The sequence below is a fragment of the Arachis hypogaea genome, chromosome 14, assembly GCF_003086295.3.
Source record: "Arachis hypogaea cultivar Tifrunner chromosome 14, arahy.Tifrunner.gnm2.J5K5, whole genome shotgun sequence".
Classification (NCBI taxonomy): Eukaryota; Viridiplantae; Streptophyta; class Magnoliopsida; order Fabales; family Fabaceae; genus Arachis; species Arachis hypogaea.
Window position 1 is genome coordinate 55491419 of NC_092049.1, and position 72089 is coordinate 55563507.

The 72089-nt window shown below is 36.0% G+C and overlaps 1 protein-coding gene and 1 non-coding gene across 2 annotated transcripts; one reads left to right on the plus strand and one right to left on the minus strand.

Moving 5' to 3' along the window:
- The first annotated feature begins 16296 nt into the window (after positions 1–16296).
- Positions 16297–19375, plus strand: LOC112740396 (cytochrome b5-like). The gene is made up of 3 exons (XM_025789123.3): positions 16297–16569; positions 18032–18098; positions 18782–19375. The coding sequence occupies exons 1-3, from the start codon at positions 16483–16485 to the stop codon at positions 19057–19059; spliced, it is 432 nt and encodes a 143-aa protein (XP_025644908.1). The 5' UTR covers positions 16297–16482; the 3' UTR covers positions 19060–19375.
- Positions 19376–58908: 39533 nt separating this feature from the next.
- LOC112746592 (small nucleolar RNA R71) lies at positions 58909–59016 on the minus strand. The gene has a single exon (XR_003174469.1). It is a non-coding gene; the product is annotated as a small nucleolar RNA R71 (small nucleolar RNA).
- Between the last annotated feature and the right edge of the window lie 13073 nt (positions 59017–72089).

The window sequence follows — 72089 nt, forward strand, 5'->3', positions numbered from 1 at the left end:
TAAAACGCCCAAATTGGCACCAGAATTGGAGTTAAACGCCCAAACTGGCACCAAAGCTGGCGTTTAACTCCAGGAACAGCCTATGCACGAAAAAGCTTCAATGCTCAGCCTAAGCACACACCAAGTGGGCCCCGAAAGTGGATTTCTGCACTATCTGTACTTAGTTACTCATTTTCTGTAACCCTAGGTTACTAGTTTAGTATAAAAACTACTTTTAGAGATTTATTTTACATATTTTAATCTTTGATCAAGCTTAGGCTATCATAGACCAAGGAGGCTGGCCTCATGGCCATGGCTAAACCTTTTTCACTTATGTATTTTCTATGGTTGAGTTTCTACACCCCATAGATTAAGGTGTGGAGCTCTGCTGTTCTTCATGAATTAATGCAAGTACTACTATTTTTCTATTCAATTCATGCCTACTTCTTCTCCAAGATATACTCTCGTACTTAATTCAGTTAAGTCAGAATGAAGGGGTGACCCGTGACAATCACCAAATCTTTGTTACTCGCTTAGCCAATATCCCGTGCCTGACAACCACAAAGCGGTCTACATGATATTCAACGTAGTCATTGGACGACAGCTGGAGTATATTCTCTTGGATATCTAATACACAGACCGAGTCCGTGAGATTAGTATCTTCGTGGTATAGGCTAGAATTATTGGCAGCCATTCCTAGGATCCGGGAAGGGATGACTGTGAAGAGCTTCAAACCTGCGAATGTTAGGCGCAAGTGACAGTATGCAAAAGGATCAATCGATTCTATTCCGACGCTAGCGGGAACTGACAGATGATTAGCTATGCGGTAGCTGTACTTGGTATTTTTCATCCGAGACAAGAAATCCGACAGTTGATTAGCCGTGCAGAAACCGTAGAGGACCATTTTCACTGAGAGGATCTTACAGCTTGCCATGGAAGGAAGTAACGCATGGTTGGAAGAAGGCAATAGGAAAACAGAGGTTCAGAAGCAACAAAGCATCTCCATACGCTTATCTGAAATTTCCACCAGTGAACATAAGTAACTTTATCTTATTTTATGTTTTATTTATATTTTAATTATCAACACCTCATAGCCATTTGAATCCGCCTGACTGAGATTTACAAGGATGACCATAGCTTACTTCAAGCTGACAATATCTGTGGGATCGACCCTTACTCACGTAAGATTTATTACTTGGACGACCCAGTGCACTTGCTGTTTAGTTGCACCGGAGTTGTGAAAAGTGTGAATCACAATTCCGTGCACCACATGGTTGCTTATTCATAAATGAGGAACACATAGCAACAATTTCTTTATATATATTACACTACCACCGTATTGAATTGAAAGTTTAAGCTCACTATTTGTTTGGTTCACGTGGATAGGAATGGTGAAATTTGAAGAAAAGGACAAAAGGCATGCTCGGTTATCACAAGATGGAAAAGGGAGTGACACGTGCTTAGGGAAGTGTGCTCTCTTGGAAACAAAATCTGCATGGCTTAACACCTAGGAGGCCAAACCACATGACCAATGGGGGAGTGATCCTTGTCTTCATCCATCTCTACATGCAAGCCGTCCATTCCATGAACTTTCAACAATGCTTTCCTCAATCTTCACCCTTCATGGCAACTTAACCGAATCCTCCACCCTTGTGTTTTGCTTCAAGACTTCATGACCCTGTCTATAAATTGGAAGCAACACTCCTTAAACCACACACCTTTGCTTTCTTCGTATAAGTTCCCCACAAGATTTGCATTGTACCTCTCTCATCCAAAGACACCACACAACACCCAACTTCTTCTTCCCTCCATCCTAAACCGTGCCTTAACCAAAATTCATCCTTACCTCTATCTTCTTTCCTTCCTAATTTATGGCTTCATCAAGCTCCAAAAGAAGGAAAGGAAAGGAACCAGCTGTAGCCGAACCACCAACCTATCATACCAAGAGATTTAAGTCTCAATTTCATGAATCAAAGTATTATAGGCTAATAGAATCAAAGAAGGTCATTCCAGAGGTAGGGTTCAAGTTGAAAGATGGAGAATATCCCATCATGAGAAGAATAGAGGCAGAGAGGAGATGGAAACTTTTGTGTGAACCTCTCACAGACATCAGCGCAGTCATGATAAGGGAGTTTTATGCAAATGCTGTGAGGTCAAGCAAGGACATCCCTCCCTCTAAGAGTTATATTAGGGGGGTTGAGGTAGATTTCAGCCCATCATCCATCATGAGAGTCTTACAGATAAGGGTGATAACCCATGGATAACCCAGCTTTGAGGAAAGAATGGCAGGTGAGAGTGATTCTGATGAGATGCTAAGTGGTATATGCTTTGAAGGCAAAGACTGGGAAAGGGATTCAGAAGGAAATCCAAGCTACTTGAAGAGAATGGATCTCATACCTGAAGCCAAAGAGTGGTACAAGATAGTGAGAAGATCCATCCTCCCACTGCAAATACATCTGAGGTCATAATAAAGAGGGCAATTCTGACAAATTGTATACTTAGGGGAGGAGAAATCAATATCCCACAGCTCATCGCAGATAGCATTCAAGAGATGGTTGAGGATACTGGCAAATCAAGTAGACTTGGTCACCCAAGCACTATTCTAAGGCTGTGCAAAAGAGCAGGAGTACTCTTTGAGGATGAAGATACAGAGAAGGTAAAAGAAAGTAGAGGGGTCACCAAGCAAAGCATGGAAGGTGTCACTAGCAATGACAATCAGCAAGAGAGAAGAGTTTAAGGAAGAAGGAGGAGACCACAAGTGGAGGGGAACAAGCTTCTGGTGCAATGGACCTGAGCCAAATGCAAAGAGCCATTGAAGAAATGTCTCAACAATACATGAGAGCACAGGAGCAACAACAGGATCAATACTTGAGGCAACAAGAGAAGTATTTGAAGGATCGAGAGCAACAAGAGCATTGGCAGTAGCAAATGATGGAGAAGCAAGAAAACTTCCAGCTCAAGATGGTGGATCAACAGAGAGAGTTTCAAGCAAGAATTCTTGAGGGGCAAAGGGAACAATCAGAAAAATTTCAAGAATCATTTAATAGATTGTCCCTACGACAAGCCAAGTATGGGGAGTACACCCAAAATCTCGACTAATGGAAGAATATATATCATACAATTGGAGAGCATAGGAACTTGGATAGAATTGAGTATGATATAGCAACTCAAGAAAAGTTGGACTATGTAGTCCATAGCATGCCAGCATTGAACCAACAGAACAAGCCATTTGAGCAATGCCAAGAATTGGTAGACCATCAGAGAGCACAAGCCAATAAAAATACAGCACACATGCAACAAGGATTGAAGGATGTTGAGCTCTGGGGTCAGATAGACCACAATTGGGATCGAAGATGCCCTGTTGAAAAACCCCAAGAAACAAGCAAGAAATGGAAGAAGAAGAAGAAAGGAGAATGCAGCAAAGGGAAAGAGCACGACAGCTAGAAGTGGTGGAGTTCCTTTTATAGTTTTAATTAAATAAGGATGATGCATATCTGAAACATGATATGCCTCCAAATATTTTATATTCTGCACTTTCATATCTTGAGTAGTTTTCTTGTTAGGATCTGCATCATGCTTGTTATCACTCATCTATCTTAAATTCATGTCTTGTTTCCCTTTTTGCATCAATAAGAGAAAATGTTTGAAATAGAAAGTGATTGTCCAACGTGGTAGGAATTAGAATGAAGTCCGTGGTGGTGATTGCTTGATTAGATTATAAGCTCAAAAATAAAAGCTGCATAATAGAATGTTCTATGTAGTGTAAACTTAGTTGCTGTCATAAAACCTGTTATTAATGAAATTCCCTGAAAAATAAAGAAAAGTGAGAAAGAAAAAGAAAAGAAAAGCCAAGAATTGGCAACAAGAAAGAAAAAAAAAATAATAAGGCTAGACACCAATAGCTTGGACCTTAGGACACATGCCTGTGATGCTTCTTGTACTAGGATATTCTTGGACAATTAGGTTATGAGGAGTCTTTTAAAACTTCGTAACTTGGATTAACTAATCCGGGATTATCAACCGAAAGTCCATTATCAAGAGCAACCTAGTTACAAAGCATTTAGTAACCCAAAGAGGTGCTGGGCATCAATGTTCCTAAGAAGAATTGTGAGCCAAGTATCTGTAGTGAAGAAGTGTTGAGCAAAATTGAGCCAAAAGGCTGCTGCAACACTTGATACTGAGCCACCATTGAGAAATAAGATTTTTAAGCAAACAAAAGAAAGAAAAATCAAAAGGGATTGATACATGCGAAATTGTTACTCTGAGGTTGTAAAATTTGTTGTTCATTCTCTCCCTGGCAATGGCACCACAACTGGTGCACAATACCATGGTCCAGACATAACTTCACAACTTCGCACAACTAACCAGCAAGTGCACTGGGTCGTCCAAGTAATAAAACCTTACGTGAGTAAGGGTCGATCCCACGGAGATTATTGGTATGAAGCAAGCTATGGTCACCTTGTAAATCTCAGTCAGGCGGATATCAAATAGTTATGGAGTTTTCGAAAATAAATAATAAATAAACAAAAAATAAAGATAGAAATACGTATGTAATTCGTTGGTGAGAATTTCAGATAAGCGTATAGAGATGCTTTCATTCCTTTGAATCTCTGCTTTCCTGCTGTCTTCATCCAATCAGTCCTACTCCTTTCCATGGCAAGCTTTCTGTAAGGGCATCACCGTTGTCAATGGCTACATCCCATCCTCTTCTGAAAAAGGTCCAAATGCTCTGTCACAGCACGGCTAATCATCTGAGGTTCTCGATCATACTGGAATAGGATTCACCCTCCCTTTGCGTCTGTCATTACGCCCAGCACTCGCGAGTTTGAAGTTCGTCACAGTCATTTAATCCCTGAATCCTACTCGGAATACCACAGACAAGGTTTAGACTTTCCGAACTCTCATGAATGTCGCCATCAATCTAGCTTATACCACGAAGATTCTGATTAAGAGATCCAAGAGATATTCATTCAATCTAAGGTGGAACGGAAGTGGTTGTCAGGCACGCGTTCGTAAGGGAATGATGATGATTGTCACGTTCATCATATTCATATTGAAGTGAGAATGGATATCTTAGAAGTGGAATAATTTGATTTGAACAGAGAAACAGTAGTACTTTGCATTAATTCATGAGGAACAGCAGAGCTCCACACCTTAATCTATGGAGTGTAGAAACTCTACCGTTGAAAAATACATAAGTGAAAGGTTCAGGCATGGCCGAATGGCCAGCCCCCAAACGTGATCAATATGATCCAAAGATGAACTAAAAATCATAAGATGATCCGAAGATGTCTAATACAATAGTAAAAAGTCCTATTTATACTAAACTAGCTACTAGGGTTTACAGAAGTAAGTAATTGATGCATAAATCCACTTCCGGGCCCACTTGGTGTGTGCTTGGGCTGAGCTTGAAGTTTACACATGCAGAGGCCATTCTTGGAGTTGAACGCCAGTTTGTAACGTATTTCTGGCGTTCAACTCTGGTTTGTGACGTGTTTCTGGCATTTAACTCCAGACTGTAGCATAGAACTGGCGTTCAACGCCCTTTTGCGTCATCAAAACTCGGCCAAAGTATGGACTATTATATATTTCTGGAAAGCCCTAGATGTCTACTTTCCAACGCAATTAGAAGCGTGCCATTTTGAGTTCTGTAGCTCCAGAAAATCCAATTTGAGTGTAGCGAGGTCAGAATCCAATAGCATCAGCAGTTCTTCTTCTACCTCTGAATCTGATTTTTTGCTCAAGTCTCTCAATTTCAGCCAGAAAATACCTGAAATCATAGAAAAACACACAAACTCATAGTAAAGTCCAGAAAAGTGAATTTAACATAAAAACTAATAAAAACATCCCTAAAAGTAACTAGATCCTACTAAAAACATACTAAAAATAATGCCAAAAAGCGTATAAATTATCCGCTCATCAGGGATCAATCAAAGAGAAAGGCATTATGACAGCAACTCTAGTGAATCCTCAAAGAAGCATTTCTTATCTATCAGCAAAGAATAAGTGAGCTACATCTTGTCTGCATAAAATCCCATGATCTCAATTAAATTATCTGCTAAATAAGGATATATGCTTCCCTGTTTCATTTCATTTCTTCTCATGTTTAGTGCTTGCTTGGGGACAAGCAAGATTTAAGTTTGGTGATGTGATGACAAGTCATCTTATACTAGTTTTACAAGCATTTTTTCATTAGTTTCATTAGGTTTTATGCACTTTCTTGCACAATAAGTAAGTAATTAGAGTGGATTTTCATGATTATGTTTAATCAATCAACCATCATTTATTATACACAAAAATCATAGGTTTTATGCTAGAATTAATTGATTTCATGAAAGATGCAAAGACCTTGTAAAGTTGGTGATACTTTGATTAGTTATTTGGTTGCTTGTAGGTGAAGAAATGAGAAACAAAAGGCAGCGTTCAATGAATGAACGTAGCGTTCAAAGAGTGAAAGCCCATGAAGAAAGAAGTGCTCAACCAAATCACACAAGAAGCAGCGTTCAAGCAAGTGAACGCTACGTTCACTTTAGTGAACATTTTCGGGCTTGGAACCAAGGAAAGCTGGGCGTGCATCAAACCAAGGAAGGGTAGCGTTCAAAAATCAGAGCGTAGCGTTCCCTTTTGGCAACGTTTTCGTGCTTCTCAAGCCTTGGGGAGGAAGGCTCAGCTAGGTAGCATTCAAGGTTTTGAACGTAGCGCTCGAAGAGGGGACACTCAAACAAGACCCAGCGCTCGAGGAAGGCAACGTAGCATTCACTTTTGGCAACGTTTTCGTGCTTCAACCCTTGGGGAGGAAGACTCAGCAAGAGCCACGTTCAAAGAGTGAACGTAGCGTTCATTACAACAACGCTATAGGAAGGCAATTGTGGCACGTGAGGAAGCATGCTTGGAGCAGTGAACGTAGCGTTAACTTAAGTGAACGGAGCACTTCCCTGGGAGCTGGCCAACTCCACCCTGACCCATTCCACTTGAACCAAGCCATCCGAATCCACTCTCCTTCAAGTCCAAGGCCAAAGGCCCATTCCAAATTTTGAAGACCAAAATAGAAAGTGTATAAATAGGATCAAATTTAATTTGTAAAGGACCTTTAGCTAATTTTAGTTTTCTCACTTTTAATTTTCATTTCGTTTGAATTTGGGAATTAGGATTGTATCTATTTTCTTTCTGTTTGTTCTTTCTTCTGCAACTTCTACTTTTTGTTTTGGGTTTTGAACTGAGATTGGAGAATTCCATTGAAATTCTTCATCTTAGGATCATCTTTTACTTTTCCTTTTTGTTCTTCTAAGAATTGAAAGCTGGATCTGAATTTCCTTTTTCTGTTTTCATTTTTATTTCTTCTGCAAATTTCTTTTCTGCTTGTTCAAGAGAGCAATTGTGATCTAGATCTGCTTTCTGATCTTGTTGCTCTTCTGCACTTTTCAATTTCTCTTTTATAATTTCACAATTGATCTAAGTTTTCTTGCTATTTGTTTCTTCAAGCAATTCTCCATTTTTGTTTTTGCTACTGAGATCCAAATCTAAATCTGCATCTCATAGTTCTCTGATTTACTTCAATTTACATTTTCTAGTTCAAATTTGAATCCCAATACCCAAATCCCTTTATTCTTGATGCAATTTAAGCTTCCTGTCAATTTACATTCAGCAATTTAAGTTTCTTTCACTTTAAGTTTCAGTTATTTACTTTTCTTGCAATTTAAGTTTTAGCTCTTTTACTTTCTTGCACTCTAAGTTTCTGCACTTTACCTCCTCTGCACTTTACTTTTCTGCCCAATTTACTTTCTGCACTTTTATTTTCTTGCAATTTTACTTCTGTTAATCAAAATCACTCAAATCATCAAATATTCGCTTAACTAAATTCATCATCTAACTAAAATTGCTCAATCCATCAATCCCTGTGGGATCGACCTCCCTCTTGTGAGTAATTACTACTTGATGCAACCTGGTTCACTTGCCGGTGAGTTTGTGTGGAATCCTTTTTCCCTCATCAATTTTCCAAAAAAATAGAGATACAGTTTTGAGTTAAAGGCTAATATCTTATTATTAAATATATGGAAGTCGTCGAAATATTCTCGCTATCAAAGTGGCACAGGCGGAAGCGTGACATTCTTATAGTGAGGATGTTACACTTTGCTGAGTGTGCAAGATTCTGTTGGCAAAACGAAGAAGGCTTTTCGTTTGAGATTTCTTTTTTTACTTACCATTTTCTCCACTTTTAAAACTCTATTGTATTTTCCTCTGAGAGATTTTTATTTGGAGAAACAGGACTTTTATTTTGTACACTTTCTGCATTATAATATTCTAGCCAGCCTTTTTTTTGCAGGTCGACACTAGTAATCATTATGTATCTTATTCCGAACTTATGTGTGTGTGTATGTGTGTATGTGTGTATGTTTTGTTCCTATATATCGACGTTCCTTACGTTATCATTTCGTGTATGTGTGAATGTCAGCACTCGATTTTGTTTATCTTTCCTTCAGAGGCTCCTAGTTATGTTATTGTTTTTCAAATATTATGTATGTATCTTTTTCTTTAGGTGTCATAATGCTTCGTAATCATTGATTTACGACTTAAGTATAAAGCTCTGTACGGTAAGGTGTTACATTTACCATCCTCCAAATCGATCACAAGCATTCTCATATGCAAGTCAATCTACCAGGTGTCTCCTTCTTACTGGTCCAATGCTTATAGCGACACTAGCCATGGTTAGACATCACAGACCACGGATATATAGATTTGGTAAGCATTACCAGCTGCAGACTTCTAGAACTTATATGCAGATTACAAAGAGTATGTATTTGAATTTGGGAGTTGTGTGCACAGACTCCCACAGTTCTGCCATACTCATTACGTATGGCAACCATGTTAACCTTCTTTATAAACTCTCTAAGAAGATTCCAAATGGACATTGAATCTAGAAAAAACCAATAATAAGTAATAATAATTTATTTACCAAACTCTCTGAATTAATGAAACAATATAAGTTTGTTGCTATCAAGCATAACTTAATAGCTTTATAAAACCACAAATGGATTGATAGACACCAAGGATGAAATTTATGTCTCAACTACTATTTTCATAATGCTCAAATATTCTAAGCAAATATAGCACAAAATCAATATAATTTCAAATTGCATAGACCTTCCATTTTAAAGAGTTACTATTTGTAATAAGATTTTTCAGAAGATTTCTTATTAACATGCATATCTTTTCTAGTTTCCAATGAACTATTGCGTTCAAAATGTAAAATACTATTCAAAATTAACTCATATAATTAAATCAACTGAACTTGTTTGTCTTGATCACTTCTAGTATATTTTCTGCAAACTCAAGATAAAATAAGTTACCAAGTACAAGATATGCAGGGTTGCTCTAACCATAGCATTTTCTAGCAAATTGCCCTTCAAAACCAAACATATTATAATTACTAGTGGCTCAACAGGCACTACCGTGCCTGTTCAGCCGCTTTTCTATTGTTCTGAAGAAATTAATTTTATTTTTAAAATATATTATTCGTTTTTTACGTTAATTAGATGATCTTTTTGTAATTTTAATATTGACGTGATCTTATTTATATTATATTTTAGTGTCGGTGTTAATATATCATTTACCCTTTAAATTTGTTAGATAAGTGTTTTTCTCATCATTTTAAAATTAACGTAGCATTTTATATATAATATTTTGTTGAGAGTAAAATTATTATAAAAGAAACCTTTATTAAAATGCTAAATTATAAAAGCACACAATAAAGATATATGTATATATTATCAGAAAAAAGGTATAGTTCAAGAAATAACGGCAAAAATATTATCCTAATTTAAAAAGAGTATATCTATAAACCCAAATGTATGTTAGTTATTTACAAAAAATTATTTTTGCCTAAATATCATGGATATTTATGTTTGTCTTCTTCTTTTTTAAGTGGTAGGCCAAAATATGATTCTGAATCTGAAGAGGCCTTCATTTTCCTACAAATAGTGGAAGGACAGAAGAAATGAATATGCTTATAAATTTCGTTTTTAAATATCAAAGTATAAGAGTATTAATGAAAAAATTAGGAGAAAAGAAAGATTGTGTACCTAGAAAAAATCCTTCGTAATTCATCATACATCTCCTTGTCAATAACTTCTTGCATCTTGAAAAACTGTCAGATTTTGTTTACTATAAAAAAATCATATAAACGCTTCAAGTTATTCAATTAAATTGATTGCTTATTATAGAGAAGAATTCAATTAAAACCTGTAGAATTGTGATATCTTGTTTTGCATTGAACTTTCTAAAAGGACAAAAAAAATGGCATTAATCCTTGTTTATCATTGACAAAATATAAATTAAATGATATTACATCTTTTTTTGTTAGGAATTTTTTTTAATAACAATTACATGCAATGATATGGTTCTGTATCGAGATGAGTTAGCTGTGTTCTTCTAAGTTCATGGCTGAAAAAAAAGAGTCAAAGGTTTAATATAATTAGTATATAAGACGAAATAGACGGAAATATTTATTATGTAATAAAAGTTTATTGCATTATCTTTTATTGTTTTGATCCAATATTTCTCTTTTTACCATCTTCCATAATTGATATGATTCTATTGTGTTTTTGTTTGCTTTTCAATTTTATGAAAGTTTTGAATGTCGCCCAGTAATTTGTAATAATTTTAATTTTATTTTTTAAAATTATTATGATAAATTAATAGTACAGTGAAAATTTTGTCCATTAAAATTGCATAAAAATTTTTTATGATTTACATGCATGGTGTACTTTTATTTTGTTATTTCAGTTGGTATTTATGTTAATAATATTTTCTTTATTATAAAATTTTAATTTAATAATCTTGTTATCATCAAGGATTTATTCCGTAGTTACGGTAATGATGTTAAAATTTATTTTCTATCACTAAATAATATTTTGTGTCTCATGGTTTTTGCTATTGTATAACAGTTGTAGTAGCATTTTTTTAGTTAGTACTTAAATTAGTGATTCATTAAAAAAAATTTTGTAGGTCATAAGAATGTAAACACCATTATCTATGTTTTTAATTTGAGGTCTATATTATTTAGTTACTTATTGACTTGTAACTTTTAATATAATATTTAGTTTTTTTATTTTAAGAAATCAGATACATTGTGCCATTAGTAAATTTTACCATTTATTAAATGCTTAATTTGTTAATAACTTTATAATAAAAAGGACCCATATAATTTGTACAGTTTATTTTTAAATACATGAGATAGGACATCAATATTTTTGTAGTATCTGTTAATTATTGTTTTTGTGTTTAATTTTTTTTGTTCAGTTTTTTTATTTAATTTTAAAAGATATATGCTGTTACGAAGATTTTATTATAAAGTTATTCTTATTATTATTAGTTTCGTGAATGCTTCAACTATTTTAAATGTTTTATTTGTTAAGTATTTATTTTAAATTTTTTTATTAAATGAAAAATTAATCAACTGTTAAGTATTTATTTATAAACAACAGTTGATTATTTTGATAATTTTTTATATAATTGTGTTTTTATGTTAAATGATTATTATACGATGATGATAAAATATTAAAAATTTAAATAGAGTACTTACCACTCATAGTTGGTTCATAAGAAGCAATTGGTTGGGGAATTGAATTAGTAATGGTGTCTCGACGTACACCTATATTTAAAAAATTTGCAATTTGTAAATGTTATATACTTTTTTGAAAAAAAAAATAGTGCTTAGCAATAAAATAAAGTGTGTTAATTAAGTTGGTTAATTTTGTTAATATTCTACGTTAAGAAGATTTAATGTGCAGACAAAATAACTTATATCAATGTATTTACATGTTTAAAGCATATGAAGATACTAATCAGGTGATCTATTACTTGGACCAGTTCCGTTATCAAGTATTTCTGTACCTATATTTTTAAAGAGCAATATAGAAATATAAACATAAATTAAACTAATAAGAGAAGAATTAATTATAATATATTATATTAGTTAATTTTGATTTCGTGAAACAAAATATCGGTAACTTTAAATATTTTAGAATTAATAAAAAATTAGTGCTTAGCAATAAAATAAAGTGTGTTAATTAAGTTGGTTAATTTTGTTAATATTCTACGTTATGAAGATTTAATGTGCAGACAAAATAACTTATATCAATGTGTTTACATGTTTAAAGCATATAAAGATACTAACCAGGGGATCTATTACTTGGACCAGCTCCGTTACCATGTATTTCCGTACCTATATTTTTAAAGAGCAATATATCAAATAAGCATTAATTAAACTCATAAGAGAATAATTAGTTATCATAATATTAGTGAATTTTGATTGCGTGAAACAAAATATTGGTAACTTTAATTATATTAGAATTGATTTTTGTTTCTTTATTATAATACAAATAATTTTTTCTATACTTCTATTATAATTTTTTTTATGGTGTTTTTTTTCAAAGGTTTAAATCTCGTCCATTAATGTTTGAGAGATTTTAATTTGTTTTTTTAATTTGTTACCATAAATTGATGATATGATGAGTATTTTATCAATTAAGACAATTAAGAATACAACGATATGTTTTAAAAATAATTTATTTGTTATACTGCAATGTATTGTTGTTTTTTCGTGTTTATGTTGATAATAAAAGGAATTAATATTTATTTATGCCGTGCTTTTTTAAATCTTAAGGGATAAAAAATAATAGCTCTTGTAATTTTTTTAACCGTTATATTATAGTTCATTATATTATATATTGGTACAGAATTGATTAATGAGTACACTTTTAAATATAAGTTTTTTAAAAATAAATATTGGATATAAAAAATATGTAAACCATGTGTTGTAGATTTAATTATTCCAATGACTTTAGTTAATAACTATTGTCCCATTGAAATAATTATTAATAAGATAATTATATTTTATATACTATCAGTTATTGTACTATAATAATATATTGATCACTAATATACTATTATATTATGAGCTATTATGTATAAAAAATAAAAAATAATTTATATTTTGTTGACGTAATTTTATTTACATCATTATATTATGATTATAGTATAACGTTATTTATATTAATTATTTATATTTTAATAATTTTTTAAAAATATCATGAAAAATTAAAGATAAAAATATAATTAATAGATTTTAATTTTAAAATATATATCATGTATCCGGAGTACGTAGTGTCAGTTTTCTTTATTAGAAGTGGTTCAATTTTAAATCCTGTCGTGGGTAAACCCATTTTTTTAATAAAAAAGAAACAGGGACAAAAGAAGAAAAAAAAGGATTGGATACTAAACCTGTGTATCCCATTATATATTGGTATTTGTTGACGTAATTTTATATGTATATAATTATTATGATTATAGTATAATGTTATTTATATTAATTATTTATTTTTTAATAATTTAAAAAAATTATTATGAAAAATTAAAAAAAATATAATTAATAAATTTAATTTTAAAGTATTATCATGTATCCTGAGTACGTAGTATCAGTTTTCTGTTTTAGAAGTGATTTAGTTTTTAAGTTCTGTCGTAGGTAAACCCATTTTTTAATAAAAAAGAAACAGGGACAAAAGAGAAAAAAAAAGAATTTTTTAATAAAAAAGAAACAGGGACAAAAGAGAAAAAAAAGAATGGGATACTAAACATGTGTATTCCTATTATATATTGGTATAGATAGTTCTTGTAATTTTTTTAACCATTATATTTGTATATAAGTAATAGCCTAATTTTATGGGATACTAAACATGTGTATTCCTATTATATATTGGTATAGATAGCTCTTGTAATTTTTTTAACTATTATATTTGTATATAAGTAATATCCTAATTTTATTTTTAATTTTTTAGAAATATATATCATTACCAAAGCTCTAAAATATGAGAACATAAAGAATTTTAAAAAATTAAATTAAAGTGTTGTTAAAAAATTTAATGTTATATTGATTCATTACTTTTATATATAAATTTTATTTTTGATTATAAAATCATTATCATAAACTTTAATATATGAGTACTTTTTCTCGTTAGTCTTACATGACATTATTTTTTATTCTTTTTCAAGGATGAATGATGTCTGAAAAAGTTGAATACCAAATTTTTAATGTTAACTTTATAACTTCATACATGATTGATGTGTTGTATAGTAATATTAATTTGATTAATTTTGTGTATGTTATTTTGATTTCTGTTACCTGTGGCAGTTCTAGTGTCATGTGCTTCCATTCCTGTATTTTTGAAAAGTAAAATATAATTAGTAAGAACTAATTCAATTCATAACAAAAAAAAATTAAATTTAGTTATCGTGTTACCTGTAACAAATTGTTGATAGGTGGTAGCTCTGGCCATTTGTCTAATTGTAGTCAATATGGCAACCCCTATGTTTGTAGTTAATTGGTACCTCCACCAGTGTTTGGAATTGGAGTTGTATCAGTTGGTATGGCAATTTGTTTTCCTTGTCGAATCATCTCCCAATAACTTGCACGTCTTCTAGCTAGGTATTGTTGTCTTTGTTCTTCGGTCATATTCTGTCTTCTTCGCCTAGCATAATCTGTCCAAGTGGGTCGACGTTGACGTGACTGTTGATTTTGTGAAGTTTCCATCTCTATTTGTCAGAAAGATAACAATACTATGCAGAGAAAAAAAATTTTGGGACACCAAGATTAAAAGGGAAAGAGTAATTTAAAGTGGAACAGTGAGTTAGTTTTTAAAGTGAGTACGTAGTAGTAGCAGTTTTTTATTTTCAGTTTTAAAATATGTCGTGGGTTGATGGTGAAGCAGTTTGATATAGTGGTGGGACAAATTCTTTCCTTCATAATTAAAAAATAATAAACATGGAGGAAGTAGTTACAGTTGATTATATTTTTTTGAATTCAACATTTATAAAAAGAATCAGGGGTAAAATAGTAAGAAAAAATTGGATACCAAATTTTCTTATTCTAATTATACATTGGTATAGTCTATTATATATTGTATATATATTGGTATAAACTTGATTAATGAGTACACTTTTTTTACATGTAATTTTTTTAAAAAATAAATATTGAACAAAAAAATATGTAAACCATATGGTGTAGATTTAATTATTAATTATTAAAATAAATATATTTTATATACTATTATTTATTGTACTATAATGATATATTGATCACTTAAAGATAAAAATAAAATTAATAATTATTTATGTATCTGAGTACGTGGTGTCAGTTTTTTTATTAGGAGTGATTCATTTAGGAGAGGTTCAGTTTTTTAATTCTGTTATAGGTAAACCCATTTTTTAATAAAAAAGAACAGGGGCAAAAAAGAAAAAAAAATTAGATACCAAACCTGTGTATCCCCATTATACATTGGCATAGATGCATACTTTGACATTGGGGGATAAAATTAATAGGGAAAACACATATAATTAATAATATGTAAGAGAGGGAAATCTCCCAAGCTCCTGAACATAATCCACCAAATCCATCGCATTTGTTATTCCCATTATTTAATGATTTTGTAAGAATGGTAAACCATATATCCTTTCCTCCTGTCATTATTGTTCGAAACTGTTATCATTGTCAAGGGTTAATAGATTATCAAATTAATACATGACAGATAATTAAATCTACTAATATATCAACATTTAGAACAAGTTTAAGAATGTGATCTTCCACCAGGCAGCCATTATTAAGACTTTGAATGGTAGGTTCATCAACATCATATAGCACCGAACCATGTGAGATATCCAAGTCCTTTTCATATATGCATTTGAAAATTCAGTAGCATTATTAACATGAGAAAACTCTAATACTATATTCATCACGAGGATATTTTACTAATAAATATATAGTAATTATAAGTATTAAAGATTTTTAAAGTAAGTCTATTCAATAATTATATTTCTATATGTATTAATATTTTATATGTAAATAATTTAATAAATAAAATTTATTAATTTTCATTCAATAAATAATATATATTGTTAATCTAACCAAATTATGAATGTCCTAATTTTAGATTATATAAGTAAGAACAAGTTGAATTTAAATTACTCATAAAATGTATATCTTATTATTATATTCTTTATTATATATAATATGCATTTCTAGTTTTAATAGAGGACACTACCATAGTTGATAAAATTCAAAAATTTGTTCTTTTATAGAAAAAATAAACAACAACAATAATCATAATTCATGATGGTATTTTGTTGAATATAGCCACTTATTCCCAACCATTATTAGAACCCTCCTAATTTGTATGCTCTACGAAGAAAAATAATAAATCTCATTACTCGTCACATGTATAAAATGTTGAAATAGGATCTTCAAAGAGCTAGTTGGTGACGTAGCCATTTCTCTCCCCCTCATCATAAGCCTTATAACCAATCATCCAAAAACATTGCTATTCTGACCGTTCTGCATGTTCCTCGCATCATTCAAAAGCTTCTTACCACAACATAAAACCATAATATTGGACAATCATCAAATTCTTCGTACCAATAGACAATATTGAATTGATTGCTCTCCTTAGACAAATGAGTAGGGAGCGTAAGGTCTACACTTTTGCTGATGTATCTCAGCATAAAACCTATAATGATTGTTGGCTTATCATTGATGGCAAGGTACATAATAATCTAATTAATTTCATATACAAAAATTTGGTTGTTTGAATGAATTTTGATTTTGTTTGTGACCTTTGAATATTGGTTTGCTGTTCTCATATTTATCTAAAATATTTTTCAGAAAATTTAGGTGGAATGGATTTATGCAATGTTGAGTTTAATTCGATGAGATCAACATTCTATCATTGTCATTCAATTTGTTGTGTTTCTATCGGATGAACATCTTTCAGTTTCCCTAAACACTTTATTTTCGTAGATATTTTGAGATTGATTATTTTTGCTTGTCGTAACAATTAATTTCTTCTGGAATTGCCATTTATCAAATGGTTCTTATAGTTAATTTGAACAATAAGGATAATGAAGACAATGTGATAATTCTCCTTCAATAAGAGCTTTTGAACACATTGATTGTTAAAAAGGAATAGACGAATGATTATATGTCGTCGTCCCTTTACGTAAGGTTTTTTTTCTTGGTTTTATATGATTTTTGCATCAATTCATTTTGTTGTATACTGAAATTTTTTTCTTTCATAAAAATAAGGATTGAATTTTAAACGTTTAGATCATAAAGTTCTAATACGATATTATGAAATTACTTAATCTAAAAATCTAAACTAATAAAAAAATTACATAAATAATTATATATAAGGCTCATTTTATAATTATTAATGGGTATCCAATTTTGCTTTGTCTCTATATTCAAGAAATCATAATTGGGTTTGTCTTCTTATAATTCCCTACCAATATATAACCAATAACAACTAAAATATAATGAAATGAAATGAGTGTCACCTCTTTGTTAAAATATTCACGGAGTGCATTGAATAGAAAACAAATACCACATTATGTTTGATTGTTTGTTTGTATTTGATCATGTTGTTAGGCCTTGAGGCATCTTTATGATAATATTTTAATGCATGAGATAAATTTTTGTCATGAAAAATTTGCAACTAGTTTGAAAAGTTGTCCTATACTACTAATCTCAACACAAAAAGCCAAATGTTTAGAAAGTCATTTTATGAAATGGTAGATTTTGGGAGTATCTTTGATTGTTCGAAGTCAGTTTGAACACCTTGTTTTATGCCAAGAATTTATAAAAGATTTTTAGTTCATAAATATTTATAATGTTTGAGATTAAATAAGATAATAGTTTGCCTCACCTCAAATAAAAAAAATTAACTATATACATGTTTAATATTTGACTAAAATACCTATATGCCTAATTGGTACTGAAAACAGAATAAGAATCAAATATAGATGTAATAACCATTTAGGAATATACATGTTTTAGAGTTTGCATATGTGTTTTTGTCTATCATTTCTCAATAATTAATATTCGTTATACATAGTAGTATCTTCATCATTTGTGGCTAATTTAGTTAGTGATAGCTTGTTTCCCTAGTGACTTCGATCAATATGTTTTTTTTTTCCTTTAATTTATCATAATTATCTTTGGAAATAGGTTTACGATGTCACGAAATTCTTAGATGATCACCCCGGTGGAGGTGATGTGGTTGTGTCTTCCACAGGTATTATGAAAATCTCTCAAATTAATGCACTTAATAATTTACATCACCCTTCATTGTCTCTCTATAGCTACTGTGATTACTGCTGAGATGTTTGCATGCAAATCATATTTAATTTTGACTTTTGATAATAGAGTATCATTTAATATTTGAAAGATTTTAGTTCTGATGAAATTATTTTTAAATGAATAAAATAATATTGGCAACCTGTAAGAATTAAAAAAAAATTATTGAATTAATAAAGTTTGTCAAATTATTAGAGTAAATATTTAAATTAGTTCCTCAGAAATTTCAGATGACACTTTTGACCGCAATAAATTTTTCACTAAAAATATTCAAGAATTAGTGTCGTAAGACATATTAAGTTTTCAATATGTATATTGGACAAATAAACCCCTAATAAATTTTATTATAAGATAATTGAATTTTGAAAAATATTACAATAAGTTAAATTAATCTCCATTATAAATAAAGAAAGGACTAATTTGTCCAATAAAAATAATTCTAAAGAACGTATAAACAACAAAAATTTATTGATATCAAACCATCCAATTTAAAATATTTTGGAACTAATTCAAATATTTATTCATTAGCATTTTTAAGTAACTAACTTCATCTTTCTTTTATTTGTGTTAAAATAGTAATTTATCCTTTTTTTATTAATCCAAATATCACATTGCATACAGCAAAAGATGCAACCGATGATTTTGAGGATGTTGGTCATAGTAAGAATGCAAGAAAAATGTTGAATGACTACTACATAGGAGACATTGATTTGTCCACCATGAAATCTGTTGGGGCTAAGTCTCCTCCATCTTCTAAACATGCTCAACCACCTCAATCGTCAACAAGGACATCATCATCATCATCATCAAACTTAACTGCCAAGATCCTCCAGTTTTTGATTCCCTTGATTATCTTGGGTTTGGCATTTGGTGTTCGTTTCTACAAGAAATCAGAATAAGCAATACTAAAATGGCACTTTGAATAGATATGGTTGAAAATAATATTTTTTGTTTTTAACTAAACGTGAAAGTCTTTCTTTTTATTTTTAAAATTTGTTTTGAACTGCAATTACCGGGAAGCAATATGTATGTATCACTCATGTTTTTTCACTATCAATGTTCAGCTTCCTTATTCTCCAGTCTTACTCTGTTACTAATATGCTACTAGAATAGTCTACGTTGTCCACAGTTCTAGTAGTATGTACAAGATTTTAGGATGTATGTGTATATGTTTCTACTAGAATAAATATTGGATGTTTCCATATTTGAGTTTTAGATGTTTTTGAAATCCAGCATCTTGGCGTTATAGCAACGTTCCGATCTTAGTATCATATAATACAGTGTAACTATAGGTATCTTATAAATTCTTCTATTTTTTATTTATTTTAAAATTGCAATAAATTCATACATAGATTTGATGTTCTAAATACTCTGTCTTTGATATTTAGAATAATCAATTTGAAAATATATTAAATTAAATTTAAAATTCAAAATTATATCATCATAAAATTTAAAAATACATAATCATTATCAAAATCAAATCTCACCAAAATTTTTGTTTCAAAATGAATTTGTTCCTCCCATCTTTCGATTCATTTAATTTTATGGAAAAAAATTCATAGGATAAGTTTTGGATGTGTTTTAAAAATATTATATTTATTATTTTAGATATGTCTTGAGAATATTTAAGATACTACATTAAAATATCTACAACACATCCAGAACAAAACTATGCTTCAAAACACGTTTTAAATAATTTTAATGTGTCATTATTTTATTTTTGATGATGAAGATGACAAAAGATACGGTAAGTTGAAAAATAAAAATGAACAAATGAAAGGAATAAAACTAACCACTTTTTTTAAAAGAAGAGAGAAAAAAATATAACCTCCTCAATGGGTGAAAAAAGAAGTTACATAATATGTTCTATTTTTATACAAACTTATAATACGAAACTATTAAAAAATATTACAACTAATAAATTAAATTTAAAGGCTGATTAATAGGTGATTGCTAAAGTATGAATAACATTTCTCCATATAATAATGGCCTAACATCTATTTTTTTTTGGATGCTCTAAGTCCAAAAAGAAATTCAAATTTTTTTTAAGCTCTTTATTCAATAAATACATTGACAATTTAATGTTTAATGTGCCAATATAAAATTTATCAGCTATATTAGGTGTACACTAAAATTAGCTATCAAAATTTGACACTAGCGTAGAATGCACATTAAAATACAAAATATACATTAAAAAATGAGTTAAGCTATACATGTATTTTGTAACAACTAAGGTTTTCTGTAACGACCCGCATTTTTAAAAATTCTAAATATAAATAAGTTATGATTTATTTTATTAAGTTTGAGATTTTTATTATTTTATTTTTAGAACATATTTTATTAAGAATAATTAAATTAATTTTATGATAAGTAAATTAATTAGAATTTTTATATAATTTTTATTATAATGAGATCTTTTGAGAAAAGATAAGATGATGATGATTATTATTATTATTGTTATTATTATTATTATTATTATTATTATTATTGATATTTTATTTTTAGTCGCTTTAATTAAAATAAGGATTTATTTAATAATATTATTATCGAGTTCAAAATCTGCCGGTATGAGTAAATATCAGTACTCTTCGGTGAACATAGTTTTGCTAATGTTTCATTATACACTACAAGAAAAAGCATTTTTTTCGACGCCAAAAATCGACGGCTATTTCTGCCGTCGATATTTTTCGATAGCTAGCTGTCGATATTGTTAAAAAATGTAATAAAAAATAAAATATTAAAATTGATAGCCAGGCTGTCGATATTTTTATAATGAATTAACCTTAATACCGTTATTGCCACACTATCGACGAACGAGAAGCAAAAAATACTTTTATTTTAAAATCGACGAATACGGTGTCGATTTTATTATTTAAAATCGACAACATTTACCGTCGATAAATATAAATGATCTAGAACGCTTACTAAAATCAAATTAACAGTGTAGATTTAAGGAATAAAATAGACGTGTAGAGTGTTGCTTTTTTTTAAACTAAAATCGACAAATTTGCCGTCGATTTTTAGCACTAAAATCACAAATACCCGCGTCCACTCCCGCGTCCAAAGTTTAGAACCCAATTACCCCAAATTCCCCAATCACCAGAAACACAATTCCCCCTTGTTCTACCCCAAATTCACGGTTGCGCCGCTGTCATTCTCCGCTGCCATCGTTCCTCCGTCACGGTACGCTGTCATCACTCCTCTTGCCCGCTGCCACGCTCTGTTCCTACTGTGCCTCTGTCGCTCCTCAAGTTGGCGCCACTGTCTCTCCTATTGCTTGCGCTGCCGTCACTCCTCCTACATTGGTCCTTCTCCACTCTCTCTTACGCATCTTTTCTCTCTCAATCGAGCTCACAAGAACTTTTTCTGTAACTGTTACTGAATTTCTAAATTCCATTGTCTTGTTTCTCTTTTAAGTTAGATGGACTATACAGTTCAGAAATTTTTATTAACTTGTGCTATGAGGATCATCAATTCAGAAAAACTGATAATGCACATTTTCTCATTCTTGTATATCTGCTTTCTTTCTTTCAAGTTGATAAGTCAGTTCAATGTTGTTGTTGTTGTTGCAGATGGGGCCAGGAGCACTTGTTTCAATACAATCGCTATCCAAAGCAGCCGATAATTATAGGAAAGTGCACGTGGTATAAGTTGGTGAATGAGGCCCAGTTATTATAGGCTCTCAACATGACTTATAAGTTTTGGTAACAAAATGTTTGCTTAGTTTTTCTGTTTATTACCTTGATTTTAGGTGGTTTTATTTTAGATGTATGTATGAATAATTACTTAGAATAGTGACATTTTTGTGCGAACTAGTGGAATCGTGACCTTGTAAAATATAAGTTACCCGAATTTAGTTTAAAGAAAAACATTGAGCTAACCTTTTGGTTGCTAGTGTCCGGGTTTAGCTAGTGGCATGTGCTGATCTTTAATCTTAATGAAATTTTTTTTTCCAAATTGGTATTTGAAGATCACTTGGTAGTTAATGTAATATGTTACATAATGGCATCTGCTAATAACTATGTATTGTTACATGTGTAATTAAACATATTATATACATAATGGCATCTGCTAATAACTAGTCAAGTGTTGTAAGAAAATGTGTAGCTAAGAATGCATGATTCACATTTGACTATTTCTAATTAGCTTATTTGGTGTAGGCTTAACCTCTTTTCCTTTTTGATTTCCATGTGACACCCTAATATTTATAGATTTGGATTTTCTCTGCTTGTTGAGGATGCAGTGAATTCAATGAGGGGATTGAACACGAAGTTCAAGAGGGTCAAGGCGTAAAAGCATAAGGTTATATCAAATTTCAAACTAAGATAGCACCCAAAGTGAAAACAATGATAACACCACAGGAGACTGCTCTGATCTAAAGATAAAGTAATATCATAGAATTTCTCATCTTAAACTGATTTGTTTGCTTGCACTGTAGCACTACCTTTCTCTTCATAAATGATAAGGTGAAAACAAGGTGATTTAATATAAAAAGAATGATTCATGCCTCATATTCCATAGTTATTTGCTGTGCTAACAAATTAGGCAAGCATTGGAGGAAAAGTAAATGCTTAAGCATGCATTTCAATTCATGCAAGTTACTAAGTGATTAAGAAGCCTATGCCATTTACACTATTCCATTATGCTGTCTATTTCAATTTGATGAAGTCAGCTAGAAACATTTCTTTCAATTTTATTGTTATACCTTCAAGTTTTGTTTGTTTAGGCATCTGTTACCTCCATTAACCTTCATGTAGCATTTTACTTCTTTACAGGGTAAAACATTGGATTCAGCAGGGACTTCATCTGCCCAGGTATATTACTTTCTCAATCTTATTACTTTTCGGAGGTTTTTTCCTTTTCTTTTTTGCCCTTGCCTCTTTGTATTAGCTAGTGTTTGTGCATGCGTGTGACAGGCTGCCAGCAACCCATGTTATGTCAGAAGAATAAAAAAAAATACAAGGTAAAAAATAAAAAGTACATTGAAGAGAGTAATTATAGCTACTACTATATATATGTGTGTGTGTGAAATAGCAGAATGAAGACTAGAAGGGCATACAACAATGAAAAAGAAAAACTTTTTATGTGGCCAATGCAACTTGATATTTATTTATTTTTTTCGTGTTTAACTTAATATTTATTTATTAATATGAATTTGGTGGTGGAACTGATATAATACTGGTTGCTTGTGAGATGCTTTGGTTTAACCTGAACCCAGCCTAGAAGCAGCAACTTGGTTTAAAACTGAAGACTTGTATGGCTGTTTGACAGAATTGTAATTTTGCAGCTTTGAAAAATTAAAGCCTCAGAAGGAGCTTCAACGAGCTAAGTCTGAAATTCTTAGGAGAAAATTGAAAATTAGGGATCTATTTTGGAATTTGGGTTTATTGTGTGCTTGAAGGAAAGCTTCTAGAGTCTTTGTTTGATTCCGAAGGAGCAATACGCAGTGACGATGTAGGTTGATTCTTGACATGTCAATCTTAGAAGATCTATCCTATTATTCATTGTTCTTTGGAATTATTCGCTAACTTTAAATGTTTTGTGGCAGATTTTCTGTGCAAAATGCGGGTCCAAAGAGCTGACCACTGATAATGATATAATTCTTTGTGATGGTGCTTGTTACCGTGGATTTCACCAATGCTGTTTAATTCCTACATTGTTAACTAAAGACAGTAATATACTAACTTTTTACTCACTTTTATTTGTTTTAGTTGCCTTTGAGTTATCGGTCATTTAAATATATCACTACTTTATCATTCCATGCTCCAATTTCAATCATGTCTTTTAAACAAATGCTTTTCTTTTTCTTGTCTCCAAAAGATACATTAAAAATCATCAAATTCAAAATTTAATTATTAATAAATAAACAATAAAATAATTCAACTATATAGCTACAGTAAATTATTTTGTCAGATGCTGTTGTGATCCGAAATTTTGAATAATATAAGAATTTATATACCATGTGATGTGCTAATTTCTCTCTTGATCTGTCTCTTACTATAAGAATTTCTAGGTCATGGAAACCAAATGATTAATACTAACGTGCCCTTTACTAGCCAGTTATAATCACATAGTTGTATGCAATTACATTGACCAAAAATCTCTTCCATTACTACAAGCTGCCATATTACTGCTATTTCACACACACACATAAAAATACAAGCTGCCATATTATATAGGGGATTTTTTCTTTTGGTTAAAAGTTAATTTCATTGAAGAGACAAGTTTCTAATTAAAAATAATTTTCACTATATTAAAACCTAATTTCAATGTGTATAGGATATGGTTGGTAGAGACGGAGATCGCGGTCGTGGTCGTGGCCGTGGCCGAGGCCGAGGCCAAAAGGGTGATCCAGCTACTACACATATCTCTGGTAAAGACGGAGATCGTGGCTGTGGCCGAGGTCGAAAGGGGAGGCCTAGGCTTTCCACCCGTCGCCCGCTTGACTTACATGCAGATCCATACACTCTCGTTGGGTCATCATCAGGCATAACTATTTTGACTAGTGGGAGACCGCCACCTATTGCTACTACTACCCCCTCTCGTTAGGAGCCTCAGATACACATGATGCCTACTCTGGGTGCACCAAGATCATGCGCTCAACAAGCCATCGAGCATCCCAACACTGCCTTACATGGTGTGCAGAGTGATACAGCTATCATAGCTCCCAGTCGAGCAGGATCTTGTGGGGAAAAACAAACCACATCTACTGGTACCCAAGATACTCAGGGTCCAGGAACATCCACTGCCACTGGTCACTCCGCCACAAGTGCTCCTAAGCTTAGATATGATGGTGCCAAATGGTTTGTTATTTGCTTTAAATTTTAAGAATTGCATTGTCTCATTTTTGTGAAACAATATGTCTTTATAATTAGTTAGAATCTAGGCTAGCTGATATAAACTTCTGCTAATCATTGGCCAAGGAATATACACAATAATCTCTTTGATCTCTTCTTTTAGTTTAAATTAATGTTGGTGGTAGGTCAGATATATAGATATTGATGATATCAGCTAATATCCTTTTCTATATATTATGAGATTTTATTTTGAGAACTTGCCGGGACCTCACACTTTTTTACTAGAAATTCAAGAGTCTTCTTCCAAACTTAAAAGCTATTTTTCAATTTTCTTTTTCAATTACACTGTTCCTATGATTATGAAAATTGCCTATCACACTGAACTGATATACCTTGGAATTATTGATGTAGTTGGCACCCACTTAAGCCTAGCTTGAAGCGCATTTCTCAGGTTTTTAAGGAAAATTACAACAAGTCTTGGCTGAGTTTTGATGAGGAAGATGATGATACTAAAAAAATATGCTGGACAGAATGGAGGGTAATTTTATCTATCTTATTTTACGTATTTTACAATCTTATATATTATAGTATGTTATATAATAGCAAGATGTTTTTTCCTTTTTAAAAATAGAAATGCTTTGACATTCATGATACGGAAGAGGATGACATCTATCAAGCTTGGAGGTTCAGGGAAGCCAACCGCCTACGAGGTATGCTCCATGCCATTCGCAAAAAGGAGCCCGTCCATATTGGATTCCACTAGAAGTTCTTGGTGAATTGATGAGACGTTGGGACACTGATGCCTATAGGCAGTTACAGGTGAGAAATACAGCTGCTAGAAAATCAACTCGAGGTACCTCTCTTCACACTGCGGGAGGCACCACCTTTCCAGAAGCGAGGTTACTCTTAGTAAGTTGTTTATCGACTCAAATTGTTAGCACCTGCATTTAGAATTAGATATGAGATTGAAATGATTTAGAATCTGGTTTGTTGATGTTTATGAATACTTCTTAAAAAAATATATAATCTGGTTTGATGCACTGTTTTTCTCATTCTTCCTTAGTCTAGCTTGAACAACTAGTTGAAGTAGGATTTTAATTGGAGAGACACATTCTTGTTTTATTTAATTTTTTCGTAGATTTTGAGAGATAGAAATAATGACATCTACAACTTTGATGATGGATGAGATGCTAACAATTAAAGATTATAAATACTAGTTCTCCTTTGTAGTGTTTATCTTTACTTTGCTGTTATATTAGTTGCCAGTCAACACTCACGGAGAAAGCTTCATGTCATATACAGCATCTTACAGCTTCTGTTGCCGAGGGTAAACTGAAACATCATTGACATTTGTGATTTTAATATTATTTTTGGTGGAGATTGTGTTAGGGGACATGAAATGGAAACACACTCAGGTAATTGATGGGGGAAAATTGAATTTTCGCACAAACTAACTGGCAAGTATACCGGGTCGCATCAAGTAGAAAAACTCATGTGAGTGAGGTCGATCCCACGAGGATTGATGGATTAAGCAACTTTAGTGAGGTGATTAATCTAGTCAAGCTAACAGTGAAAAGAGTTTGGTGAAATAAGAAAAATGAAAAGAAAGCAGTAAATCAAAGGCAAGTAAAAGAAACTCAAAGAGAAATAACAGAGAACAAAGATTCATCAGGGATTGGAGAAATCATAATCCATCATGAATCAAATGGGTCTCAACTCCTTTCTCAATCATATGAGTAGATCTATGGCAGATTTTGATTGAATCCCAATTTCATGGCAATCTAATCTCTCTAATCACAATCAATCTTGCCAATTCCTTGAACTAATTGTCATGAGAAGAGGTTAAGGATTTTCTCTCATCCATAAGCCACACAAACTCTCAAGATCTCAATTCATCCCGAATAGTGTTGATCAAGAGAGTTGTGAGAAACAGAGCTTCAGTTCTAATTTCCCTGATTCCTCTTCCGAGGTTCACATGGAAATTCAATGGATCCAAACTCCCTTCCGGAATGAATGGATCAAATCAAAATAGAAGTTATCTCTTAGCTACCCAAGCGGATTGAGAAGAAGAAGAATTTCATTAATTCATTAGAATTATAATAGAGCTCCTGCCCTAATGAATTGGGGGTTTAATTGATCCTTGCTCTAAAGACACTTGTAGGAAATTTAAATTGCTTGAAAGTAAATCAATCTCAGTGCCAACACAAATGTAAAAGTTCATAAAGGAAAATTACAAAAGAGAGGTGTAAGAAATTGAAATTGCATAAACTAAACTCAATTAAATTCAATTCAATACAAGTGAAATGTAAAAGTGCAGAAAAGAAAAAGAAATTCTAAGCAAAGCTCTCTGGAGTCTCTAATCCCCCAGCCTCTAGTCCTATTAGAGCCTCCTCTTTTCTTCAAATACTCTTCTATTTATACTTTTCTTCTCATCCCAAAATGGGTCTTTAGTACTTGGATGTATTCCTTGAACTTGATTGAAGCAAACTTGGAGTGGCTCTTTAGTAACGTTGACAAGCTAACGTTCATGATTTGCATGGTGCCATTTTATATTGAAATTGGCCTTAACGTTGGTGACAATATTTGTGTGAAAACATTGAGCACAAACGTTGCATAAAAAAATGAATTCTGGGTGTTGCCAGTAGCGTTTGACTCAGCAATAATCAAAGAGGAATTCAATGAAACATCAACATTTCCAAACAACATTATTGATCATAACAAACCTAAATCCACTATCTAGCTCATATTCTCTAACCACCTAATCAACTAAACATGCATAAACTAACTAAATTAAGATAAACAAAATGAACTAACTAGCTGTAATATGATAACAAAACAGGACAAAGTAAAGGAAAAAGAAAATGGTTAAACCTGGGAAGCAGAATTAGAGCAGAGGGAGGAAGGGGAAGGAAGGGTGAAAATGGCCGGCCAAGGTGGTGGCACCAGCGGTGATACTCAGAGAGTAAAGTGGCGAAGAAGAAGAGCAGCACTGCGTTGCAAGGCTGAGAAACAGGGGAGACATCCTGTTCTTGTTGCTCGAAGGCATCGAGAGAACAGGGAGGATGACGGCCACGGTGGTGGTCGTCGAAGCCAGGGAAGGGCTTCGTACGAAAGAGAAGGAATAGGGGTATGGCGCCTCAGTGTTGAGCTCGACGGAAGGGGTTCCGGTGGGGGTTCCTCTGGTTCAGCGAGGAGAAGATGGGGCTCTGGCGACGATGGAAGAAGAAAGAAGGAGGGTTGTGCAATGGGGATGTGTGGCGGCGTTGTGGTGGTACGGTGGGTTCTGGGATCAGCAATTAAGGTTGCTGGCAGCGCTGGGTGGTTGCGTGATGATGGCCCGAGGAGAGGGGAAGGGCTTCGTGGAGAAGAGGAGAAGAGGGTTGGGTCGCCATGTAAAGAGAGAAGGAGTGAGAGACGAGGAAGAAGGGAGGGGAAATGGGTCGCGGAGAGGTCGGCGGCGTGGGTGAGAAAAGGGAGAGGTCACGATGGCTCATCGATGGTGGAGGGACGGTGACTGTGGCGGTGATGAGGTGATGGTGATGGAGGTTATGGTGGCTGGGAAGAGACAGTGATGGATGGTGATGATGGTGAAGAAGATAAAGATGATGATGGTGAATGGTTGGCTCAGAGAAGAAGAAAGGAGGAGTGACAGGAAGGTGAAAGGGATGCGGACGCACCAACTATGCGGGTGCTGCCAATAGAAGGGGGTGAATTGTGGGTGCGTACGCATTAACGCTTATGCGTACGCACGGATAGGAAAATGGGAAATAGTGCGTATGCATATGCTGTGCGAACGCCACGGACAGAAAGGTGGTATGGAAGTGTGCGTACGCACAGAACTGTGGGCACGCACAGAGGGCGATTTTTTTTTCAAAACAAAAATTCACCCAACAATACAAAATGCATATAAACAAGAAATTAATAAAAATATGCCACTATTTACATTAATTTTAAAATTAATCCAAAATTTTATCTTCCAAATAAAAATCATGGACTATTTAAAGCACTAGTAATATGCACAAACACAAACAAAAATCTACCAAAACTATTTTAACTATCTAAAAACTAATCAAAACTTTTAAACATACAACTCAAGTCAAAAAGACAATTTAAAACAAAATTATTAGCTATTTACATATGCATTTTAAAAAGAAAATCTATTAAGGCAAGCTAATAACAAGAGACATATTTACAACAAAAAAAGCAACCAATCAAAAGCAAACTATTCACATATTAACAATAGCCAATAATGTAACACCATTGCAATTCCCCAACAACGGCGCTAAAAACTTGATGTAAGAATTATTGTTAATCTAGAATTTCACAAAATAGAATATCGTTGCAAGCATAGTCTAGATCAACAATTAACTCCCAATCAAATTTAAATCAAAAGATAGTCACAATCAAAACACAATAACCGGGAGTTTGAAGTCCCGGGTCGTCTTCCCTAGGAATTGCAATGAAATATTCAATTATTGGCTATGAGGGATTGGGGGTTGTGATTGCAAGGAGCAAGAAACTAAAGTGCAAGGTAATAAATAAGCATGCAACGGCATTAAATGCAAAGCAATTAAAGCAATGAAAATGGAAATTTAATGGCAAAAAGAACTCTTGGCATGGGTTGGAAATTAAGGATTCCTATCATAATCATAGAACACAAACATGATAATGGCTAAGAATTAATCCCAATTAATCTATCCTAACATTGAGAATAAGTCAAAAGGGTATAATTGATCTCAATCCACAAGTCCTAATCAACTCACTAATTAACTTAGTGAAAGACTAGCATTAGTGGAAACCAAACCGACTAACAATCCTAAGCACGATATCGAATGGACATCTATAACTCAAGATCACCTAATTATCCGATTCCAAGCCAAGAGTGTGAAAAACTAGACAAAAACTATAAGAGACATTTTATCAAACACCTAACATGCATAAAAGGAAATATGTCATAAATTGTAATAAAAATAAATCCTATAACTACCAATTGCATGAAATTGAAAATAACAACTCAAATGAACATCAAAGAAACATAAACATCAAAATTGCATTAAAGGAAATTAAAAGTGACAAGCGTGTTCATACAGCTAAAATGAGCATGAAAGAGAAATTAACAAAGGAAACAAAGAGAGTAAAGGCAATAGAACAAGAAAAGGTAAATGAAACTACAATTAAACAAAAATTAAAGAGAGAAATTAAAGAGAGAATAAAGATAAAAACCCTAATTCTAGAGAGAAGGGGGAGCTTCTCTCTCTAGAAAACTAGCTAAGACATGTAAAAACCTAAATCTAAGTGCTCCCCCCTTCATTCCTCTTCACTTTGGTCTTAAATAGCTTCAGAAAATCCCAAAATTGGGCCCAGGAGGCCCAGAAATCGCCCCTAGTGATTTGCAATAAATGAGTCACGTGCTGGGACCTGTGCGTACGCACAAGTTTGTGCGTACGCACACATGCTGATTTTCTTCTTGTGCCTACGCATAGGTGGTCGTGCGTACGCACACATGGCTGAGTGGTTCTTGTGCGTACGCGCAGAAGGTTGTGCGCACGCACACTCCAATGTGTGCTTCTCCTTTGATTTCTTCATGTTTTCTCCCAATTCCATGCTTTTCTTCCACTCTTATCAAGCCATTCCAACCTATTACACCTGAAATCACTCATCAAAACCATCAAGGCATCGAATGGAATGAAAGTGGGATAAAAATTGACCAAATTAAGCACAAAATAGAATGTTTTCACAATTAAGCTCAATTAAGGGAGAGAACACAAAAGTATGCTATATGGGTGAATAAATGCAAGAAAAGTTGATGAAGTCCACCTAAATAGAGTAGATATATATCATGAAATGTGGATTCATCGTGTACCAACGTTCGCTCATCCACGCGTGCGTGTTGTGCACGCATACGCATAAAGGATGTGATTTTGCCTTTCCACGCGTGCGCGTCGCCCACGCGTATGCGTGAATTTCCATTTTTCAATTCCACGCGTACGGGTGGTCCATACGTACGCGTCGATTCAAGTTTCCCAACTCCAAATTCTGGGCTTCTTGTCGAGGACGTTGGAGGTAGCATTTGTTCACCAATGTTCCCTCCAACGTTGGCTTGGTTACGCGTACGCGTGACCCACGCGTACGCGTGAATGGTCAATTTTGCAATTTCACGCGTGTGCGTAGCTCATGCTTATGCGTGGATTTATAAACTTACCAAATGACGTGTACGCGTCGCCCAAAAGCTTTTAGCTCCAGAAATGAAAATTATCGCAAGCGTTGGAGGTAACGTTGGTCCACCAACGTTTCCTCCAACGTTGGCACCCAAATTTTACATATAATGTTGCCAGCAAACCTTGGAACGTCACTTTGTCCTCTTGTCAATGTTGCCAATTTCATGCCCATTATAGACTATTATATATGGTTGGAAAGCTCTGAATGTCTGCTTTTTCACCCAACTAAAATCACCTCAATTAGATATCTACAACTCAATTTATGCTCTTTTGAAGGGGACAGGGTCGCTGGCGTTGGTGTGCAACGTTAGAGGAAACGTTGGCACACCAACGTTGACACCAACGATAGTAACAACGCCAGATTCGGAAGCTCAAACTTATTTCCCACCCTATATTATTGTATATTGTTGGAAATACCTGAATGTCTACTTTTCAATGCCGTTAAAAGCGCATCATTTGGAGCTCCACAGCTCGAGTTATACTCCATGGAAGGTGAAGAGGTCAGCTGGCCTCACTGCAGGTTGATACTATGTTCATCTTTGCACTTTCAGGGCAAGTTATCTCCCTCAAATTTAGTGTCCATCATGCAGTGCCATATATGCTTGAAAATACCTGGATTCCTACTTTTCAATGCCTTTAGAATCACCTCATTTGGAGCTTTGTAGCTCAAGTTATTCTTGTTTGAAGAAGGCACAGTCAGGCTGTCAAGAGCAACGTTTGTGGCAACGTTGGTGAGCCAACTTTGGGCACCAAAGTTGCTTGCTCTGCTTCTTCTCTACCCTTTCTTTGTTTCTTCTTACCTATCATCAACTAAACAAAATGCATCAAAGTATTGCCATAATCACAAGATAATGCATCATTCATAACGTTAAACAATTCATGCATAAATCTCATGAAAATGCACATAATTAACAATATTTGATTGAATAAAGGCATGCATACAATTCTCATCCAAATACTTGCTTATTGCCTAAGAAATGCATGGAAACCATGTAAAAACTAATGAAAAAGGCTTGTGAAACAAGCCTATGATGACTTGTCATCACAACACCAAACTAAAATCTTGCTTGTACCTAAGCAAGCACTAAAACATAAGCAGAATGAATGAAAACAGAGAGAGGTATAAGCCTTTATTGGAAGACATTAAATTCTGGTTAATGGGATTTTCATGCATGGTATCTTAGTGATTTTTATTTGTGGCTGAAGTAGTAACACTCCTTTGGATCTTTACTTGTATTACACAAAAAATGAGACTTGTTATGGTTTGGTCCTTAGTTTTTCTTGCTCTCTTTCATGACTGAGATTTATTGTTTAGCTGAGGCTTAATGCTATGTGTTAAGGCAGCTCTTTAAAGTAAGCTTTCAGCCAACATTCCCATCCCAGTTGGTTCAAGATGCTAGGTGTTGAGGCACCCCTAAGGGCTTACTTGCTCAAGTCTCTCCTTAGCACACACACATCATAAGCATTTAGCTTGTTTTATTCTTTGGACATTGGTGCCCAGCACCTCTTTGGGTCACTAAATGCTTTGTCTCAAAGTAGCTCTTGATGGTGGACTTTCGGTTGGCAATCCCGGGTTAGTTAACCCAAGTTACCAGGTGATGAAGCACCCCTTAGAACCTAGTTATCCAAGCTTATCTTTGTACAATAGCATCACAGGCACATATCCAAAACCTCAAGCCATTGGTGCCCAGCCTTGTTTATTTATTTTTGTTTCTTTCTCTTGCATTTATTTTCTTTTATTATGGACCTTTTTCATTTGTCAAGTCTCATGGAATGTAACTCAAGTTCATATCTCAAAATCATGCCAAACTTTAGCCTTATTCATAAATCAACTAATGAACTAGCACATACCACCATATAACTTTATTCTATCTTTTATCAAAACAGACCTCTACTCTTTCTCTGTTTCACAACAATTTTTCTTTTATTCAAGCATGGGGAACAATGCATATAATTCAATTAAGATGAAATGATTGATGCGTGAGCATCTTGTCTATCTTTTCCTAGTAAATTTGCATCTAAATTGTTGAATTTAATTAAGAATTAAATATATTTGAGCCACCATGGATGCTATTTTGAGTTTTATACAATACTGTTTATTTTAGGTAGCATTTGGCGGAATTTGATGGAGTTTCTGCAGAGAAAGAGAAGAAGCCAAGGAGATGACCAGCGAATACCGACGCGGACGCATGGCTCACACGACCGCGCGGAATGGAGGAAATCGCAATGATGCGATCGCGTGCCTGACGCGAACGCGTGGACTGGAATCTGCACAAATGACGCGAACGCGTGGACGACGCGGACGCGTCACATGCGCCACGTGCAGAAAACGCAGAAAAATGCTGGGGTGATTTCTGGGCTGTTCTTACTCAATTTTCAGCCCAGAAAACACAAATTAAAAGCTGCAGAATGGACAGAACTAGTGGTCCCCACCCATCAACTGAAGATCTGTTAATTAATTCAATTTTAAATTCAAATCTTAAATTAGGAAAAGATATTATTTTAAGTTTAATTTTAAATATTAGATTTTAAATTTATTAGGATTAGTTATAAAAAGGGATCTGATGCCATCAGATTGGAACTCTGTACATTTTTATCTGAATCCTTATTTTCTCTTTTCCATGAGCAACTAAACCTCCACTGTTAAGGTTAGGAGCTCTGTCTATTTTTATGGATTAATTTTATTGCTTTTACTATTTTAATTTATGTGTGGATTTATAATTTAAGAATTGTTTTCGCTCTTTATTTTATGAATTTGGGTGGAACGGAAGTATGACCCTCTTTCTATTTGAGTTTCTGTAAAACTTGGAAAAGCTCTTTACTTGAACAACAGCTTGAAAACATATTCTCCTAAATTTTAATTATTTGGACTTAACGGGATACATGACATATAATCCTTTTATTTTTAGGTAATTAGAGTTTTTGTGGCATATAAACTGGAATTTGAACTTGGTGCACGAATTGTGAATCACACTTTTCACCACTCGTACCACTAACCAGCAAGTGCACTGGGTCGTCCAGGTAATACCTTACGTGAGTAAGGGTCGAATCCCACGGAGATTGTTGGTTTGAAGCAATCTATGGTTATCTTGCAATTCTTAGTCAGGAAGTCAATTGTATTTATCAGTTGAATTGCGAATAAACAAGAGAGCATGGGTTAAAGGTTACTTGTTATGCAGTAATGGAGAATATGTTGGGGTTTTGGAGATGCTTTGTCTTCTGAATCTCTGCTTTCCTTTGTCCTCTGATTCACACACGCACGTCCTTCTATGGCAAGCTGTGTGTTGGGGCATCACCGTTGTCAATGGTTACATCCCCTCCTCTTGTGAAAATGGTCCAAATGCTCTGTCACAGCATGGCTAATCCTCTGAGGTTCTCGATCATGCTGGAATAGGATTCACCCTCCTTTTGCGTCTGTCACTACGCCCAGCACTCGCGAGTTTGAAGCTCGTCACAGTCATTCAATCCCTGAATCCTACTCGGAATACCACAGACAAGGTTTAGACTTTCTAGATTCTCATGAATGCCGCCATCAATCTAGCTTATACCACGGAGATTCTGATTAAGGAATCTAAGAGATATTCATTCAATCTGATGTAGAACGGAGGTGATTGTTAGACACACGTTCGTGGATTGAGAAAGGTGATGAGTGTCACTGATCATCACCTTCTCCATAGTTAGGCGCGAATGGATATCTTAGATAGGAACACACATGTTTGAATAGAAAATAGAAATACTTGCATTAATTCATTGAGACACAGCAGAGCTCCTCACCCCTAACAATGGAGTTTAGAGACTCATGCCGTCAAAGAGTACAAAGTTTAGGTCTAAAATGTCATGAGACACAAAAATAAGTCTCTAAAAGTTGTTTAAATACTAAACTAGTAACCTTGGATTACAAAAGATGAGTAAACTATGACAGATGGTGCAGAGATCCACTTCTGGGGCCCACTTGGTGTGTGCTGGGGCTGAGACTTAAGCAATTCACGTGCATAAGGCCATTTTGGACGTTCAACGGCAGGTTTGGACCCATTTCTGGCGTTGAACTCCAACTTTTAATCCTTTTCTGGCGCCGGACGCCAGAATTGGGCAGAGAACTGGCATTGAACGCCAGTTTACGTCGTCTATCCTTGAACAAAGTATAAACTATTATATATTTCTGGAAAGCACTGGATGTCTACTTTCCAACGCAATTAGAAGCGCGCCATTTCGAGTTTTGTAGCTCCAAAAAATCCATTTTAAGTGTAGGGAGGTCAGAATCCAACAACATCAGCAGTCCTTTTTCAGCCTGAATCAGATTTTTGCTCAGCTCCCTCAATTTTAGCCAGAAAAATACCTGAAATTATAGAAAAACAAACAACTCATAGTAAAGTCCAGAAATATGAATTTTTCCTAAAATCTAATGGAAATAAACTAAAAACTAACTAGAATATACTAAAAACTATATGAAATTAACCCCAAAAAGCGTATAAAATATCCGCTCATCAGATTATCACCCTCTAATTAGAATTAATTGACCAAGGAATTGGCTGTTGATGAATTTTAGAGGAGACTAGAAAAGTCTAAGGAATTAGGGTCTAGTCACATATAGTTTGCCATAAATTAAATCCTACATGATTAAAATAGTTAGTAAGAAAAATTAATCCGGGAAAATAGATAACTCTGAAACCTTAACTGCCTTCTCCATATTTTATTCCCAACTTATTTATTTTACTATTTTATTTTCTGCATGATTGAATATTCAAATACTCTTTTTTGTTTGTCTAACTAAGCCTATCAAACGCTATTGTTGCTTAATCCATCAATCCTCGTGGGATCGACCCTTACTCATGTAAGGTATTACTTGGTACGACCCGGTGCACTTGCCGGTTAGTAAGTGTGGTTGTAAATTACCGCACCAAGTTTTTGGCACCGTTTCCGGGGATTGACTGTGATTAACAACTATTAGTTGTTTGATTGTTTAGATTAAGCATTTTAAATATTATTTTATTATTTTTCAAAAAAAAAATTTCGTTTGAAAACCCCCTGCCCCGTTTTAATTATTTATTTTTTCTTTCTTCCGTTTAAAAATATATTTTTTAAAAAATAAAAAAATTAAAAAAAATTAAAAAATAAATAAAATAAAATAAAATAAAATAAAAATTTCTTGTTTTGCGTTAGCAACCCCCTGTCCCCCGTTTTATTTTTTTTACTCCATTTAACATTTGAATTTTGTTTTCAAAACCTGCGTCAGTTTTTTTTATTTTTTATTTTTTATTTTTTATCTTTATTATTTTATTTTTTTTCTTTTTTTTTTCATTCTGTTTTTTTTTTACATTTTTTTATCTTTCAATATTTTATTAGTTTTATTTTTATTCTATTTTTAACAAAAAAAAAGAAAAAAAATTTAATAATTAAATAAAATAATATTAATATTTTTTTTAATTTCTAAAATTAAGTTTGCTGTTTTCTAGTTAGTTTTATTTTAATTTTTTTTATTATTTTAATTTTTAGAATTTTGTTCTTTTTTTCTTTGCTTTCCTATTTACCGCATGGTACGTTTAATTCTTTTTGGTGTGTTGTGCTAAGAAAAAATAATGGAGAGAGATTATATGAGTTACTACTCACACCCGAGTAGTGATTCATATCATTATGAATGGGGAAACCACCCAAATTTTGGTTGGCAAAGTCAAAACCAAAGAAACTTCAATGCTCCATGTTCCAACTATCAAGAACCACCATCCCCATATCCATACCAAGAACCACCTCCTCTCTATCCATATCAAGAACCATCATCTTTTTACCCATATCAAGAGCCACTATCTTCCTATTCATACCAAGAACCATCCTCTTTTTACACTTATCAAGAACCATCACCTCCTTCTTATTCATCTCAAATACCATCGGATCTTGAGCTTCTCATGAAAGAATGTTTACATGATATAAAGACAAGTGTCAAAAATATATAAAAGCATATGCAGTCGATTATCAAGTACCAGGAAGAGGAACAAGCAAATTCCTTCCCAAAAGATACAATGCAAGATCCTATGGAAGAAAGTGAGAAAATCAATCAAAGGAGTTTATACTCCAGTGCATTAGAGAACTTTTCATCCTCACACATGGAAGAAGAAGAAGATGCAAAAATAAAGGAGGAAGATGCACCCACAAAGGAGGAAGATACACAACCTCCCATGCCCTTGGTAAGCAATGAATAAGAGATTGAATTAAAAGAAAGCTACCAAGAAGAAGAGGTTGAAATTGAGGAAGCTTGCAAAGAGGTGATAGAATTCAAAGAAGAACATAGAAGAGTGGAGCTTGCAAGACGTCTCCCAAAGCCATTACCATCCAATACAACATTCAAGTGGGTAAAATTCCTACCCTTAACCTTTACTTTCTCACTTGAATATGGGCTACTGGAGACGGATGGTCAACTTAGAGCTCTTTGTGACGTTAAAAGTAAGAGGAAGATGGTTAGTGGTAAGAGTTGTCAAGCAAGGTTCAATATGGTTGTATGCTTCAAATTGAAGTGCAAGGATTGGTGTAGAGCTAATTTGAATGGGTCTAGAAGGTTGTTTGGATGTCTCTGTGAGAATTCAGATTGCTTGCCACCCGGTGGGAACAATGGTGATACACAAGAAGACGGGTGTAAAAGTAAAGTTTGGGACCCTAGAATTCATTCCCACAATCAACACTCTTGGGACTTTGTCACTTGCTTCAACTTGCTCAAAGGCTTTATGCACCTAGTTTGGAATCCCGGTAGCCATTGGAATTACAAACATTGGTGGAGATTCCTGGATCAGTACAAGCACAAGCCACCATGACAAGAAGCTCACAACATGTCCAACTTAAGGACTTTAACTAAAGGTGCTTGGTGGGAGACAACCTACCGTGGTATGATCGTTCTTTTTCATTCTTAGTTGTTTTTCGTAATAGTAGTTTTCTTACTTAGTTGATTTTTATTAAGTTCTTACTAATTTTCTGATCATGCAGCTATTTTATAACAGGAACCGAACACCTCAAGCTAAAAAAAAAACACCCAACGCGAAAGCGTCACTAACGCGTATGCGTCATCCATGGGTGCAAAAAAAATAAAAAGTTACAGAGAGTTGCGCGGGAGTGGCGCCAGAATAAAGTCTTTCGCACAAACAAGCCCACGCGGACGCGTCGTTTGTGATTTTCACCATCCACGCGTCCGCATCACTCACGCGAACGCGTGACCTACAGAATCGACGTAAAAGAGTGTTTGGACAGAGAGTTGTGCTGGCTTGGGGCAAGAAGTGTGCTAAAAGCACAAATTTGGTCACGCGAACGCGTACCCCACGCGTCTGCGTCGTTTTTTTTAATTTCGGCCATCCACGCGATCGCATCCCCACGCGTTTGCGTCACTTCAACAGCGCGCTAATCGCGCGATCGCGTGACTCACGCGTCCGCGCCGCTTGCTCCACACACCTCCACAAGTTCGCTGCCAGTTTTTAATTTTTTATTCTCTCTCTCAATCCTAATTCTCTCTTATTCTTTTATCCTTTTATATTTTTTTCTCTCCTCATAATATTTGTCTCTTCTATTTTTAGTTCTTCTTTGCTTGAGGACAAACAAACCTTTAAGTTTGGTGTTGACGCTGGGCTTATAGGTTTTCTAGTACAAAAGGGAGGCGAATCATCTTCGCGGAGGAGCACAACCTGAAGAATAAACAACTGCTAGGATAACTAAGGTGGTTGAGCTCCTTTCATTTTTATTCCTCCCCTCTTTTTCTATGTTATGTTCCGGTTTCCTATTATTTTGCTTTGTTTGTTGCATGATCCTTTATCAGTTAGAATCCTAGGACTAGTTTAGTTTTCCTATTGCTTTAATTCTGAAAAGATGTCTCATGTATTACTCACTGAGCTTAAATCAAAAAAAAAAATATAGGAGTGATATATTGCATGAGAAAGTGGGTCTATATTGAATAATAGTCTTATTTACTTAAATTTGGTGGTATTTTCTGTGATTCTGAATGCATGACATGAATAGTGCATATTTTTTATAGTGAAGTTTATGAATGTTAAAATTGCTGGCTCTTGAAAGAATGACGAAAAAGAGAAATCTTATTGATAATCTGAAAAATCATAAAATTGATTCTTGAAGCAAGAAAAAGCAGTGAAAAACACAAAGCTTGCAAAAAAAAAAAGAAAAATAAAATAAAATAAAATAAAATAAAAGAAAAAAAAGAAAAAAAAAGAAAGAAAAAGCAAGCAGAAAAAGCTAATAACCCTTTAAACTAAAAGGCAAGGGTAAAAAAAGGATGCAAGGCTTTGGGCATTAATGGATAGGAGGGCCCAAAGGAATAAAATCCTGGCCTAAGCGGCTAAATCAAGCTGTCCCTAACCATGTGCTTGTGGCGTGAAGGTGTCAAGTGAAAAGCTTGAGACTGAGCAGTTAAAGTCGTGGTCCAAAGCAAAAAGAGTGTGCTTAAGAACTCTGGGCACCTCTAACTGGGGACTCTAGCAAAGCTGAGTCATAATCTGAAAAGGTTCACTCAGTTATGTGTCTGTGGCATTTATGTATCCGGTGGTAATACTGGAAAACAAAATGCTTAGGGTCACAGCCAAGACTCATAAAGTAGCTGTGTTCAAGAATCAACATACTGAACTAGGAGAGTCAATAACACTATCTGAATTCTGAGTTCCTATGGATGCCAATCATTGTGAACTTCAAAGGATAAAGTGAGATGCCAAAACTATTCAGGATTGCAGTTGTAAACCCCACTATAAGAAGAGACATGAGCTTAATCGAACTCTCATTCTCATGCAAATTCACATCCTAAGCTTATATTAGTGTTGGTTGCTTGAGGACAAGCAACAGTTTAAGTTTAGTGTTGTGATGCGTGAGCATCTTGTCTATCTTTTCCTAGTGAATTTGCATCTAAATTATTGAATTTAATTAAGAATTAATTATATTTTAGCCACTATGGATGCTATTTTGAGTTTTGTACAATACTGTTTATTTTAGGTAGCATTTGGCGGAATTTGATGGAGTTTCTGTAGAGAAAGAGAAGAAGCCAAGGAGATGACCAGCAAATACCGACGCGGACGCATGGCTCACGCGACCGCGCGGAATGGAGGAATTCGCAATGACGCGATCGCGTGCCTGACGCGAACGCGTGGACTGGAATCTGCACAAATGACGCGAACGCGTGGACGACGCGGACGCGTCACATGCGCCACGTGCAGAAAACGCAGAAAAATGCTGGTGATTTCTAGGCTGTTTTTACTCAATTTTCAGTCCAGAAAACACAAATTAGAAGCTGCAGAATGGACAGAACAAGTGGTCCCCACCCATCAACTGAAGATTTGTTAATTAATTCAAATTTAAATTCAAATCTTAAATTAGGAAAAGATATTATTTTAAGTTTAATTTTAAATATTAGATTTTAAATTTATTAGGATTAGTTATAAAAAGGGATCTGATGCCATCAGATTGGAACTCTGTACATTTTTACCTGAATCCTTATTTTCTCTTTTCCATGAGCAACTAAACCTCCACTGTTAAGGTTAGGAGCTCTGTCTATTTCTGTGGATTAATTTTATTGCTTTTACTATTTTAATTTATGTGTGAATTTATAATTTAAGAATTGTTTTCGCTCTTTATTTTATGAATTTGGGTGGAACGGAAGTATGACCCTCTTTCTCTTTGAGTTCCTGTAAAACTTGGAAAAGCTCTTTACTTGAACAACAGCTTGAAGACATATTCTCCTAAATTTTAATTATTTGGACTTAACGGGATACGTGATGTATAATCCTTTTATTTTTAGGTAATTAGAGTTTTTGTGGCATATAAACTGGAATTTGATTATCACCCTCTAATTGGAATTAATTGACCAAGGAATTGGCTGTTGATGAATTTTAGAGGAGACTAGAAAGGTCTAAGGAATTAGGGTCTAGTCACATATAGTTTGCCATAAATTAAATCCTACATGATTCAAATAGTTAGTAAGAAAAATTAATCCCGGAAAATAGATAACTCTGAAACCTTAACTGCCTTCTCCATATTTTATTCCCAACTTATTTATTTTACTATTTTATTTTCTGCACGATTGAATATTCAAATACTCTTTTCTGTTTGTCTAACTAAGCCTATCAAACGCTATTGTTGCTTAATCCATCAATCCTCGTGGGATCGACCCTTACTCACGTAAGGTATTACTTGGTACGACCCGGTGCACTTGCCGGTTAGTAAGTGTGGTTGTAAATTACCGCACCAATGATAAAAGCACTTAACTAGGCAACCATAAAAACAAACAAACAGCAAATGACTCATGACTTAACAGGACACTAATCAACAGGGGCATAGTAGCACTTTCAATTAACACATTTAAGCTACAGGCAGTTAAGTGACAGTACAACCTCTTGGTTTCTTCTTGCTTCCTCCTTGTCGTCATCGGTGTTGGCCTTCATGTCTTTCCTTTCTGTTTCCTTATGATGATGCATCTTACCCTCCAAGAGATTGAATAGCTCTTCTGCAAAGAATTTGAAAGTTGCTTGTTCTCCAAGCACTTAAGAGATGGTTAGCATGCATGTATGCTTGTGATTGTCTGGACTTAAGTTGGTGTGGGAACACCAAACTTAGTTCCTTGCCTAATGCAGCAGATTTAATGCATACATGAAACATCAAGTGCTTTTATTAAGAAAATAACTATGAGATAGAGACTAAACAATTTAATAAAACAAACTATAAACTAACTAAACAATTGTTAAGTAGCTTCTCTTGATTGTTAGGAGTGAGTGATTAGTCATGTTGAGGGGTTGTAATGTGCTCTTAATGAAATCAGTGGTGGAACACCAAACTTAGAATTACACATTCTCCCTTGAATTACTTTGGTGTGCAACACCAAATTAGCTCCTTGCAATACAGAAAAATCTACTTAACTCTTTTATTGAAATAACTATGAAAGAAAACTATCTCTAGTTGGGTTGCCTCCCAACAAGCGCTCTTTTAGTGTTGTTAGCATGACATGTTGCTAATGACTTTCTTCCTCTTCTTCCAGTTTGTCAAGAGGAATGACCTTAGGGAGAGAGAAGAGCCAGTCAGTATCCCTTGTCTTGGTCTCTTGCCAACAAGCTTCCTTTTGTTATTTGCTTGATTTGCTTTGCTTGTTGGGGTAGCAGGGGTTGGATTACTTGTAGTTGACCTTTTCTTCTTCATAGATGTAGTCCCTTGTCTCTTGGTCACATTCCTTCTTTTAGTGCTTTTGTTGGTTGTCTTCACTTCTTTGACATCAAGAATTGGGAATTGTGTTATGGTTGGAGTGTTCTCTTCATCAGAAGCCTCTTGAGTTGGTAGTTCAATGAACCCTTCCTTTATGTAGCTCTATGCTTCAATTGACTGTGAACTTCCTTGATCGGCTTCCTCCCTTTCTTCTATATGATATTCCATTAAGTCTTTTGGAAGTGAGTCTTTATATTCCTCTATCACCTGAAGTAGCCTCTGTGGATATAGAATCCTAGGCTCACATACCTCCACAACCTCAATCTTTATTGAAATTTCACTTGACACAGGAACCTCTTCTTCCACTTCCTTACTCACAACTTGGTCTTCACCCTCCTTGCTTAGCATTCCTAAGTGCTTCCTTGTTTTCTCTAAGTGCCCATCCATCTTCTTGAAGAGGATTTTTCGTTCTTTCCAGGATTGTTCTTGACCTTCCAAGAATTGTTCTTGTTTTTCCAAAAGTTTTCTAACTCTCTCCTGAGATTCTATGGCACTTTGAAGGCATTGTTCTGCTTGTAGCAAGAGAGGAGAAGGTTGGGGCTGATTTTGTGGACTTGTGGGTGTTGTGGTGAAGTTGGGTTGAGGGATACGGAATGAATTTTATATATTATGAAATGAATTTTGTGGTTAGTGAAATGAGTTGTATGAATTTTGGAGGGGGCTTTATGTTGAGACACAGTCAAGTGATGAAGAATTTTCAAATGAAATACTGGGAGGTGGGGTTGGAAAATTTTGCATAAATACATTGAAGGTACTCTCAAGTGATGATGGTTCTTGATGAATGGAGTATGGACTATCGAATGCTCTTTGGTTTTGATCCTCCCACCCACAACTTGAGTAGTTGTTAGATTCATCATAATATGGATCATTTTGTGGTCCTGAGGAGCAATCTTGCATGAATTTATTGAAAGCATAGTCAAGTGATGATGTCTCTTGATGAATAGAATATGGAGCATTAAAATCTCTATGCTTTTGACCATCCCAGCCACAACATGAGTAGTTGTTAGATTTATCAAAATATGGGTTACCTTGTGTCTCTGGGAGGTGTTTATATTCTATCATTCCTTGTTGATACTCCCATCCACCATTAACATAATGACATGAATCATTTCGTGGTATTGGGCAGTATCCCATGAAATTGTCTTGATCATTTTGTGGCTCTGGAGCATATCCCCACTAGGTGGATTGCTCATAATCTGTCATTTCTTGGTGGTATTCCCAGCCACCATAGAGTAGTCATTTTGTGATCATGGATAATATCCCATGAAATTTGTTTTATCAAAAGATGTGGTGAACTCCATTTGAATTTTGTAAAACACAATCACTAATGAAAATTGAAATTCATATCACAGATGAGAATTTCTTAGTGAGGCAATAACACAAACACCTTAGTATCAGTAGAAAATAAAAAATTAAAAGAACTTAAATGACAAAAACAAAGAAAATGCTTAATCTAGAATTATCACCCACTTAATCATTGTCAATCTAATCAATCCCTGGTAACGGCGCCAAAAACTTGATGGGGGAAAAATTGAATTTCCGCACAAACTAACCAGTAAGTATACCGGGTCACATCAAGTAGTAAAACCCACGTGAGTGAGGTCGATCCCACGAGGATTGATGGATCAAGCAACTTTAGTGAGGTGATTAATCTAGTCAAGTTAACAGTGAAAAGAGTTTGGTGAAATAAGCAAAATGAAAAGAAAGCAGTAAATCAAAGGCAAGTAAAAGAAACTCAAAGAGAAATAACAGAGAACAAAGATTCATCAGGGATTGGAGAAATCATAATCCATCATAAATCAAATGGGTCTCAACTACTTTGTTAATCAAATGAGTAGATCTATGGCGGATTTTAATTGATTGGATCTCAATTCCTTGGCAATCCAATCTCTCTAATCACAATCAATCTTGCCAATTTCTTGATCTAATTGTCATGAGAAGAGGTTAAGCATTTTCTCTCATTCATAAGCCACACAAACTCTCAAGATCTCAATTCCTCCCGAATAGTGTTGATCAAGAGAGTTGTGAGAAACAGAGCTTTAGTTCTAATTTTCTTGATTCCCCTTCCGAGGCTCACATGGAAATTCAATGGATCCAAACCCCCTTCCGGAATGAATGGATCAAATCAAAATAGAAGTTATCTCTTAGCTATCCAAGCAGATGGAGAAGAAGAAGAATTTCATTAATTCATTAGAATTATAATAGAGCTCCTCCCCTAATGAATTGGGGGTTTAATTGATCATTGCTCTAAAGACACTTGCAGGAAATTTAAATTGCTTGAAAGTAAATCAATCTCAGCGCCAATGCAGATGTAAAAGTGCAAAAAGGAAAATTGCAGAAGAGATGTGTAAGAAATTGAAATTGCATAAACTAAACTCAATTCAATTCAATTCAATACAAGTGAAATGTAAAAGTGTAGAAAAGAAAACGAAATTCTAAGCTAAGCTCTCTGGAGTCTCTAATCCTCCAAGAGAGCTCTGGAGTCTCTAATCCTCCATCCTCTAGTCCTATCAGAGCCTCCTCTTTTCTTCAAACACTCTTCTATTTATACTCTTCTTCTCATCCCATAATGGGTCCTCAGTACTTGGATGTGGGCCTTGGCCTTGATTGAAGCAAGCTTGGAGTGGCTCTGTAGTAACGTTAACAAGCTAACGTTCATGATTTGCATGGTGCCATTTTGTATTGAAGTTGGCCTTAACGTTAGTGACAACATTTCTGTGAAAACGTTGAGCTCAAACGTTACATAAAAAAACAAATTCTGGGTGTTGCCAGCAACAATTGATTTTAGGTTGGTGCACCAATGTTCGCTCATCCACGCATGCGCATCGTCCACGCGTACGCGTAAAGGCTGTGTTTTTGGCTTTCCACGCGTGTGCGTCCTCCACGCGTATCCGTGAATTGCCATTTTCCAATTTCACGCGAATGCGTGGTCCACGCGTACGCGTCGATTCAAGTTTCCCAACTCCAAATTCTGGGCTTCTCATCAAGGACGTTAGAGGTAGTGTTTGTTCACCAACGTTCCCTCCAACGTTGGCTTGGTTACACGTACGCTTGACCCACGCGTGCACGTAGCTCATGCTTACGCGTGGATTTAAAAACTTTCCACTTTCATGCGTATGCATCATCGATGCGTACGCGTCGCCCAAAATCTTTTAGCTCCAGAAATGAAAATTATCGCGCGTTGGAGGTAACGTTGGTCCACCAACGTTCCCTCCAACGGTTGCACCCAAATTCTACATATAGTGTTGCCAGCAAGCCTTAGAACGTCACTTTGTTCTCTTGTCAACGTTGTCAATTTTATGCCCATTATAAACTATTATATATGGTTGAAAAGCTCTGAATGTCAGCTTTCTAACTCAACTAGAATCACCTCAATTGGACATTTGCAACTCAAGTTATGCTCTTTTGAAGGGGACAGGGTCGCTGGCGTTGGTGTGCAACGTTTGAGGAAACGTTGGCACACCAATGTTGACACCAACGTTGGTAACAATGCCAGATTCGGAAGCCCAAAATTATTGTCCACCCCATACTATTATATATTTTTAGAAAGTCCTGAATGTCTACTTTCCAATGCCATTGAAAGCGTATCATTTGGAGCAGTAAAGCATGAGTTATACTCCATTGAAGTTGAAGAGGTCAGCTGGCCTCACTGCAGGTTGATACTATGTTCATCTTTGCACTTTCGGGGCATGTTATCTCCCTCAAATTTAGTGTCCACTATGTAGTGTCATATATGCTTGGAAAGCTCTAGATTCATACTTTCCAATACTTTTAGAATCACCTCATTTGGAGCTTTGTAGCTCAAGTTATTTATGTTTGAAGAAGGCACAATCAGGCTGTCAAGAGCAACGTTTGTGGCAACGTTGGTGAGCTAACTTTGGCCACCAACGTTGCTTGCTCTCTTCTTCTCTGCCCTACCTTTGCTTCTTACCTATCATCAACCAAACAAAATCCATCAAAGTATTTCCATAATCACAAGATAATGCATCATTCATAACATTAAACAATTTTTGCATAAATCTCATGAAAATACACATAATTAACAATGTTTGATTGAATCAAGACATGCATACAATTCTCATCCAAATACTTGATTATTTCCTAATAAATGTATAAAAAACAAGTAAAAACTAATAAAAAAGGCTTGTGAAACTAGCCTATGATAACTTGTCATCAGTAATCATTGGATGTTGGTTACTGATCGTTATAAGTTTAAAAAGTAGGTATTCTTTCAAAGTGTTGGATTGATCTTAAAGTGTTTGAAAGTGGCTTTCGAAGGATGCATAAGAAATAAAAATAAGAGTTTAAATAATGAAAAAAGACTTTGGTTTTAATAGAATGTTAAAAAGAGACTTTGGTTTTAATAGAATGTTAAAAAGAGAACTAAATGGCTAAATGTTTGCCTAACAAGGACGAGGGTTCCGTCCCGCTTGCTTAGTGCACGGACTAATTGATTTCTTGAATGTGGGGAGTACCCAAGGACTAAATTATCATTGATCTTGGGAAAACCTATGGACTATTAATTTTTTAAATGTAGGCATAAGCCATGAATTAATAATTATTGATTACGGGAATAACCCACACACTGTTGTGTGTTGATATCGGGGATGCCCACTGATAACGGAAAAAATGAATGTGCATTAACTACCGACAAGTATACCGGGTCGCATCAAGTAGTAAAACTTATAAGAGTGAGGTCGATCCCACAAGGATTGATGGATCAAGCAACTTTAGTGAGGTGATTAGTCCAGTTAAGCGAATATTGATGAATTGAGTGAAAATTGATTAACAATGTAAATTGCAAGGAATTGTAAATTGCTGAATGTAAATTGCTTAAAACGTAAATGGCAAGAAACTTAAACTTACATGAATAGTAAATTGCTGGAGATGTAAATGGGGATTGGGTGCTGGGAAATTAAAGAAAGCAGTAAACTCAAGGCAACTAGAATGAAACTCAAGGCAATCAAGTGAGATAACAGAGAACAAGATTCATTAGGGATTGGAGATATTATAATCCATCATGAATCAATGGGTTTTAACTTCTTTCTCAATCATATGAGTAGATCTATGGCAGATTGTAATTGATTGGATCCCAATTTCTTGGCTATTCAATCTCTCTAATCACAATCAATCTTGCCAATTCCTTGATCCAATTGTCATGAGAAGAGGTTAAGTACATGTCTCTCATCCATAAGCCACACTAACCCTCAAGATCTCAATTCCTCCTGAATGGTGTTGATCAAGAGAGTTGTGACAGATAGAGCTTCAGTTCTAATTTCCATGATTCCCCTTCCGAGGCTCACATGGAAATTTAATGGATCCAAACCCCCTTCTGGAGTGAATGAATCAAATCAAAATAGAAGTTATCTCTTAGCTACCCTAGCGGATTGAGGAGAAGAAGAATTTCATTCAATTCATATGAATCACAACAGAGCTCCTCCCCTAATGAAGTGGGGATTTAGTTGATCATCGCTCTAAGAATACTTGCAGGAAATTTAAATTGCATGAAAGTAAATCAAGCTCAATATGAACGGAAATGTAAAATTGGCAGAAAGGTAGAAGTGCAGGAAATTAAAATTTCATAAGAGAAATTAAACTCAATACAAGTTGAAATGTAAAATTACAGAAAATAAAAGTGTATCTAAACTATGCTAAGCTCTCTGGAGTCTTTAATCCTCCAAGAGAGCTCTGGAGTCTCTAATCCTCCAGCCTTCAGAGCCTTCTTTCAGTCTTCAAAAACTCTTCTATTTATACTTTTCTTCTCATCCCCAAAATGGGTCTTCAAGTACATGGATGTGGGCCTTGGCCTAGATTGAAGCAAGTTAAGAATGGCTTTGATTGACGTGGGCTTGAGCTAACCAACATTCAAAAGCTTGCATGGGTGCCACTGGAAATGAGCTCAGCATGGACGTTGATCATTAACACTGGTGGGCACTAACGTTGCCAAAGTTCTCTTTAAACCAGTGAAGAATGTTTGAGGTAACATTTGTGCACTTATGTTACTTCCAACGTTGGCCTTCTTGTGCGTACGCACATTGCCTTGTGCTTATGCACACTTACAATTTTTCTTCTTGTATGTACGCACACAACGCTGTGCATACACACACAAGGCAATTTTCCCAACTCCAGCTTTGAGCTTTATCGCAAACGTCAGGGGCATCAACGTTACCTCCAACGTTGGCATCTTGTGCATGCGTACACTTACAATTTTTCTTCTTGTGCGTACGCACACAGCGCTGTGCGTATGCACACAAGGCAGTTCTTCCAATTTCCAACTTTGAAAATTATCAAAAATGTTGGGGGTAATATTGGTTCACCAACGTTCCCTCCAACGTTGCACCCTTTCTCTGGTGAGCCAACTTTGGCACACCAATGTTGGTGAGCCAACTTTGGTCACCAACATTGCTTCCTTTCTCTTCTTGTCAACATTGCCAATTTCATACCCCACGATAGACTATTATACATGCTTGGAAAGCTCTGAGTGTCAGCTCTCTAACCCAACTAAAATCACCTCAATTGAATATCTATAACTCAAGTTATGCTCCTTTGAAGAGGACAAGGTCGCTGGCGTTGGTGTGCAACGCTTGAGGCAATGTTGGCACACCAACGTTGGTAACAACACCAGATTCTGCTCAAACTTATTGTCCACCCCATACTATTATATATTGTTAGAAAGTCCTAAATGTCTACTTTCCAATGCCATTGAAAGCGCATCATTTGGAGCTCTACAGCTCGAGTTATACTCTATGGAAGGTGAAGAGGTCAGCTGGCCTTACTACAGGTTGATACTATGTTCATCTTTGCACTTTCGAGGCATGTTTTCTCCCTTAAATTTAGTGTCTACTATGTAGTACCATATATGCTTGGAAAGCTCTAGATTCCTACTTTCTAATGCTTTTAAAATCACCTCATTTGGAGCTTTTTAGCTCAAGTTATTCTTGTTTGAAGAAGACACAGTCAGGCTGTCAGGAGCAACGTTTGTGGCAACGTTGGTGAGCCAACTTTGGCCACCAACGTTGCTTGCTCTCCTTCTTCTCTACCCTTCCTTTGCTTCTTCTTACCTATCATCAACCAAACAAAATGCATCAAAGTATTGCCATAATCACAAGATAAATGCATCATTCATAGCATCAAACAATTCTTGCATAAATCTCATGAAAATGCACAAAATTAATAATGTTTGAATGAGTCAAGTCATGCATACAATTCTCATCCAAATACTTGTTTATTTCCTAAGAAATGCATGAAAACCAAGTAAAAACTAATGAAAGAGTCTTGTAAAACTAGCCTAAGATGCCTAGGCATCACAACACCAAACATAAATCTTGCTTATCCCCAAGCAAGCAGTAAAACATAAGGAGAATGAATGAAACAGAGATAGGTATAAGCCCTTATTGGGAGACATTCAATTCTGGCTAATGGGGTTTTCATGCATGATATCTTAGTGATTTTTCTCTGTGGCTAAGGTAGTGACACTCCTTTGGATCCTTACTTGAATTACACAAAAAATGAGACTTGTTATGGTTTGGTCCTTAGTTTTTCGTGCTCTCTTTCCTTCGATTTAGATTTATTGCTTGCTGAGACTAAATGCTATATGTTAAGGCAGGTCTTTAAAGTAAGCTTTCAACCTGTATTCCTGCCCCAGTTGGTTCAAGATGCTAGGTGTTGGGACACTCCTAAGGGCTTACTTGCTCAAGCCTCTCCTTAGCACACACACATCACTAGCATTTAGCTTGTTCTATTCTTTGGACATTGGGGCCCAGCACCTCTTTGGGTCACTAAATTCTTTGTCTCAAAGTAGCTCTTGATGTTGAACTTTCGGTTGGCAATCCCGGGTTAGTTAACCCAAGTTGCCAGGTGTAGCACCCCTTAGAACCTAGTTGTCCAAGCTTATCTTTGTACAAGAACATCACAGGCATATATCCGAAATCTCAAGCCATTGTTGCCCAGCCTTGTTTATTTCTTTTTGTTTCTTTCTCTTGCATTTTCTTTCTTTTATTATGTACCTCTTTCATTTGTCAAGTCTCATGGAAGGTAACTCAAGTTCATCTCTCAAAGTTATGCCAACCTCTAGCCTTATTCATAAATTAACTAATGAACCAGCACATACCACCGCATAATTTTATTCTATCTTCTATCAAAATAGACCTTTACTCTTTCTCTGTTTCACAACAATTTTTCTTTTATTCATGCATGAGAAACAAATCACACAACTTAAGCAAGATCGCATGGACTAAGCACTTAAACTAGCAAGCCATATCAACATAAAAACAAACAAACAGTAAATGACTCATGACTAACAGGACACTAATCAACAGACAATTGCACTTTCAATTAACATATCTAAACTAGAGACAGGCAAGTAAAGATACAACCTCTTGGTGTTTTCTTGCTTCCTCTGTGTCATCATCATTGTTGGCTTTCTTGTCTTTCCCTTGTCTTTCCATATGATGATGCATCTTACCCCCCAAGAGATTGAGTAACTTCCTGCAAAGATATTGAAAGTTGCTTGCTCCTCAAACAATTGAGAGATGGTTAGCATGCATGTATGCTTGTGGTTTTCTGAACTTAAGTTGGTGTGGGAACACCAAACTTTGTTCCTTATCTACTTCTATATACAACAGAGTGAATACATGCAGGAAACATCAAGTGATTTTATTAAGAAAACAAACTATGAACTAGAAATTAAACAATTGTTAAGTAGTTTCTCTGATTGTTTGGAGCTAGTAACTAATCATGCTGAGGGATTCAATGTGTTCTTAATGAAATATTTGGTGGAACACCAAACATAGCATCCCATATTCACCCATGAATTGTTTTGATGTGCAATACCAAACTTAGCTCCTTGTAATATAGATAAATCTACTTAACTCTTTTATTTAAATAACTAAGAAAAGAAAACTACCTCTGATTGGGTTGCCTCCCAACAAGCGCTCTTTTAATGTCATTAGCTTGACATGTTGTTCATGACTTTATTCCTCTTCTTCCAGTTTGTTAAGAGGAATGACCTCATGGGGAGAGAAGATCAAGTCAGTGTCCCCTGTCTTGGCCTCTTCCCAGCAAGTTTCCTTTTGTTATTTTCTTGATTGAACTTGCTTGTTAGGTCAGGGGTTGGATTGCTTATGGTTGACCTTTTCTTCTTCATGGATATGGTCAATTGTAGCTTGGTCACAATCCTCTTTTCGGTGCTTTTGTTGATTGCCTTCACTTCTTGGATATCAAACTTGAGTGTTGTGTGATGGTTGGAATGTCCTTTTCATCAAAGGCTTCTTGAATTGGTGGTTTAATGAACCTATCCTTTGTGGAACTCTCTGCTTCAATTGAGTGAGGACTCCCTTGATTGACTTCCTTTCTTTTTTCTACATGATGTTCCATTGAGTCTTTTTGGGAGGAAGTTTCCACATTCCTCTGTCACCTCTATTAACCTTTGTGGATATGGAATCCTAGGCTCATATACCTCCACAACCTCTTTCTTCATTGAAATTTCACTTGTTATCGGAGCCTCTTTTTCTTGCCTTTCTGATTCCTCCTTTGCACTCAACATTTGGTCTAAAAGCACTTCCATGTTTTTGAAAGAGGTTTCTTGTTCCTTCTAAGATTTCTTCGTCTTCTTTTCATAGCTTTCAAGCATGGACTCAAGCTTTGAGAGTCTTTAGTTCAGGAAAATTTGTGTAAGTTGTGAGTTTTAGAAGGAATTTTGTGTTGAGGTATAGTCAAGTGATGAAGAATTTTTATATGAAAAACTGGGAGGTGAAGTTGGACAATTTTGCAAAAATAAAATTGAAGGTATGCTCAAGTGATGATGGCTCTTGATAAATGGAGTATGGACTATTGAATGCTCTTTGATTTTGATCCTCCCACCCACAACTTGAGTAATTGTTGAATTCATCAAAGTATGGATCATTTTGTGGCCCTGGGAGGTATCCCATTTCACTAGATTATTGATAAACCCCAATTTTGTGGTTTATATTGTGTAGAATTTGGGGAGTTTTATCAATATTTTTCACACTTATTCACAAGAATTACATGGTTTTGTGTTCTCTTCCTAATATTGCTTCATGATAGAAAACATGCTTCTTTTGCCTTAAAATTACTATATTTTAATCCTCTTTTATTACTATTCGATGCCGTGACATGTTTGTTGAGTGATTTCAGAATTTATAGGGCAAGAATGGTCTAAAAGAGACAAAGAAAGCATGCACAAGAGGAAGGAACATGATGATTTGGATTTTGGGAATTTCAGCATGGGCGCACACGCGCACCTCGCGCGCACGTGTGGATGTGGACAGCAGGAAGTGGCTCACGTAGATCGGCGCATCCACGCGGATTAGATAAATCCATACCGACGTGCACGCGTGGATCACAATTTCAATCGGCGTGCACGCACGCATGGCGCGTACGCGCGACAAGCTGTACGTGACCTTATTAAAGGAATTTCCTGGCGATTTCTGAGGCTCAAGAGGCCCAACTTCAAGCTGGTTCTGCATGGAAAAGACCCAAGGATGCTAGGGGAAAGGGGGGATCATTCATTTACACTTAGACACAATTTTTAGCCAGTTTTTGGTTCTTGTTCTTCTAGAGAGAGAAACCCTTGTTCTTCTCTAGATCTAGCTTTAATTTGATCTTTCCTTGTTGAATTCTGAATTAGATCTTGTTAATTACTAGTTTTAATTGCTTAATTTGAATTCCTTAGTATAATTTTGTTTAGTTCTTATGTTAGTTTTATGTTTTCTTGTCAATTGTCATTTTATACCCATTTCATGAATCTTGTGAATCTTGAATTACTAATGTTACATTGATGATTTTCATGATTAATTGTGTTGTTTGAGTGATTGTATGTTGATAATTGTTAGTGGGTACTTGTTAATTTCAATTTAGTTACAATTTGAATATGTCTTTTAGTAATGCTTACCATGTGTTTGATGAAATGTTTCCTTTGATTATGGAGTAGTTCTCTTTACTCTTGGCCTTGGCTAAGGGAATTGGGTAACTTGAGTCATTGGGTCTAATGGATTTGATGATTTGGGAACCCTTAGTGGTCAATTTGATAACCATTGACACTAGCCTACTACTAAGTCAATTAGTAGTTAGGTTGGACCTTATGGGTTGATGTTGACTAAACCATTTAACATACTTCAAGTATAGAAGTAGACTTAATGAGTTTGGTTCCTCATAATTGTCAAGATATGGTTATTAGACAAGGATAGTGACCCCAATCCCCATGTCTAGCCAAGAGTTGCTTTTATTATTCATATTTGAAAACCCGAAAAAATCCTAATTGCTTGTCTTAGTTATAGTTATTTAGTTAGTCTTAGAGTAGAATTATATTGGATGTTATCTTATTAGTTTGGAATTGCTCACATCTTGCTTTAGTTGTTTGAATTAGTTTCTTGCACTCCAAGATTACTTGCTTGTTAGGATTCTTAATTTAATTTCTTGCTCATGACTTGCAACCCCGGAATTCTAATCAATGTTGATGCACATGTTTGCCCATTCCTTGTGAGACGACCCGAGGTTTGAATACTTCGGTTATTTTTATTGGGGTTGAACTTGTGACAACTAATTCCTTCAAAATTTGAGTTGAGGATTGTTGTTGGTTAGAGCTATACTTACAACAAGGTTTTATTGAGAAATTCTATACTGACATAATCCGCAAGCATCAAATTTTTGGCGCCGTTGCCGGGGAATGGTTGCAACATATGCCTTGATATTGGTTATGTGAATATGTGAATATTGTAGATAGTTTACTTTCTTTCAATACTTAGCTATAGTTTAGATTTCTTTTGTATGTGTGCTATGACTCCCAAGTTTGATGACTCGGTCTCAACCGAATTCTAGCTTAGCCGAGTTTGACCCTGAGATTGAAAGAACCCTGTTACATACTCGGCAAGCTAGACGGCGGTTGGACTATACGGCTAGTACTTTGGCCTCTCTTGAGGAACATACCGAATCACTAGATGGTACCGAGAGTGATTTGGAGTCCGCTACTTCCTATTCTTCTGTTGGCACTACTAATACATCTTTGCATCCTACAGGTGAACCATACATGGTGGAGCCACGACGAATCACTTTGCATGAGCAAGGGGCTCCGGATATTATACTTCAACCTTTGCAAGCAAGGTATCCCAAACTTGATCCAAACTTTGAGTTGAAGAGTAGCTTGATACATCAACTTCCTAAGTATCATGGGTTGCCGGTTCAAGACCCCATCCGACATCTAAGAGACTTTCAAGTTGCTTGTTCTACAGCTCGAAGGCATGGAGCCGATGAGTTGAATATTATGGTTTTTGCCTTTCCCTTCTCTCTTGAAGGGCAAGCAAAGACATGGTTATATTCGCTACCAGATGAGATTGTGACCAATTGGGATTTCTTGAGAAGAGAGTTTCTAGATAAGTTCTTTCCACCGAAAAAGAGCGATTACGTCCGGAAAGAGATCTCGGATATAATGCAAAGGGATCTAGAGAGTTTATATGAGTATTGGACTCGGTTCAAGAGGCTATTGGAATCTTGTCCACACCATGGATTGAACACTCACTTGCTTGTTAGTTACTTCACCGGAGGTCTTCGTGTGGAAGATAGAAGATTGCTCATCGCCTCTAGTGGTGGTTCCCTTTCAAAAAACAAGACGAAGGGAGAAGCTTGGAAACTGATAAATGATGTTGCCGAGGCTACACAAAATGTAAGGGTGAGAAGTAATCCTCTCAAGGGTGTGGTAGAACCATCCCCTTCCGAAGCAAGCTTGATGATGAGCGGATAATTTATACGCTTTTTGGCATTGTTTTTACATAGTTTTTAGTATGAATTGATTAATTTTTAGTATATTTTTATTAGTTTTTAATTAAAATTCACATTTCTGGACTTTACTATGAGTTTGTGTGTTTTTCTGTGATTTCAGGTAATTTCTGGCTGAAATTGAGGGACTTGAGCAAAAATCAGATTCAGAGGTTGAAGAAGGACTGCAGATGCTGTTGGATTCTGACCTCCCTGCACTCAAAGTGGATTTTCTAGAGCTACAGAACTCTAAATGGCGCGCTCTCAATTGCGTTGGAAAGTAGACATTTAGGGCTTTCCAGAAATATATAATAGTCCATACTTTGCTCGAGTTTAGATGACATAAACTGGCGTTGAACACCAGTTCCATGCTGCATTCTGGAGTCAAACGCCAGAAACAGGTTGCAAAGTGGAGTTCAACGCCAGAAACAGGTTACAAACTGGCGTTCAACTCCAAGAAAGACCTCTACACGTGTAAAGCTCAATGATCAGCCCAAGCAGACACCAAGTGGGCCCCAGAAGTGGATTTCTGCATCATTTACTTGTTTCTGTAAACCCTAGTAACTAGTTTAGTATAAATAGGACTTTTTACTATCTTTGTAGAGATCTTTGATCAGTTTTATGCTATCTTAGACTTTCATGGGGGCTGGCCATTCGGCCATGCCTGGACCATTATCACTTATGTATTTTCAAACGGTAGAGTTTCTACACACCATAGATTAAGGTGTGGAGCTCTGCTGTTCCTCATGAATTAATACAAAGTACTACTATTTTTCTATTCAATTCAAGATTATTCCTATTCTAAGATATCCATTCACACCCAAGAACATGATGAATGTGATGATTATGTGACGCTCATCATCATTCTCACTTATGAACGAGTGCCTGACAAACACTTCCGTTCTACATGCAAACAAGCTAGAATGAATATCTCTTAGATATCTAATACAGAGGACCGAGTTCGAGATATTAGAATCTTCGTGGTATAAGTTAGAACCCATGGATGGCCATTCTTGAGATCCAAAAAGTCTAAACCTTGTCTGTGGTATTCCGAGTAGGATCTGGGAAGGGATGGCTTTGACGAGCTTCAAACTCGCGAGTGTTGGGCGTAGTGAAAGACGCAAAAGGATAGTAAATCCTATTCCAGTATGATCGAGAACCGACAGATGATTAGCCATGCAGTGACAGCGCATTAGACCATTTTCACAGAGAGGATGGGATGTAGCCATTGACAACGGTGATGCCCTACATAAAGCTTGCCATGGAAAGGAGTAGGAATGGTTGGATGAAGACAGCAGGAAAACAGAGGTTCAAATGACGAAAGCATCTCTATACTCTTATCTAAAATTCTCACTAATGAATTACATAAGTATCTCTATGCTAGTTCATATTTTAATTATCTATTTAATTATTAAAACTCTATAACCATTTGAATCCGCCTGACTGAGATTTACAAGGTGACCATAGCTTGCTTCAAGCTGACAATCTCCGTGGGATCGACCCTTACTCACGTAAGGTTTATTACTTGGACGACCCAGTGCACTTGCTGGTTAGTTGTGCGAAGTTGTGACAAAGAATTAAGATTATGAACGTGCGTATAAAGTTTTCAGCGCCGTTACCGAGGAATGGAACCGTCACGATTTCTGCGCACCATGTTTTTGGCGCCGTTGCCGGGGATTGTTCGAGTTTGGACAACTGACGGTTCATCTTGTTGCTCAGATTAGGTAATTTTATTTTAATTTTAAGCTTTTTATTTCTTATTTTCAAAAAATACAAAAAAAAAATTCTTCTTTTTTTGTTTTTCCCAATTAAATTTCGAAAAAAATAAAAAAAGTTTAATAAAATAATAAAACCAAAAATATTTTGTGTTTCTTGTTTGAGTCTAGAGTCAAGTTTTAAGTTTGGTGTCAATGGCATCTTTTTAATTTTCTAAAAATTATTTTCGAAAATTTCATGCATTGCATTCTTCATGATCTTCAAGTTGTTCTTGGCTAGTCTTCTTGTTTGATCTTCATATTTTATTGTTTTGTGTCTTTTCTTCTTTTTCATATGCATTTTAAATTTGTTAATGTCTAAAGAATAAAAATTTTTAAGTTTGGTGTCTTGCATGTTTTCTTTTCTTGAAAATTTTTCAAAAATAAGTTCTTGGTGTTCATCTTGACATTCATAGTGTTCTTGCATGCATTGTGTGTTTTTATCCATAATTTTTATGTTATGTGTCATTTTTGTGTTTTTTCTCTTTCATCATTAAAATTAAAAAATAAAAAAAATTATCTTTCCCTTTTTCTCTCAAAAAATTTTCGAAAATTTGAGTTGACTTTTTCAAAAATTTTTAAAATCAAGTTGTTTCTTATGAGTCAAATCAAAATTTCAATTTAAAAATTCTATCTTTTTCAAATCTTTTTCAAAAATCAAATCTTTCTCATTTTTCCTTTCATAATTTTCGAAAATTCCAAATTGATTTTCAAAAATCTTTTTCTTATTTCTATTTCAAATTTTCAAAATTAATGCTAACAATTAATGTGATTGATTCAAAAATTTTAAGTTTGTTACTTGCCTAGTAAGAAAGGTTCAAAATCATCTGTTTGTTACTCTAGAACCATATCTTTTTAGTTTCTTGTTAGTCAAGTAATCAACTTTGATTTCAAAATCAAATCTTTTTAAATTTCTTTTTTCAAATCTTTCTCAAAATAAATTTCAATCACATCTTTTTCAAAATCAATTTTAAAATCTTTTCTAACTTCTTTTCTAACCTCTTATCTTTTTTAAATTGATTTTCAAATCTTTTTCAGTCAATCTTATCTTTTTGTTTCAATCATATCTTTTTCAAAACTACCTAACTAATTCTCTCTCTAATTTTTGAAAATCCCTTCCCTCTTTTTCAAAAAAAATTCCTTTTTAATTAATTAATTGTTTTAAAAATTTAATTTAATTTGATTTCAATTTTAATTTTCAAAATTTAACTTAAATTTTAATTTTAATTTAATTAATTTTTGAAATTTCCTCTCTCTCATCTCCTTCTAATTATTTATTTATTTATTTATTTATTTACTAACACTTCTCTTCATCTCAAAATTCGAACCCTCTCTTCCTCTTGGCGTTCGAATTTCTCTTCTTTTATTCTTATCTTCTTCTACTCACATAAAGGAATCTCTATACTGTGACATAGAGGATTCCATATTTTTTTTTCTATTTTCTTCTTTTTCATATGAGTAGGAGCAAGGATAAGAACATTCTTGTTGAGGCTGATCCTGAACCTGAAAGGACTCTGAAGAGGAAGCTAAGGGAAGCTAAAGCACAATTCTCTGGAGAAAATCTGACAGAAATTTTCGAAAAAGAAGGAGACATGGCCGAAAATAATAACAATGCAAGGAAGATACTTGGTGACTTTACTGCACCAAATTCCAATTTACATGGAAGAAGCATCTTAATCCCTGCCATTGGAGCAAACAATTTTGAGCTTAAGCCTCAATTAGTTTCTCTGATGCAACAGAATTGCAAGTTTCATGGACTTCCATCAGAAGATCCTTTTCAGTTCTTAACAGAATTCTTGCAGATCTGTGATACTGTTAAGACCAATGGGGTTGATCCCGAGGTCTACAGGCTTATGCTTTTTCCCTTTGCTGTAAGAGACAGAGCTAGAGTATGGTTGGACTCTCAACCTAAAGACAGCCTGAACTCTTGGGATAAGCTGGTCACGGCTTTCTTAGCCAAGTTCTTTCCTCCTCAAAAGCTTAGCAAGCTTAGAGTGGATGTTCAAACCTTCAGACAGAAAGAAGGAGAATCCCTCTATGAAGCTTGGGAGAGATACAAGGAACTGACCAAAAAGTGTCCTTCTGACATGCTTTCAGAATGGACCATCCTGGATATATTCTATGATGGTCTGTCTAAGTTATCAAAGATTTCACTGGACTATTCTGCAGGTGGATCCATCCACCTAAAGAAAACGCCTGCAGAAGCTCAAGAACTCATTGACATGGTTGCAAATAACCAGTTTATGTACACTTCTTAAAGGAATCCTGTAAGTAATGGGATGCCTATGAGGAAGGGAGTTCTTGAAATTGATACTCTGAATGCCATATTGGCTCAGAATAAAATATTGACTCAGCAAGTCAATATGATCTCTCAGAGTCTGAATGGATTGAAGGAATCATCCAACAGTACTAAAGAGGCATCTTCTGAAGAAGAAGCTTATGATCCTGAGAACCCTGCAATAGCAGAGGTGAATTACATGGGTGAACCCTATAGAAACACCTATAATCCCTCATGGAGAAATCATCCAAATTTCTCATGGAAGGATCAACAAAAGCCTCTACAAAGCTTTAATAATGGTGGAAGAAACAGGTTTAGCAATAGCAAGCTTTTTTCATCATCCACTCAGCAACAGATAGAGAATTCTGAGCAGAATCCATCTAGCTTAGCAAATATAGTCTCTGATCTATCTAAGGCCACTTTAAGTTTCATGAATGAAACAAGGTCCTCCATTAGAAATTTGGAGGCACAAGTGGGCCAGCTGAGTAAAAGAGTCACTGAAACTCCTCCTACTACTCTCCCAAGCAATACAGAAGAGAATCCAAAAAGAGAGTGCAAGGCCATTGATTTAACCATCATGGCCGAACCTACAAGGGAGGGAGAGGACGTGAATCCCAGTGAGGAAGACCTCCTGGGACGTCCAGTGATCAACAAGGAGTTTCCCTCTGAGGAACCAAAGGAATCTGAGGCTCATCTAGAGATCATAGAGATTCCATTAAACCTCCTTATACCATTCATGAGCTCTGATGAGTATTCTTCTTCTGAAGAGAATGAAGATGTCACTGAAGAGCAAGTTGCCAAGTACCTTGGTGCAACCATGAAGCTGAATGCCAAATTATTTGGTAATGAGACGTGGGAAGATGAACCTCCCTTGCTCATCAATAAACTGAGTGATCTGGATCAACTGACATTGCCTCAGAAGAAACAGGATCCTGGAAACTTCTTAATACCTTGTATCATAGGCGCCATGACCTTTGAGAAGGCTCTATGTGACCTTGGATCAGGGATAAATCTCATGCCACTCTCTGTATGGAGAAACTGAGAATCTTTGAGGTGCAAGCTGCCAGAATCTCATTAGAGATGGCAGACAACTCAAGAAAACAGGCTTACGGACAGGTAGAGGACGTGTTAGTAAAGGTTGAAGGCCTTTACATCCTTGCTGATTTCATAATCCTAGACACAAGGAAGGATGAGGATGAATCCATCATCCTTGGAAGACCCTTCCTAGCTACAGCATGAGCTGTGATTGATGTGGACAGAGGAGAATTGATCCTTCAACTGAATGAAGACAACCTTGTATTTAAAACTCAAGGATCTCCTTCTGTAACCATGGAGAGGAAGCATGAAAAGCTTCTCTCACTGCAGAGTCAACCAAAGCCCCCACAGTCAAACTCTAAGTTGGTGTTGGGGGGCCACTACCAAACTCTAAGTTTGGTGTTGAACCCCCACATTCAAAATCTAAGTTTGGTGTTGGAAGGTTCCAACCTTGCGCTGATTATCTGTGAGGCTCCATGAGAGCTCACTGTCAAGCTATTGACATTAAAGAAGCGCTTATTGGGAGGCAACCCAATGTTATTTAATCATATATATTTTATTCTCTTTTTTTATTTCGTGTTTCTTTAGGTTGATGATCATGTGAAGTCACAAAAACTACTGAAAAATCAAAAACAGAATGAAAAATAGAATGAAAAATAGCACACCCTTGAGGAGAACAGTCTGGCGTTTAAACGCCAGAAACAGGCACCAAGCTGGTGTTTAACGCCAGAAACAAGCATCTACCTGGTGTTAAACACCAGAACAGAGCATGGAAGTGGCGTTTAACGCCAGAAATAGGCAGCAGTCTGGCGTTAAACGCCAGGATTACATAGCAAGAGCGTTTTACACGCCTAATTGGAGCAGGGATGTTAAGTCCTTGACCCTACTTGATCTGTGGACCCCACAGGATCCCCTCAGGATCTGTGAACCCTACAGGATCCCCACCCAACCCTATTCTCTCCTCTTCATACCTTTTCATAACTCTCTTCCACAAATGCCCTTTACCAATCACTTCAATCACTCTTTCCTATCACCCCCTCACCACTCACATCCATCTTCCGTTCCCCATAAACCCTACCTACCTTCAAATTCAAAATATTTTCCCTCCCAAACCCAACCCTAAATGGCCGAACCCTAAACTCCTCTCCACTTCTATATAAACCCCTCATTCCTTCTTCTATTTCACACAACACAACCCTCTCTTCTTCCACTTGGCTGAAACCTACTCTCTCTCCATCTCCTCCATTTCTCTTCTTCTTCTACTTCTTTCTTTCTTCTTTTGCTCGGGGACGAGCAAACATTTTAAGTTTGGTGTGGTAAAAGCATTGCTTTTTATTTTTCCATAACCATTTATGGCACCTAAGGCCAGAGAAACCTCTAGAAAGAGGAAAGGGAAGGCAATTGCTTCCACCTCTGAGTTATGGGAGATGGAGAGATTCATCTCAAAGGTCCATCAAGACCACTTCTATGAAGTTGTGACCAAGAAGAAAGTGATCCCTGAGGTTCCTTTCAAGCTCAAAAGGAATGAGTATCCAGAGATCCGACTTGAGATTCAAAGAAGAGGTTGGGAAGTTCTCACCAACCCCATTCAACAAATCGGGATCCTAATGGTTCATGAGTTCTATGCAAACGCATGGATCACAAGGAACTATGAACAAAGTGTGAACCCAAATCCAAAGCATTGGCTTACTATGGTTCGGGGAAAATACTTAGATTTCAGTTCGGAAAATGTAAGGCACACCCCTACACAAGAAAACGCACACCCCTACACAAGAAGGGTCAACTTTGATCAAAGGTTGGACCAAGTCCTCATAGACATATGTGAGGAAGGAGCTCAATGGAAAATTGACTCAAGAGGCAAGCCGGTTCAACTAAGAAGGCATGACCTCAAACCAGTGGCTAGGGGATGGCTAGAGTTCATTCAACGCTCAATCATTCCTACTAGTAACCGGTCTGAAGTTACTATAGACCGGGCCATTATGATCCATAGTATCATGATTGGAGAAGAGGTGGAAGTTCATGAGATTATACCTCAAGAACTCTACAAGTTGGCTGACAAGTCCTCCACTTGGGCAAGGTTAGCCTTTCCTCACCTCATATGCCACCTCTACAATTCAGCTGGAATTGACATAGAGGGAGATATCCTCATTGAATATGATAAGCCCATCACTAAGAAAAGGATGGAGCAAACAAGAGATCTAGGACCTCAACATGAGCATGAGGAGATTCCTCACCATGAAATCCCTGAGATACCTCAAGGGATGCACTTCCCTCCACAAAACTATTGGGAACAAATCAACACTTCCCTAGGAGAATTAAGTTCCAACATGAGACAACTAAGGGTGGAGCACCAAGAGCACTCCGTCATCCTCCATGAAATTAGAGAAGATCAAAGAGCTATGAGGGAGGAGCAAGAAAGACAAGGAAGAGACATAGAGGAGCTCAAGAGCACCATTGGTTCTTCAAAGAAGAGGAAGATGCCACCCTCACTAAGGTGGACTCGTTCCTTAATCTCCTTGTTTATTTATTTTCTTGTTTTTTGATTTTTGAGCTTTATGTTTATTTATATTTGTGTCTTATTACATGATCATTAGTGTCTAAGCGTCTATGCCTTAAAGCTATGAATATGAATCCACCACCTTTCTTGAATGAAAAATATTTTAATTACAAAAGAACAAGAAGTACATGGTTTCGAATTCATCCTTGAAACTAGTTTAATTATTTTGATGTGGTGACAACACTTTTTGTTTTCTGAATGAATGCTTGAACAGTGCATATGTCTTTTGAAGTTGTTGCTTATAAATGTTAAATATGTTGGCTCTTGAAAGAATGATGAAAAAGGAGAAATGTTATTTGATAATCTGAAAAATCATAAGAATGATTCTTGAAGTAAGAAAAAGAAGTGAATACAAAAGCTTGAAGAAAAAAAAAGAACAGAAAAATGGCGAAAATAAAAGAAAAAAGAGAAAAAGAAAAAGCAAGCAGAAAAAGCCAAAAGCTCTTTAAACCAAAAGGCAAGAGCAAAAAGCCAATAGCCCTTAAAATCAAAAGGCAAGGGTAATAAAAAAGGATCCAAGGCTTTGAGCATCAGTGGATAGGAGGGCCTAAAGGAATAAAATCCTGGCCTAAGCGGTTAAACCAAGTTGTCCCTAACTATGTGCTTGTGGCGTGAAGGTGTCAAGTTAAAACTTGAGACTGAGCGGTTAAAGTCAAGGTCCAAAGCAAAAAGAAGAGTGTGCTTAAGAACCCTCGACACCTCTAATTGGAAACTTTAGCAAAGCTGAGTCACAATCTAAAAAGGTTCACCCAGTTATGTGTCTGTGGCATTTATGTATCCGGTGGTAAAGTGAGATGCCAAAACTATTCAATGGATAAAGTGAGATGCCAAAACTATTCAAGAGGCAAAAAGCTACAAGTCCCGCTCATCTGATTGGAGCTAAGTTTCATTGATATTTTTGAATTTATAGTATATTCTCTTCTTTTTAACCTATTTGATTTTCAGTTGCTTGGGGACAAGCAACAATTTAAGTTTGGTGTTGTGATGAGCGGATAATTTATACGCTTTTTGGCATTGTTTTTACATAGTTTTTAGAATGAATTGATTAGTTTTTAGTATATTTTTATTAGTTTTTAATTAAAATTCACATTTCTGGATTTTGCTATGAGTTTGTGTGTTTTTCTATGATTTCAGGTAATTTCTGGCTGAAATTGAGGGACTTGAGCAAAAATCATATTCAGAGGTTGAAGAAGGACAGCAGATGCTATTGGATTCTAACCTCCCTGCACTCAAAGTGAATTTTCTGGAGCTACAGAACTCAAAATGGCGCGCTCTCAATTGTGTTGGAAAGTAGACATCCAGGACTTTCCAGGAATATATAATAGTCTATACTTTGCCCGAGTTTGGATGACGTAAACTGGCGTTGAACGCCAGTTCCATGCTGCATTCTGGAGTCAAACGCCAGAAACAGGTTGCAAAGTGGAGTTAAACTCCAGAAACAGGTTACAAACTGGCGTTTAACTCCAGGAAAGACCTCTACACGTGTAAAGCTCAATGCTCAGCCCAAGCATACACCAAGTGGGTCCCGGAAGTTGATTTCTGCATCATTTACTCATTTTTGTAAACCCTAGTAACTAGTTTAGTATAAATAGGACTTTTTACTATCTTTGTAGAGATCTTTGATCAGTTTTATGCTATCTTAGACTTTCATGGGGGCTGGCCATTCGGCCATGCCTAGACCATTATCACTTATGTTTTTTTAAATGGTAGAGTTTCTACACACCATAGATTAAGGTGTGGAGCTCTGCTGTTCCTCATGAATTAATACAAAGTACTACTCTTTTTCTATTCAATTCAAGCTTATTCCTATTCTAAGATATCCATTCGCACCCAAGAACATGATGAATGTGATGATTATGTGACGCTCATCATCATTCCCACTTATGAATGCGTGCCTGACAAACACTTCCGTTCTACATGCAAACAAGCTAGAATGAATTTCTCTTAGATATCTAATACAGAGAACCAAGTCCGAGATATTAGAATCTTCGTGGTATAAGTTAGAACCCATGGATGGCCATTCTTGAGATCCGAAAAGTCTAAACCTTGTCTGTGGTATTCCGAGTAGGATCTGGGAAGGGATGGCTGTGACGAGCTTCAAACTCGCGAGTGCTGGGCATAGTGACAGACGCAAAAGGATAGTAAATCCTATTCCAGTATGATCGAGAACCGACAGATGATTAGCCATGCAGTGACAGTGCATTGGACCATTTTCACAGAGAGGATGGGATGTAGCCATTGACAACGGTGATGCCCTACATAAAGCTTGCCATGGAAAGGAGTAGGAATGGTTGGATGAAGACAGCAGGAAAGCAGAGGTTCAGAGGAACGAAAGCATCTCTATACTCTTATCTGAAATTCTCACCAATGAATTACATAAGTATCTCTATCCTAGTTCATATTTTAATTATCTATTTAATTATTAAAACTCTATAACCATTTGAATCCGCCTGACTGAGATTTATAAGGTGACCATAGCTTGCTTCAAGCCGACAATCTCCGTGGGATCGACCCTTACTCACGTAAGGTTTATAACTTGGACGACCCAGTGCACTTGCTGGTTAGTTGTGCGAAGTTGTGACAAAGAATTAAGATTTTGAACGTACGTATAAATTTTTTAGTGCCGTTACCAAGGAATGGAACCGTCACGATTTCTGCGCACCACTTGACCAAGGCGCTTGGGGACATGACCACTATCCTTACGCAAATACAAAAAGATCAAAATGAATACTACTCCATCCACACCATCCAAGCCCCACCCCCAGTTGCTCAACTTGAAGGCCCTCCTAGGATTTGTGGTTTGTGCTCTAGCACCACATATTACACCGATCAATGCCATCAAATTCAAGAGGAGCATGCCCTTGTAGTGGCCAATGTGAATTACAACAACCGTCCGCCCTATCCTTCTCAAGGCCAAAACAACTATCCTCATGGTAGTAATCAAAATCAAGGGTGGAGGGATAATGTACAAGAGAGCATTCAAAACCAAAGATGGAACAACTCTTCTTATCATCACAACAACAACAAATCTTCATCTCAATAACACCATAACAACACCAACCACCAAGCCAACCAAAATCACCCCAACCAAAACCAATGCAACTACACCAAATACCAAGCACCACACCATAGACAACAATCCAACCAAACCTCTTCATCTTCCACCAATCAAGTTGATGAGCTTAGAATCGCTATGGAGAAATGGGACGAGAGCAACAAGGCTCAATTTGATGCCTTGGGCACTCAATTGGCCAATCTCACTAACATGCTTTCAAAGATGACCATGCCCTCTCCCAATAAAAACACCAACCAACCCTCAAGCTCTTCTAACCTTCCATCCCAACCCCAACCAAACCCCAATGGTGGTCTCAATGCCATCACTCTACGGTCGGGGACTACATTGGAGGAGATACCTCCTAGGGTTATGGAAGACATTTATGAGGAAGAAGTGGTTGTTGAAGCTCCGCATGAAGAAGAGGAGGTAGACAAAAGGCATGAGGAAGAAGGAGTAAGCCTTAAGGAACCCAAGAGGAAAGCCATAGTGGATGAGTCCATTCCTATCCCATTCTCTTCCATGGTGAAGAAAGCAAAGAAGACTCCAGAATTTGATTTGAATATGCTTCTAGTGTTCAAGAAGGTTGAGGTAACCATACCACTTCTTGATGCTATCCAACAAATTCCGAAATATGCAAAATTTTTAAAAGACTTGGGTACACACAAGGATAGGATAGGAGAGTTGGAGACATTATCCTTAGGTAGTTCAATTTCTTCCTTGATGGAGCCTATTCCAAAAAAATATGGTGACCCTGGACCTTGTTTGGTGTCTTGTTGTATTGGTGGGCACACCTTTCATGACTATATGTGTGACCTAGGAGCTTGCGTAAGCATCATGCCGCTTTCTATCTTTATGTGGTTGAATTTAGCTCCATTAAAGAAGTCGACGGCGAAGTTTGCCTTAGCCGATAAAAGTGTGATCACGATGATGGGAATAGCAGAAGATGTACTTGTGGCGATCAAGGACTTAGTCTTTTCGGTTGACTTTTACATCCTTGAAATGCCTCCAACAGAAAATAGAAGCTCATCCTCCGTTCTACTTGGTAGACCCTTCCTTAAGACCTCTAAATTCAAGTTAGATGCCTGCACCGGCACATACTCCTTTGAGGTTGGAGACAAGACTATCAAGTTCAATTTGGAAGAAGCCATGAAGCATCCTCCCAAAGAGCATTCCGTTCTCCGATCTGATGTAATCGATGAAGTGGTGGCAGATGTGTGAAAAGAAGAGAAAGTTGTTGAGAATGAACTCCGTGAGCTTGATGAAAAGGAACCTCAGCTTTAGGCAAAGAATGAACTGAAGCCTCTTCCATCTCATTTGAAGTATTCTTTCTTAGAGGACAACCAAAGGTTTCCGGTCATTATTGCTAGTGAGCTTTCTAGTAAAGAAGAAGGGAAGCTCCTAGATGTTCTAAGAAAGTACAAGAAGGCAATTGGTTGGAGCCTAGCCGATATTGTGGGGATTGACCCTCGCAAGTGCAAGCATCATATATTTCTCCAAGAGGGAGCTAGGCCGGTTAGGCAACCGCAAAGGAGACTCAACCCAACCATCCTCGATGTGGTAAAGAAGGAGGTCACTAGGCTACTTGATGCGGGTATCATATACCCAATTTCTGACAGTGAGTAGGTGAGCCTGGTCCAGGTTGTTCCCAAGAAATCAGGCATCACTGCGGTTAAAAAAGATGATGGTGAAGTGGTCACCAAGAGAGTACAAAATGCGTGGCGAGTATGCATCGATTATAGAAGATTGAACGCCGCTACAAGGAAGGACCACTACCCTTTGCCCTTTATCGATCAGATGTTGGACCGTTTGGCGGGTAAATCCCATTATTGTTTTCTTGATGGATTCACTGGTTACTTCCAGATTCACATTGCTCATGAGGATCAGGAAAAGACCACATTCACTTGTCCTTTTGGCACCTTTGCCTACAAAAGGATGCCATTTGGACTATGTAATGCACCTGCTACTTTTCAGTTGTGTATGACGAGTGTCTTTTCCGATTTGATGGAGAATTGTATGGAAGTCTTTCTGGATGACTTCAGTGTTTATGGAACTTCATTTGGTTGTTGCTTAGAAAACATGGCCAAGGTCTTAGCTAGATGTGTTGACACTAACCTTGTCTTGAATTTTGAAAAATGTCGCTTTATGGTAAGACAAGGTATAGTGTTGGGGCATGTAGTATCTCATGAAGGCATTTCTGTAAACTCAGTCAAGGTCGATGTTATCACCACTTTACCTCACCCCTCATCTGTGAGGGAGGTCCGCTCGTTTTTAGGACATGCAGGATTCTACAGGCGCTTTATTAAAGATTTCAGCAAGATTGCTTTGCCATTGTCGCTCCTACTCCAAAAAGATGTGGACTTTGAGTTTGACAGTGCATGTGTGCGTGCATTTGAAGAGCTAAGGAGAGTTCTTACCACAGCACCGATTGTGCGAGGCCCAAACTGGACGCTAAATTTTGAGATAATGTGCGATGCGTCAAACCATGCTGTAGGTGCCGCGCTTGCACAGCGCGATGGTAAATGATGAGCGGATAATTTATACGCTTTTTGGCATTATTTTTACATAGTTTTTAGTGTGATTTAGTTAGTTTTTAGTATATTTTATTAGTTTTTAAACAAAAATCACATTTCTGGACTTTACTATGAGTTTGTGTGTTTTTCTGTGATTTCAGGTATTTTCTGGCTAAAATTGAGGGACTTGAGCAAAAATCAGATTCAGAGGTTGAAGAAAGACTGCAGATGCTGTTGGATTCTGATAAAAATATAATAAAAACTAACTAAAACATGCTAAAAACATACTAAAAAAATGCCAAAAAGCATATAAATTATCCACTCATCACAACACCAAACTTAAATTGTTGCTTGTCCCCAAGCAACTGAAAATCAAATAGGATAAAAAGAAGAGAATATACAATGAATTTCAAAAACATCTATGAAGATCAGTATTAATTAGATGAGCGGGGCTTTTAGCTTTTTGCTTCTGAACAGTTTTGGCATCTCACTTTATCCTTTGAAGTTTAGAATGATTGGCATCTATAGGAACTCAGAATCCAGATAGTGTTATTGACTCTCCTAGTTAAGTATGTTGATTCTTGAACACAGCTACTTTATGAGTCTTGGCCGTGGCCCTAAGCACTTTGTTTTCCAGTATTACCACCGGATACATAAATGCCACAAACACATAACTGGGTGAACCTTTTCAGATTGTGACTCAGCTTTGCTAGAGTCCCCAATTAGAGGTGTCCAGGGTTCTTAAGCACACTCTTCTTTTTGCTTTGGACCTTGACTTTAACCGCTTAGTCTCAAGTTTTCACTTGACACCTTCACGCCACAAGCACATGGTTAGGGACAGCTTGGTTTAGCCGCTTAGGCCAGGATTTTATTCCTGTGGGCCCTCCTATCCACTGATGCTCAAAGCCTTGGATCCTTTTTATCACCCTTGTCTTTTGGTTTAAAAGGGTATTGGCTTTTTCTACTTGCTTTTCTTTTTTTTTTCTGCAAGCTTTTCACTGCTTTTTCTTGCTTCAAGAATCAATTTTATGATTTTTCAGATCATCAGATAACATTTCTCCTTTTCCCATCATTCTTTCAAGAGCCAACAATTTTAACATTCATAAACAATCAAATTCAAAAATATGCACTGTTCAAGCATTCATTCAGAAAAACAATAGCATTGCCACCATATCAAAATAATTAAACTGTTTTAAAATTCAAAATTCATATACTTCTTTTTCTTTTTCAATTAAAAACATTTTTCATTTAAGAAAGGTGATGGATTCATTTTCATAGCTTTAAGGCATAGACACTTAGACACTAATGATCATGTAATAAAGATACAAACATAAATAGACATAAAGCACAATTTTCGAAAAACAGGAAAATAAAGAACAAGGAAGTTAAAGAACGGGTCCACCTTAGTGATGACGGCTTGTTCTTCCTCTTGAAGATCTTATGGAGTGCTTGAGCTCTTCAATGTCTCTTCCTTGCCTTTGTTGCTCCTCTCTCATGGTTCTTTGGTCTTCTCTTATTTCATGGAGGAGGATGGAATGCTCTTGGTGCTCCACCCTTAGTTGTCCATTGTTGGAACTCAATTCTCCTAGGGAGGTGTTTATTTGCTCCCAATAGTTTTGTGGAGGAAGATGCATCCCTTGAGGTATCTCAGGGATTTTATGATGTGGAATTTCCTCATGCTCTTGATGAGGTTCTCTTGTTTTCTCCATCCTTTTCTTAGTGATGGGCTTGAGGTCATGCCTTTTTAGTTGAACCGGCTTCCCTCTTGAAAGGGACCTCAGGGATCACTTTCTTCTTGGCCACAACTTCATAGAAGTGGTCTTGATGCACCCTTGAGAGGAATCTCTCCATCTCCCATGACTCAGAGGTGGAAGCTTTTGCCTTCCCTTTCCTCTTTCTAGAGGTTTCTCCGGCCTTAGGTGCCATAAATGGTTATGGAAAAACAAAAAGCAAATGCTTTTACCACACCAAACTTAGAAGGTTTGCTCATCCTCGAGCAAAAGAAGAAAGAAAAGAGTAGAAGAAGAAGAAAAACGGAGGAGATGGAGGAAGCTTTGTGGTTCGGCCAAGGGGGAGAAATGGTGTTGAGGTTGTGTGAAAATGAAGGAGTAAAGATGGGTTTATATAGGAGTTGAGAGGGGTGTAGAGTTCGGCTAGTATGGGTGGGTTTGGGAGGAAAAGTGGTTTGAATTTGGATGGTGAGGTAGGTGGGGTTTTTTGAAGGATGGATGTGAGTGGTGAAGAGAATGGTGGGATTTGATAGGTGAGGGGTTTTTTTTGGGAAGATGTATTGAGGTGATTGGTGAATGGGTGAAGAAGAGAGAGAGTGGTGGGGTAGGTGGGGATCCTGTGGGGTCCACAGATCCTGAGGTGTCAAGGATAACTCATCCCTGCACCGAGTGGCGTACAAAGACGCCCTTTCTGCCAATTATGGCGTTAAATGCCGGGCTGCTACCCTTTTCTGGCGTTTAACGCCAGCTCCTTGCCCATTCCTGGCGTTAAACGCCAGTCTGGTGCCCCTTTCTGGCGTTAAACGCCCAGAATGGTGCCAGACTGGGCGTTAAACGCCCATTTGCTGCCCTTACTGGCGTTTAAACGCCAGCAAGCTTTTCCTCCAGGGTGTGCTGTTTTTTTCTCTGTTTTTCATTCTGTTTTTGCTTTTTCAATTATTTTTGTGACTTCACATGATCATCAGCCTACAAAAAACATAAAATAACAATGGAAAATAGATAGATATAACATTGGGTTGCCTCCCAACAAGCGCTTCTTTAATGTCAGTAGCTTGACAGTGGGCTCTCATGGAGCCTCACAGATGTTCAGAGCAATGTTGGAACCTCCCAACACCAAACTTAGAGTTTGAATGTGGGGGTTCAACACCAAAATTAGAGCTTGGTTGTGGCCTCCCAACACCAAACTTAGAGTTTGACTGTGGGGGCTCTGTTTGACTCTGTTTTGAGAGAAGCTCTTCATGCTTCCTCTCCATGTTTACAGAGGGATATCCTTGAGCCTTAAACACAAGGGAGTCTTCATTCACTTGAATGATCAATTCTCCTCTGTCAACATCAATCACAGCCTTTGCCTGTGGCTAGGAAGGGTCTGCCAAGGATGAGGGATTCATCCATGCACTTCCCAGTCTCTAGGACTATAAAATCAGAAGGGATGTAGTGGTTTCCAACCTTTACCAAAACATCCTCTACAAGTCCATAAGCTTGTTTTCTTGAATTGTCTGCCATCTCTAGTGAGATTCTTGCAGCTTGTACCTCAATAATCCCTAGCTTCTCCATTACAGAGAGAGGCATAAGGTTTATGCTTGACCCTAAGTCACATAGAGCTTTCTCAAAGGTCATGGTGCCTATGGTACAGGGTATTGAGAACTTCCCAGGATCTTGTCTCTTTTAAGGTAATTTCTGCCTAGTCAAGTCATCCAGTTCTTTGGTGAGCAAAGGGGGTTCATCCTCCCAAGTCTCATTACCAAATAACTTGTCATTTAGCTTCATGATTGCTCCAAGGTACTTAGCAACTTGCTCTTCAGTAACATCTTCATCCTCTTCAGAGGAAGAATACTCATCAGAGCTCATGAATGGCAGAAGTAAATCCAATGGAATCTCTATGGTCTCATTATGAGCCTCAGATTCCCATGGTTCCTTATTAGGGAACTCATTGGAGGTCAGTGGACGTCCATTGAGGTCTTCCTCAGTGGCGATCACTGCCTCTTCCTCCTCTCCAAATTC

What these genes read in the sequence shown, in the direction of transcription:
- LOC112740396 (XM_025789123.3), top strand. Translation starts at nt 16,483, where the DNA reads ATGAGTAGGGAGCGTAAGGTCTACACTTTTGCTGATGTATCTCAGCAT. An exon ending in GGCTTATCATTGATGGCAAG is followed by an intron (nt 16,570 to 18,031) that starts GTACATAATAAT and finishes CTTTGGAAATAG; the next exon opens with GTTTACGATGTCACGAAATT. An exon ending in TGTGGTTGTGTCTTCCACAG is followed by an intron (nt 18,099 to 18,781) that starts GTATTATGAAAA and finishes CATTGCATACAG; the next exon opens with CAAAAGATGCAACCGATGAT.